Source organism: Diorhabda carinulata, chromosome Y (assembly GCF_026250575.1).
Source record: "Diorhabda carinulata isolate Delta chromosome Y, icDioCari1.1, whole genome shotgun sequence".
In the NCBI taxonomy this organism is placed as follows: domain Eukaryota; kingdom Metazoa; phylum Arthropoda; class Insecta; order Coleoptera; family Chrysomelidae; genus Diorhabda; species Diorhabda carinulata.
In genome coordinates, this window is record NC_079473.1 from 5,844,156 (window position 1) to 5,916,244 (window position 72,089).

Consider the following 72,089-nt stretch of genomic DNA (forward strand, 5'->3'; position numbering starts at 1 on the left):
AAAATATGATACCAGTAGAATTCAATCGAAAACCCCGTTCGCTTAATGAACTAAATTATTGGAAAGCTACTGAATATAGAATGTTTTTAGTGTACTTATGTCCTTCGGTTCTTAAAGATATTGTGGATTTAGCTATATATGAAAACTTTCTTGCTCTTCATTTTTCTGTTTCAATATTGTTATCACAGAGCCATATTGAAAAATTTAAAATCCCTTTTGTGAGAAATATCATAAATGTATTTATCAAACATTCAAAATCTTTGTATGGTTTGAAGTTCATGGTTTATAATGTACACTTAATGTCACATCTTTGTGATGATGTAGATATTTTAGGCAAATTGGACAATTTTTCGACTTTTCCGTTTGAAAATCATTAATAAAATCTCCAACCAATCCCCTACAACAAGTTCATCGACGACTTGTTGAAAAGGATTTTTTAATTTCACAGCCAGTATCTAATATTACGTATAAATTGGAAAGTAAACATACATTGGGACCACTTATTTTTGACGAAAATTTGAAATGGAATCAACAGTTTCATAAATTGAGATTACCAGGCATAACATTATCAGCATGTAATCATTCTAAGGCGGATAGTTATGTTTTAATTGGGAATAAAATAGTTGAAATTCATAATATAGTAAAATCTGCTGACAGTCAAATATATCTTATTGGCAAAGAGTTTCTCGGCTATTCAGACTTATATACATATCCATATCCTTCCAGCAATTTAAATATTTTCATAGTTGAAAATCTCACAGATCTCAAAATATGGCCTGTTGGGAAAATAACTGCCAAATGTATTGTTCTTGAATTAAGGGGTTCTCTAATGGCAATGCCTATTATTCATAGCCAATTTTAGGTTCTTTTTTCCAATTTTTCATGCAAATAGAGCAGTCATTTGTTTCACAGGACGTTTTGACATTTTAAAATATTACTTTCATAATAAATAAACCATATACTATTCAGTATTTCTAATTTGAACAGATATTACAATACATTGTTAATTTGTGTTATGAAAACTGGAATTTTAAGTTTCTTTTGCAGTTATATCATGTTTTTCATGCTATTGATAAATAAATTTTATCAAAATAATATTTTGGTTTATTTTTATAGGTGTGCTCCCTTTCCTATGTACATGTAAAGTCTTTTTCTTTATTAAAACAAATTGAAGCCTATTAAACATTTTTTAAACTGGGACAAATTGACGTAGTAGTAGACGCCATAATCACGTCATACAACAATTAAAAATCACGTCTTATGTGACGTGTAAATCATGTGATATAAATGACGTCGTTGGTCCGAGACATTAGGAGGTCATTTTCACGTTATATTCACGTCATTGAACTGGTCATTACTAGTCATCTCATGACCAGATTCCGACGTCATTTTCACGTGACCTTGCTACCTGGGGAAGAACATTTTGTTTTTTATTATTTAGATGATGTGTGATTGATGAGAGTTGGATAGTTTCTTGAGGTGCGTCTGTGTTTTGTTTATTTTCAATTGCCAAATGTGTGTTTGTGGCTAATGAAGGATTGCTGTGATTTTGTGTTTGAATGTAGTCTCGATGAATTAGTGTGTTTTGTTTCTTTTGACAAACCTTGCAGGTTCCACGAGTGCAAGAATCTGACCTATGATCACCTCTGAGACAATTAAAGCATAATTTTAGTTTAATTAACTCGTTTTGTCGCGTTGAACTTGGTAACTTAAGGAATTTTTTACATGAATAAATGTAATGATCTTGATCTTTGCAATAAGCGCATTGCGCCTGCGTGACGGCACATGTGATTGTTTGACCTTCACCTCGTGAGGGATATTTAGAATTATACTGTTATTTGCATTTTTGTGCGTGTGATTATAATAGTTAGATTTTAACATGGTTTGCTGATTATCAGTTTTTTCTTTGCTTTCTAAATATTCACAACGATTTACTAAAAAGTCGAGAAATTCTGACAATGGTGGAGGTTCTCTTTTATTTTGTAAATGTAAATGTTCATGCCAACGTTCCCTAGTACGTGCGTCTAGTTTAATTTTTAATAGTTGAATTAATAGGCGATCCCACGAATCAGTTGGTTCACCTAGAGCTTTGAGTGAAGTAATTAGTTGTTTGAATGTGTCAGTTAAATTTCTTAAAAAATGAGCTGATTCCTTAGTAATTACTGGCATGTTAAATAATTCTTCTACATGTTTGTCTATAATAATTTTTTTGTTTTCAAATCGTTCTCGCAATATACGTAAAGCTACTAAATAATTCTCATCTGTCAACTCAAGTTGCTGAATTAATTTTTCTGCCTCACCCTTAAGTCGGCCCTGTAAATAATACAACTTTTCTATAGCAGAATAACTGCTGATTCTGGTCAACTAATGCCTGAAATCTTTGAATGAAAAATACCCATTTTTTTTTATCGCCATCAAAGATAGGTAAGTCAATTGGTGGCAGTGTAATTTTTGAATTTACAGTAACACTATTGTTGAACAAATTATTTTGTCTAGCTACATTATGACTAGCTGTTATTCTGGCTTGTATGTTGCTGTGAAACTCTACAATTTTATTTTTAGCGCCGGCTTGTGCTTTGAAGAAGCTGTTTTCGAATGTTTCACGATATTCTGAATTAGTTGTACACTTTTCTAGCGATTCTGTTCGTGACTGAACTTGTTCGAAATGGTTGAAAATACTCGATACGTGGTCTAGACGTGATTCTAATTCTAATAAATCGGATTCGTTGGCTCATTTAATGAAATTTATAAACCTATTCAGCTTTTCGATAACTACATCGCGTTGCTCTTTTAACTCTAGCAAAATATCGGTTTTGTCCGATTTCGATTGATCTACTTTTGACACATTTACTTCATTTTCTCCTGCTAACATTGTGATGTTTTGTGAGAACCGACTAAATGAAATGAACTAGTTTGCAGTAAAATACTTATAGAGATTCAGAATGAAATAATATCGATTTTAATGATTTGAAATCCCTATGCATGCAGATGATAAAATGGAACAAACTTACGGTTTGGAAGAATAAATGATTTGCACTACACTTTTCAGCCTGTGATTGTCTGATTGTTGTAAGTACTGACTTGAATTGTTGAATCAGCGTGAACTGTTGCCGCTGCTTTTACACTAAATTCGCTCGAAGAGACCAAAATGGTTGGATATCTTGATTGAAAATGTTTTAAAGTGGACTGTATACAATGTGAGAAGCACAATAAAACGATTTGTTTCGATTATCACTTTATTGTACAAATGCTTTGTGTGCCTGAACAAAAAACGCTGTTGGCCTCGTGGCTCCTTGATGATTGATGTCTGTCTTCTTCTGCGCAAGCCCGGTTACTCTAGGTAGGCGCATGTGCCAAGTTCAGTAGCGCACTCAACATAATTTAAATATATACATTAAATGGTTAAACAGGTCTTATTATACGCGATAAATCATAATCAAAATATTATTAATTTCATGAAAAAAGAGGCAGATGAAGGAGTTACTATTCCTTTAAAAAATTACAGGTATGTAGCGAGATTTAATTAGAGAAGTAGGTTGAAGAAATGCAGAATTTACACATTTTTATATAGGCACCTACTTATTGAGTGTCATATTTTAAATTAGAATATTAACATTTTGTGATATTTCAGGGAAAGAGTACTAGCTGCTACTGGGGTGTCAAGGTCTACTTTCCAGAAGATATCAAAAGAAGTTCAATAAGTTGATTGGAGAGGGCCAAGCACATCTTTTCAATCGCCGAAAAAAATACGTAACACTAAAAAAAGAAAGCTGGATCGTATCTCGCCAGAGGCCGTAATATATGTTTTACTGATGAAACTTACATACACAGCAGCCATGTTAAAGACAGAGGCTGGTACGATGAGACTCTAAAAGGAATGAAGAAGCCAATTTCTAAAGGCCAACGGCTGATTATAATACATGCTGGTGGAGAAAAAGGATTCGTAAAAAACTGATAATTTATATTTAAATCAGGTAAGTTTGAATACTTGTATTTTTTAAAATAGAATTAGTGATGGCTAAAATATCGATATTTCGGCATATCGTATACCGAAAATTATGAATATTAATGTCAATATCTAAATTCAGATTCCAGTGTCGACCAGGCTTAGCCAGAATAGAAAAAATATTTTTTTGTACAATTGCATTTAAATTGCGATTAACCATAGCATTTACCTCCTACTTATCATATACCAATAGAATTATAATATACTTACTATATACTATATACTTGTTTGTTTTTGCAGGTACATAAATTGGTGATTACCATAAAGACATGAATAATCAAAATTTCATGACATGGGTTCAAAAGCAATTGTTGCCGAATCTGCCTGAAAGGTCCGTCCTCGATATAGACAACGCAGCATACCATAATGTACCAATAAAAAACATATTACGACGGCTTCTAAAAAAGAAGAAATGTTAAACTGGCTAACAAAAAATGGATTACCAGCAGACCCCAAACTAACAAAACCGGAACTATACCGCATTTTTCAAGAAAATGAATTTCGTTTCCCCATAAAGTACAAACTAGACGAACTGTTACAACAACATGGGCACCGTGTACTACGTTTACCTCCTTATCATCCAGAACTAAACCCGATCGAAAAAATCTGGGCGTTAGTAAAAAATTGGGTAGTTGCGCACAATACAACGGCACTCGCTAGGCAAAAATTTGAGGAGGTATCGGTAATAAGAGTGGTATAATATTTGCCAACATGTTAAAAAATATGAGAATGACCTTATACAAAAAGAGGACACCTTAGACCACACTCTAGATCACTTAATATTTACAGTAAACACGGGTTCATCGGAAGAAAGTGAAGACAAAAACAGCGAGGATACTGATAGCTTATTAGAGGATTAACTAGGATGTTCTGATAGCGAATAATGTTTTTTTTTTTTTAATTAACGATATACATAAAATATTACACTCAACACGTGCAAACACTGCGTTTATTATAAATATACCATGCACACCAAACCTCTATGCAATAAACAGTTGCTATTTCTATAAGATAGTAATAACTAAGTAATATCCTACTGTAATATATGTTTAAATCTTTAAAATATATTTTTTTGTAAATAAGAAATAAGAACCTACGCCACTGGTATATCAGTCTGAAGCGACAGAGAGGGAATATTTTAAAGTGAGGCAGACGATAACTAGTTGATGACGCCTGTGGCATTTTCTTAGTTGATTCGTACTTTACATGTTGATTGGTTGATTGTACAATGAATCGACACTGAGGACATACAGACAGCTGCCGAAAATTTGTTGAATGAACATATCACAAAACTAGAAGTCCTTAAAAGATACTATGAAGATAAGAAGAATATTCACATTGAGAAATCCAAGACATGTACTACTATTACCACACTGCCTGACGCCTGTTTCGACGTTCTCCGTTAGTCTCTATGTGTTTTGTACAAACCAAAAAAATATTACCGAGTATAATTTCATTTAAGATCGTCAGTTGATTGAATTAGTAAACTCACTAAAGGCATTGAACAAAATATGTAATTTGATTACATATCTATCATTACTCAGATTGAATTAGAACAACTTCCAAATTCAGTGGTAAGTTCAATAATTACTCATCTTGTACTGATTACTGTGGACAATTTAAATTTTGGTATCACTTAAATAAATACTAACAAATCATGTGTTTTTATATAAAACATCGTAGTTATGAAAAAGCTACTTTCGAGTAGATAAACTCAAATATTTGAGATCCCTAAAATCCTTTTCGTAGAAAATATGTATTGTTTTAATTTTTGTTTCCGCTCAACTCCTTCATTATCTCGAAATCGAGCAACATTAATAACTAATTGAACCATACGATAGGATCGAGAAATATAAAAAGCTTTTCTTTGGTGATGGGATGGTTGAAAAATGTTTTTAAAGAATTTAAATTTTAAAAATCTGTCCCCACTTTCATGAATAAATTCAAGGCATTTTTTTAGTAAATTAGTTTTTCCTTGTCCTTGCAAAATGAAGTAACCCTTGCTTCGGATAATTCATCAGTATTCATGTTTATTTCCTGTTTTTATTTTTTATTGGAACCTCAATATCAGTGACATTATTAGAACATTTTTCTTATTGGTTATAAGAGAGTCCTCACTCTTGGAAGCACTAAAAGTTTCAGATGAGTATAATAATTCAATTTAGGAAAATATAGATGGAGCGGATCTTTCAGACTGATGTAAAATACAGAATATGCAATAAATATGCATATTGATGAGTATGATCTACAGAATCTAAATGCTTTTAAGAGGTTGACAATATCTAATATTAATTAATGAATCATCTCTTCCCAAATAGTAATTACAAAGCCAGATCGATATGTCCATCAATTTTTGAATTTCCCGCCTGCCAACTGAAACGGCAACACTGCACATGTCAATATGCAGTGTTGTTTTATTACTATATCTATATACCAAAAAATTGCTAACAATAATTTATTCAAACTGCTTAAGTTATTTAAACAACTTTTTTTATAAACATTGAATATATTGATTAAAACTGAATTAACTTTATTTATTTTTATAAAAAAATTCATGTACGTCTTATATGAAAGAATAGTCTACATACCTTCAATGTCAAACACATATGTAAACATTTTTCTTCATAACAATTAAAAAACACAATTAAGATTTTTACTTCATGAAAAGGTTTGTGATAACCTTTTCAGAATGTAAATGAATGATTCTGTTAATGTAAAACGGTCGATTAAACTTAGATTCTGGTCCACATTTCTTAGAAGCACATTTTAAGCATTCTCCAAAGCAACCATGACATCTTAAATTCAAGCAGTCACAAAAAACCATTTCTAATTTATTTTCATAAGATGATGACGGCATTGCCGCGTCAAACGGGATTGATGTTCTTCGTGGAAGAATATCGTTATTTTTCTGCAATTTGTACACTAGTGTCTCTGGATGGCGATAGACTTGCCGAACCATATCGAAATGGTTTTTTTTATTTATTTTAATCAGTGTCTTACACTAATTCGATGTCGGTAAAATTGCGGTATCAAGTCGCCATGATCTTTCTCTATTTTTATCAGTTTGAGGATAATTTTGACTGGATGCTGTAGGTCTGACGGATTTAAATCGGATTAATCTTTTTCTTGAAAGCATCTTGTGAGATTTTTCAGTTTGTGGTTTAGTTGTAAGTGGATATAGAATTGGAGGACTAAAGTTTTCATGTAATGCTCTGACTCCACTGGATATTAGCGGTATTGAGGAATTATACCGAGACATCTTATGTATCTTTATTCGTTTGCGATAAAATGGCTGCCTTTGTTTGAGTGTTTAGATATTTTTCGAGTGACATATTAGTTCTTATTTTTTTTTCATTCCATAGGGGAGTATCAGTGGAGTAACGCAAACTTATTTGTTGATAAATCGATAACTTTTTACAATATAAAATTGTAGATTTCGTACGAATGTAGAGCAAAGACAAAAGTAGCTAGATGCATTGAAAATACAGGAAAAAGATTTACCAGAAGAAGTTTATATTTGTGGATCTCATTTCAAAGCAGACAATTTTCAATGGAAGAAAATCCTGAAAAAATATTTTTTGAAAAAGAATGTGTAATTGATAAAAGAATTAGCTTATTTACAAAGAATATTGCTTTCCGTCAAAAAGTTATGTTAAATTTGGGGATATTAAACCGGGTACTTCTTAGCAGTGTTTAGACTTAACATCTGAAAGGTATTTATTGTCTGTTGGAAAAATGTTGTTAATGCATACTTATTGCTGATTTTGTAGTTTACATCAGTCTGAAAGATCCGCTTCATCCAAATTTTTAGAAATTTAATTATTTCACTCACCTGAAACTTTAAGTGCTTCTAAAAGTATTGATAAATTTGCCACTCAGAAAGCCAGAAAGATTATTTTATAATTAGGTAATTATAATGATTAGGTACCTAGTCTCTAAACTGTAGAACAACTGATTGATATACTTTTCGTTGAGTATTGAGTTGGTACATTTTTATGCAAAGGTGATAATATTGTTTGTTTTTAATTTGATGAAGTATTTTGTTGGTATTATATAAGCTGGCCAAAAAAATAAAGTTTTCAAATTTTATTTGCATTTTTACTCATGAATCACTTCTTCACAACGATGTGACGTAGGAATACGATAAAAATATGTAACTATCTAATCTATTTTTTCCATAAAACTGAAAAACGACAAAACTACAGATTAACTATCAAGTTAAAGGTATTTGACCTTGAACAGAAAAAGAATATACAATTTTTGAGTATCCTATTCTGTAGAGTTTTGTAAGTAACTAATTTAACCATATGACTGGAATAGGGAAATATAAAAAGCTTTTCTAAAAATTAAAACTAAGACTAATACGTCACTTGAACAATATCTAAACACTCAAAAATATTTCACTCCAACAAATCTATTCAAAATGCTTTCTCAGTTTTTAGTGAACAAAGGCAGCCATTTTATCGCAAACGAATACAGATACATAGCGATGTTGCCTAGCTTATATATTTTCATAAACTTTTTCATCAAAATTATTTTCTTGGTCTTGAAAATATTTTTATTTAGGAAAATAACGATAAACCTCCAAGGAAAAAATCATGTCTAGTTAAGATGTATCAGTATAATTCCGCAATACCGTCAATATCCAGTGTTAGTCAGAGCACTGAATGAAAACGTTAGCCCTCCAAAAAAGAAGAAAGTAAGATTTGATCTCGAAAATATATCTATATTCACTTACAACAAAACCACAAACTGAAAAATCTTACAAGACGCTTTTAAGAAAAAGATTAATCTTATGAAAATAAATTAGAAATAGATTTTTGTGACTACTTGAATTTAAGATGCCATGGTTGCTTTGGAGAATGATTAAAATATGCTTGTAAGAAATGTGGACCAGAATGTAAGTTTAACCGATCGTTTTACATTCACAGAATCATTTATTTACATTCTGAAAAGGTTATCACAAACTCTTTGGTGAAGTAAAAATCTTAATTGTGTTTTCTAATTGTTTTGAAGAAAAATGTTTATAAATTATTGTTAGCAATTTTTTGGTGTATAGATATAGTAATCAAACAACACCGCATATTGATATGTGCAGTGTTGCTATTTCAGTTGGCAGGCGGGAAATTCAAAAAGTGGACTTATCGATCTGGCTTTGTAAATACTATTTGGGAAGAGGTGATTCATTCATTAGTATTAGATATTGCCAACCTCTTAAAAGCATTTAGATTGTGTAAATCATACTCATCGACATGCATATTTATTGCATATTTTGTACTTTACAACGATGTCTGAAAGAGCCGCTTCATCTAAATTTTCCTAAATTGAATTATTACACTCATTTGAAACTTTAAGTGCTTCTAAGAATAAACTAACTCTTGTAACCAACAAGAAGAATGTTCTAACGTTGTCACTGGTATTGAAGTTCCAATAAAAAAGAAACAGGAAACAAACATGAATACTGATGAATTACCCGAAGCAAGGGGCCTTGGGTACTTCATTTTGCAAGGACTTTGTGGTAGCGAAAAACTAATTTAATGAAAAAATGCGTCGAATTTATTCATGAAAGTGGGGACAGATTTTTCAAATTTAAATTCATCAAAAACATTTTTTAACCATCCCATTACCCATCACGCTAAAAATAGAACAGAAAAGCCTTTTACATTAGCCCTCAGAATGTTGTTATTGAGTAGAGAGTGAGTTTACTAATTCAATCAACTGACGATCTTAAATCAAATTATACTCGGTAATATTTTTTTGATTTGTACAAAACACATAGAGACTAACGGAGAACATAGAAACAGGCGCCAGGCAGTGTAATAGTGAGTGTTGTAATAGTAGTACATGTCTTGGATTTCTCAATGTGAGTATTCTTCTTACCTTCATAGTATCTTTTAAGCACTTTTACTTTTGTAATATGTTCATTCAACAAATTTTCGGCAGCTGTGTGTATGTTCTCAGTGTCGATTCATTGTACAATCAACCAAACAACATGTATATCATAAGTTTTTACATATATTTATTGTAATTAAATATTTACCTCTATTATTCAATTCACTTTCCCCATTTTGTTTTCTATTAGCATCTTCATTAGCCATTCAAAGTATTATCTGATGTGGAGTTGTCAGTATTGGTATTGCCATTCGTTTTCTTAATGCTTCTTTTACATTTGTCAATTTGTCACTGTGCAATCCAATCAAACGTTCATTCCATAATTGCATACATTCAGGTTTGAGTTTAATATTGTAGGTATCTTCAGTTCCATTTTCAATTTCTTCATACCTATACAATTCGAAATTATGTATGATTGTAACATTCAAGTTCAGTTCAAATGATAAGCATTCTCACCTCTTACTCGAACTTATTCTTAAAGTCACACTCAGTAATGAAAACATCAATTTCTGGTGAGCAAAATAGACAAGCTACAATTGCATCATATCGTCTATTCGTATTGATAGCTAAAAATAGAACAGCTCATTCTGTAGGGTAGAATCTGAAGTTTCATTCACTGAAAAGGAATTTTTAAAACAAACTTTTTACATCAACTTGATGAAAGTACTGAAGTTTCTTGCTAAGCTAATCTATTAGCCTTTGTTAGGTTTCGAACCCAATTAAAGCATAAAAGAAGAACTGCTTTTTTGCAAGTCTTTATAGTCAAAACCAACAGCGGAAAAAATTTTTAAATATCTCGATGATTTAATTACAGATAACGAAATAAAACGGACAACTGATGGTGCTCGTGCTATGAACTGAGGGTTGTAACTTTCATTAAGTCACGGCCCAAGCAATCCCGACTTTTTGCTACTCTGTGTGATGAAATGGGAAGTGAGCACAAAGCATTCCTGCTTCATTGTGAAGTACAATGTTTATCAAGAGTTAAAGTACTGTCAAGATTGTTCAAGCTTCTTGAGGAATTATCATGTATTTCATTTTTATTCCAGAGCCGATATCCATTCGAGTATCCTATCACCTGAAGTTTTTTCTTTTTATTGTCAAATTTTGAGGTTTTTTTCTAAATGTTTGGCATAAGCATCTGAGCCAAATACACTTGGATTATTTAGTGTCCTTGGTTTACCCTCAATCACTTTTCCATTAAGTTATGGAAAGTTTGCTGGAGTATAATCAAGAATAGTACCTCATTTTTTCATATTTACTTAATGAATTTTTGTATCAAATTTAATTTCAACCATTTTTATGTATTCTATTATCCAGTCTGACACTCAACTTTTGTGTTCCAGTGAAAATATTATAACATTCTGAAGAAAGCATTCATCAAAATGTATGTTTCTAATAACTTTTATGCTTATGTCACGTTTTGCAGATTTCATCATGCTTTGATCTTCTAGTTTTTTAAATGTGTACTCATCGCCTCTCATTGTGGTTATTATTATCGCTTATGAATACAGATATATTGATTATCATTTCTCTTATAGGTATAGCTGAAAAATTTTTGAGTGAACTTACCTTTTAATTGTTCTGTATGTCCTTCATACAGCTTAGACAATTTTTCAAATATTTCCGTGTCACTTAATTACCAGTACAGCTCATAATATATGTTGACAAATGTATGTTTTATAATTCATAATCATGAATACTACTTGGTACCTATGCGGTTTATAACCAAGTCCATAATTCTATATGCTTTTAAAGTTATTCCACTTATTTTACAGTTTCCAGAAAAGTTTTTTGTTCTAATGAATTTTCGTTTTTAGATTCGAAATCCTAATTATTTATTTATACAGTGAAAAGTCTCGGACCCATAACTTGTTGTTTTTGGTATTATTAGAATAAAAATATCCTTTTTATTGTTATAACTTAATATAATGACAGATACGCAATAACCTAAACTGTCTAATCACACAAGAAGTCAACTTCACAACGTACTAGTATGTTGCCGTTTTCCGTTTCGATACAAAAAATATTGTAGGCAACGTTGTAAAATATTATTTTGGCTATAATACGTTGCCTAACGTATTATTGCCTAAAGAATATATATGTCTACATATTTTCATTTTATTTGTTTCAGATAGTTAAATCATCGTAACTATAGCGGTTTTGTTTCGTGATGTACAAGGCGAAAAATCGTTTTTTTCTTTTTTTTATTTCCGATACGTAAAGATATCATCAATTGATGATTTCGATTAGTTAACGAGATAAACATTTGAAAGTGTTTGAATTTCAAAAGTCAACAATTGTCAGAAATATTTTTTTAGGTGAATGAAAGTAAGACGGTTAATAAGTGTTATTTGTATATTAAAACTATAGCAGTTTTAAAATGCCGTCATCTTTGAGTAAAGAAGTCAATTTGTATTACAAAAATTTGGTAGTGACAAAGTTCAATAACTGGTTGAAGTTGGTTAAGGAGAAGAAAAAACAAACTTATCAAGACCAAAACTCAACGGTATCGTTCCAAGCTCCAAGGGAGGAAAAAGATGCTAACGGTAAGAAGATTATCGTGACTCCTGCAGATAAGTTCGATTCACCACCACCAATGAACTGTAGCGACGCCAATTCCAAGGAAGTTCTAAACAGAAAAGATGTGAAAGAGGAGGAACATATGAACTTTTCGAACGAGAGCTTCTACGAGAAAATGAGATCACTTCAAGAATTTAGAAACGTCGGTCTCTACGTGTATTGCGACTCTTGCGACAAGTATAGATACCTACCCGACGTGAAAGATCCCCTGGATCTATCTGACAAATGGTATTGTTGGATGAATCCAGATGGGAGGTATAATAGATGCGAAATCAAAGAAGAATCGATAGACGATAAAGAAAAGGAGCTGATGATATTTAACAAATATAACGCGGGTAGCATCGTCTGGGCGAAAATCGAAGGTTATCCATGGTGGCCGGCTATGGTGGAAGATGATCCTGATATCGAAAATTATTTTTGCTTGAAAGATTCCTTAGAACCGGTAAGTCTAATATTTCTCTTGGTCACTTTCATTAGGTTAGTGTAGTACCATTTTTTTAGTTCATGAAACGTACAGGATGATTTTATTTAATATCGAAATTATTAAGTAAACCTTATATACAGGATGATTTTTTTACTTATTCCAATATTTCATTTGGAGTGAAAATCGAAATAAATTTCAAGTTACCTTAAATAGAGTGCGATTTTTTTTATCAATTGAGAGTAGAGAGTGGGAAATTTGTAAACTCATATACAGGTTTTATTATTTTTTATATTAAGTTTTTAAATTCTGATGGTCATATACAGGGTGGTTAATCGATTATTTTTTCGTAATATATTTCGATAAAATTCTTGAAATGACACAAGGTATTCAATCTATGGAATTAGTCACACTGTGTATTGACGGTTAACGATTATTTTCAGACGCACTACCACGTGACATTTTTCGATTCCGACGCGGTGACTAGATCTTGGGTAAAGGCCGAAAATTTGAAACCGTTCTTGAAAAATATCGACGATAACCTTGTGCTGAACGATAAATTCAATAAACTCAAATTCAGGATGGACGTAGCCGTCAAACAGGCTAAAGAAGCCGTCGAAATGGAGCTGCTCGACAGACTGAAAATGTACAGCTTCATATATAGATATGCGAAATCTTCCAGAAAGACGAAGCGACAGAGATACGCGAGTGAGGATGGAGGCGGTAAACAGAAGAAACGTGCGAAGTTGGGTGATGAGACGGAATCTTCGGCGGGAGACTACGAAGAAGAAGAAGAAGAGGAGCAAGAAGTAGAGGAGGATGAAGAAGAGAAGGTGGACGAAATATGAGGAGAATACCAGAAATATACTTTTGAGTGATGGTGTCGTGATTTCAAGGAAAAATTCTCGTTCTAATTTTTGATAAAAATTTGTTAATTTTCTCAATAAAGTTTGTTGAAAAATCATTTTTTTTTTAATTAATTTTATGCAAATCATTTTTTATGCCTAATTTCAACAGTTTCATGCCTTTTCCTTAAATTTCTGAAAAAAATTCAATTATATTTTTATTAAAACGTCATAAATATGAGTAACTCCATGATTAACGCGTTATCCGCCGAACCAATCATTTTTATGCTCCTTTCCGTCAATTTGATGCCCAATTCCATTTGGCACAAAAACCTAACCTAACCACCATAGGGGAGCCCAAGACGATAGTGACAAAAATTTCAAGCTGCTTATACAATAAAGGAGTAAACAGTATAAAAAAGAACAACATTGAAATTGTATTAAAACATACATATAGAACAAACGAAGTAAAGCTAAATCCTAAAATATACGCAGAACTTCTTTGAAATAAACAAATTTAGTTCTGTCTAGAAGTTGAGTAAATACATCAAGATTATTATCTTTGGAATTTACATAATCTATATATAACTTAGTAAATACAGGGTGTTTCTATATTCGACCGACAATGCTTTACCACAGAGAGATCTCAATGAATGATTCATTTTGATATAGAAATACGAACCATTACGGGGCTTAGTTGTTGAGACTGAAGCAAATTTCTTTTAAATTGCCTGAATATTTCTAGTTGAAAAACTAATAACCTTTTATGGAACTAAAACGATCTTTTTTTTCTTTTTTATAATTTCAAAACTTTCCCATTTTCTGAACAATTTTCCTGTTCATTGGCAAACAGAAACATCATCTAAATAGTTTTAGTTTGAAAATAACAAGGTACAAGACATCAATCACTAAACAATATAAGTTAAATTCACTTTATTTACAATCCAAATTACAAATATAATGATATGAATATTCACTATCTTGGGAAATTTAAATTCCGGGATCTGATCAAAGTTTATTTCGAACTCTATTTTCCATAGATCATCCAATTGTTTTATTCTAATTTCACAAAATCTGGTTGTAATTGTGAAGAATCACCGTTCATGTCCAATTTGATGGAGAAGCAATTGAACTAATTGAACTATTCATATCATTTTATAATTTCAGTAACTGTGTGTCCTCAAAAGTATATTATTCCTCTTCTAAGCCTATCCAAAACTTTATATCTCCATTTTTTGATTCTGCTTGATTGCGATTGGTTTTTTCTATCAGATCACCAGATGCAACATTTTCCTACAGACAAATTTAGAAATTACTATATTTAAAATTGGTATTTTCATCCTCAAATCTACTTGATGAAGGACTGGCTTTTCCACTACATTCGCTTCAGTATTGTTATTTGATTCTGAATTTGGACTTAAATCAACAAATTTTCTCACTTTTTCTATACACTTCCTGGCTCTTGCATCTTCATTAATATCAAGTTATTTATTGAGTTATGCATTTCTATGATGTATAAATCTTAAAAAATTTTCAAAAGCGTTTGTAAATGAAAACCTGACAAATTTTCTTCAAATTCAATGGCATCAACAATTCTATAACTATATTTCAAAATCCATGTTGGTCGCTTTGGATGTTTTCACCAGACCGACCTGAAAACTTTTAAAATTTCTATACAAAATCTGTTACACTGGAATTTTCTAGAAAACCAAAATAACTTCACATTTTTCAATAATTATTTTTGTCCTCACATCAAAATTAGGAGTTGGTTACATATTCATTGGAAAGTTTAATCAAGACAGATAAAGTGTGTTAAGTAAATGGATTACAAAAAAATCTGAGTGAAGATCAATTATAGAAACGAACACTATTATACCAACTCGAAAACAATCTTTCTATATAGAGAAAATTCTAATTTCAAATTAACTTCTGTTAATAATGTGACTTTTCATTATAAGAAACTTTTTAATCAAGAAAAATGGCAAGTAACAAAAGCTGTTCTATACGAATCCCATTATATTATTATCGAAAAAATTTGAGAGCATTCAATTGCTATTTTTCAAAGACCATAAACTAGAAAATAATTATAATAATAATAATTTCAAATTGTTCACAGTATCCAGTACAAGATGAGTAATTATTGAACTTACCACTGAATTTGAAAGTTGTTCTATTTCAGTCAAAGTAATGATAGTCTTTCCTTTAAGAAATACTCTTTTGATAATTTGCAGTTATTACAAATACCAAAAACAGTTGATATCTTATAAATCACCTCTTCCTGTAGTTTTTTGTATCTTTCGACCAAACGGATCAAATTACATATTTTGTTCAATACCATTAGTGAGTTACTAATTCAATCAAATAACCATCTTATATCAAATTATACGCAGTAATATTTTGTTTGTTTGTTTGTTTTGTACAAATCACATAGAAACTAGAGGTGAACATCGAAACCGGCGTCAGACATATAATAGTGAGTGTGGTGGTAGCAGAAGTAGTAAAAGCAGCACACAAATTGCTACTTCAGTGTGTTTTATGTTTCGAAGTATTTGCTGATTCGAAGCTTTGTTGGCACATTTCTATAGTAAATTTGTGTTCAAATAAAACTAGTATTTGATATTATTTCATTCACACATTCTATTCTAGATAAAACAAAAGCATAAACGAATACAGTTACATAGCAATGTTGCCTAGCTTATATTTTTTTATAAACATTCTCGCAAAAATTATTTTCTTCTTCTTTTTTTAGATCAATTGTGGGGATTATTGTCAATTAACCAAATTTAGTGAGAACTAGAGCCAGATTCTTATTGATTTTTAATAATATTACGATGTATGAATAAATATTTTTGAAACGTAACATGCATCCAGCTAATAAATAAATTGTAAAATTTGACAACATTGAGGTTTACTGTAAGTTGGCTTCAATTATATTCAAACATGTCAGCTGGGTTCATCTTTTTTATTCGTCCAAGGTCAAAGTAAACCAAAGTTTCAAACAAAAAAACTTCGTAATTCATTATAATGATAGGAACGGAATTGGTATCTAGTCGGAAAACTTATTTATGTTTAAGTTTTATACGTGAAGATTAGGTGAATACAGTTTAAGTAATGAAGTAAATTTTGATTGAAAATGTATATTTTTAAAATTTTGATTCTTATAGTAGGTATGTACAATTATTTCTCACATTTTCTACACCTTTAACTAAGTAATTTGATATTGCATGTCGTATTCTTTCATCTGATTTTGTCATCATAATCATCATCTTATTGATGTCAGAGTTTTGAACTTAATATACCTTTACGTACTTGTGTATTTGAAAACGCTCACATACACACCACAATGTTTTATGTTGATGAATATGATTTAAACAAGCTAAATGCTTTTAAGATGTTGGCAAGTATTTGAATATCTTTTTTAATAACAAGTATAAGCGTTACACCAATATTGGAAGTAGTTTACTAATAATTTATTTTTAGGTAAAGGAGCGTGATTTCTTATTTACCAAAATGGCCTCTAATAAAAAAGAATTGTACATACTCTAACATATTCACCAATTCCTCAATGGTAGCTTGATCTGAACTGGGCCTGGAAGTTTGTATTGTAATGTCTTTTAAAGTCCAGTTACAAAAAAAGAATTAGTTTATTGAAGTAGCAACTAGAGAACCGCATCCACCCGGTTTTGAAGATTTTTGCAGTGATTTTATCATTTAGGTAAAATTTTTGGAAATTTGATAAAACAATCCCCGACAACACTTTTTTTTTAAATATTTACCTATATATAATGATTGATTTAATAGAAGCGTTTGGATGGATTCACATGAGGACCTTTAGTAGCTTTGCAGTACCTACCTTATGGAATTGCAAGATAAAGATCATTCAAGTGAACTGTGGTATTTCTGCACAATAAATATGTGATAGAAAAGATCCTCATATTGTTCTGACCCATCTTACTTGTTTTATTCATATTTCTGAGGTAAGAAAATAATATATTGAGTAATTTTTGTTTGGTTAAATTCTTTAAAGAAACTCTACCCCAATTGTGAAGAATAAGTAACTTGTAGTTTACAACGAATTGATGAAAAATGTTGCCAATGAATTGATATTTCTCTAAATATTAACATTTTTCCAATAAATTTACTCTTTATCAAAATAATTGGTAGTTGCTCAACAATATTTGATATAAAATCATATAGTTTCTTAAGTATTTTAGGTGACTTTCCTTGAAAATCTCATACTAGTCTGAAAAAAATAACTTTAGCAATATCATGTTTCCATAATTATTTCCAATTATTGTCTTACCAGTTTTTAAATAAGAACTTTCAAGTCACTTACCATTTCATCACTTTAATCACTTTGTACAAATTCAACACTATATCTGCCAATGAAACTGAATTATTAATGAAGAATTTTCTTGAAAAGTCCTGCATGCATATGACATGGTGAGTGTAAATTTAGCTTAGCAAATACATTTTAATGCAACTTAATGGTTTATTGTACTCCATGTCAAAGGTATTTTAAAGTTGTTGAATATTCAAGAAACATGTTTGTTTGAATTGGGTGAGGTAATGCCGTTTCTACTGACACATACCCACACACTTATGTTTTATTTTTTTAGCTCCTCAACAACCAGTTGAAAGTATATTGTTATCAAATCATTCTAATAGAAGCAAAAACGTTGAAAGAACGAAAAGGGTACAGTATTATTTTCAAAAAAAGTCCTAAACAACAAAATGTAGGCTTACAGCTATCGTATGGAAGGTATCTATTTGATATTAATTATATGTATTTCTAAATGTTTTCACACATTTTTTCTTAGCTTTTCAACTCTATGTCACCCTTTACTGTTATGAGATATATAGAATAATTGTAGATAAGTATAATTTTGAATATGCCTCTTTCTGTTACTCCTTTTAATTTTGTTAGTACATGTCTTTATGTACAATTTATGCGTTTAAAAAAAGTAAAGGTGATAGGAAGCTTTTGTTTTTTTATAAACATCGCTAGAGTGAAGATTTTTTAACGATATATAATTTGTTTCGATATCTTTTTGCTAACCAGAGTTCTAATTGGACCATTTCGACGAAATTCCAAGTTGCATGATTTGCGAAATTTATCAATACAAAGGTGAAAACAATGTAACGGCTTTTTGTGATGGTTACTGAGCAGATAGATTTTTTTTTCATTCTCTCTCAACCATAATAGCTATGAAAGTTAAGTTGGCAACCCAAATTTTAAGTAGGTATAGATATATTTTCGAGATCAAATCTTACTTTCTTCTTTTTTGGAGGGCTAACGTTTTCATTCAGTGCTCTGACTGACACTGGATATTGACGGTATTGCGGAATTATACTGATACATCTTAACTAGACATGATTTTTTCCTTGGAGGTTTATCGTTATTTTCCTAAATAAAAATATTTTCAAGACCAAGAAAATAATTTTGATGAAAAAGTTTATGAAAATATATAAGCTAGACAATATCTGTATTCGTTTGCGATAAAATGGCTGCCTTTGTTCACTAAAAACTGAGAAAGCATTTTGAATAGATTTGTTGGAGTGAAATATTTTTGAGTGTTTAGATATTGTTCAAGTGACATATTAGTCTTAGTTTTAATTTTTAGAAAAGCTTTTTATATTTCCCTATTCCAGTCATATGGTTAAATTAGTTACTTACAAAACTCTACAGAATAGGATACTCAAAAATTGTATATTCTTTTTCTGTTCAAGGTCAAATACCTTTAACTTGATAGTTAATCTGTAGTTTTGTCGTTTTTCAGTTTTATGGAAAAAATAGATTAGATAGTTACATATTTTTATCGTATTCCTACGTCACATCGTTGTGAAGAAGTGATTCACGAGTAAAAATGCAAATAAAATTTGAAAACTTCATTTTTTTGGCCAGCTTATATAATACCAACAAAATACTTCATCAAATTAAAAACAAACAATATTATCACCTTTGCATAAAAATGTACCAACTCAATACTCAACGAAAAGTATATCAATCAGTTGTTCTACAGTTTAGAGACTAGGTACCTAATTATTATAATTACCTAATTATAAAATAATCTTTCTGGCTTTCTGAGTGGCAAATTTATCAATACTTTTAGAAGCACTTAAAGTTTCAGGTGAGTGAAATAATTAAATTTCTAAAAATTTGGATGAAGCGAATCTTTCAGATTGATGTAAACTACAAAATCAGCAATAAGTATGCATTAACAACATTTTTCCAACAGACAATAAATACCTTTCAGATGTTAAGTCTAAACACTGCTAAGAAGTACCCGGTTTAATATCCCCAAATTTAACATAACTTTTTGCCGGAAAACAATATTCTTTGTAAATAAGCTAATTCTTTTATCAATTACACATTCTTTTTCAAAAATATTTTTTCAGGATTTTCTTCCATTGAAAATTGTTTGCTTTGAAATGAGATCCACAAATATAAACTTCTTCTGGTAAATCTTTTTCCTGTATTTGATAATGTTGGAGATGAAGAAAAATATGATAAGGTCATAGAAAAGTTTGAAAATCACTGCATGCCCTTTAAAAATGAGACATTTGATAGATTCAAGTTTAACACGCGCTGTCAGCAAGAAGGGGAAGACTTTGATAACTTTCTTACGGCAATAAAAAAGTTAGCAAAGCCATGCAAGTTCGCAACATTGCATGATTTTCTGGTAAGAGATAGAATAGTAGCTGGTGTATTAGATGCAGAGATACAAGAAAGGCTCTAGGCATATCCTTAATGCTCCTGTTGGTTTTTGTATAATCACAATATTATTATTATTGTTTTCAAGATCATCTAGTGCCTTCTTTAATTTTGGTTTTAATGTTTCTGGCACCCTTCTGCAGTTACTAGAATATGGAACTGCATTTTGTTTTAGTACTATCTTATATTTATATGGTACTTTTCCAGTACCCTCAAAAACCTCAGAATTTTTTGTTAAAAAATTATTTTTATTATTAACTTCACTAACTTGTTTTATTAATTCAAGCTTGAAACAGGTGTTTAATCCCAAGATAGGCATACTGTCACAATCAACAACAATAAATTTAATTTTAGAAAATTTTCTTTTTACCATACAATCTAATATTACATACCCCTTAGCTTTTATTTTATTATTACCATATGTGTTCAACGATAGTCTATTTTTTACTATTTTATTCTCTGCTCCTATCTTCCTAACAAACTTTATGGGCAAACAGTTACAATTCGCACCCGTATCTATCTTAAAAGTAATGTACTCGTTATCTATTAATACATTCTCAGTCCAAATATTCTTATTCTTAAACTTCACCTGGTCAAGTGTCACTGAATCTAAATATGGTGTGTCTGATTCTCCCTCGTTACTGCTATTCTCTGACCCACTCTTCTCAACCTCATGCGTTTTCTTCTTACTTCTAATCTTTTCCTTACCTTTAAATTGCTGCCTATTATAGCAGCCCACTGCGAAATGATTTGGCTTTTTACATACTGAACAGGTCTTCCCGAAGGCAGGACAGTTTCTGGGACCATGTTTTGTCTTGCATTTGAAGCACTCGTATGCACTGCTACTGCTATAAGATTGATAATGCTTCTTGACTGCATCCACTTGTGTTGCATTCCCTCTTATATTATGAACTTGCTTTTTACTTGCTTCTGAGGATCTACATATGTTTTCTGCCTGACAGAGACAAATTTTTCACTCTGAAGAGCCTTTCTTGTACCTCTGCATCTAATATACCAGCTACTATTCTATCTCTTACCAGAGAATCATGCAATGTTGCGAACTTGCATGGCTTTGCTAACTTTTTTATTGCCGTAAGAAAGTTATCAAAGTCTTCCCCTTCTTGCTGACAGCGCATGTTAAACTTGAATCTATCAAATGTCTCATTTTTAAAGGGCATGCAGTGACTTTCAAACTTTTCTATAACCTTATCATATTTTTCTTCATCTCCAACATTATCAAATTTAAAGGTTTGAAATACCTCTTGAGCATCTTCACCAGCAATATTCAAAAATATAGCGATCTTCATTTCATCATCTTTACTGTCATAGCCAGATGCTTTCATGTATATTTTAAAACTATTTATGAATTTTGTAAAGTTTTGACTTGTATTTTGATCAAACACTAAAGCTTTTGGTGGTTTAAATGTTGACATTTTCTTTTTATAATATTAAATTACTGCTCTACGTGAAATCTTCGCGTTTCTACTCGGTCTCGGCAAGCTTCTATCAGTGTGTGGCAGAGTTTATTAACCTCTAGCTACTGTTATTAATTTGTGTCTTATTTCCACCTTTTATCTTCTTGGCGTGATTTCACCTGACACCATGTTACATGTTTTATAACTTGTTAAATTATAGTCAGAACTTATTGAATACTATTTTATTAAGGAATTATATATGTTTTACAATATCTCTGATAAGCGCAGGAGTACCACTGACGTTTCTACTTGACGTCCGTTCTGCTGCCACCTAGTGGTCATGTGTAGTTGATAGGAGACCATACACTAGCCATCTAATGCTATCTTATGTAACAATTATAATGTGAAGAGCCATGATGAGGAAAATGATGTTGACAAGAAGTAAAAATGTTTATCGTTTGAAACGTAAATGAGCATGACTTCTTTCTGGACTTGAATGGTACAATCATACATAATTTCGAATTGTATAAGTATGAAAAAGAATCGGAAAATGGAGCCTTAGATACCTTCAATTATGATCTCAAATCTGAATATACAGTGAAACTCGGTTAAGTGGGACCTGGATAAGTGAGAAACCTCCATAACTGGAACTCATGCTGAGGTCCTAACACTTTGGCACTGAATTACCTCTGTTAGTGGGACGAGGTAAGCCTCTATATCTGGGATTTGTTCTTTCGATTTATCATCATAGTTACCTCTATAACTGAGATAGCGAGTAAATTTTATATGCATAAACCTCTGTAACTGAGATAACATTGTTTGTTTACTCATTCTTATTCTACCCACAAATTCCACACATAATTTCAAGTACGTAAGTACAAATTTTGAGCTTCAATTACCTTCAGTTTTAGTTTCGCTTTACTATCATACAGATGTTTATTTGAAAAATGCCAAAACGAAAGCTACAATCGTTATCATTACGTGAAAAACTGAAGTTAATATCCGTTTATGAAAGTGGGAAGACACGCGAAGAAGTTTGTGCCGAATTTAATGTGCCAAAATCTACTCTTTGTAGAATAGTTCAGAGTAAACATAAAATTGAATCACAATGTTCTGAAGGACAAGGAAAACTAAAACGTGTACGTTTATGAGAATATCCTGAACTTGAACAGTGTTTGCTAATATGGGTCAAGCAACTTCGTAACAAAAACGTTCCGGTAAGTGGACCGATGATTAAAGAAAAGGCACAAGATTTCGCGCGAAGGCTCGATATTCATAATTTTTGTAGCAGCAATGGTTGGATGGAAGGGTTTAAGAAAAGAAGCGGTATAGTTTTCAAAGCAATTTGTGGAGAAAGTAACGCTGTTGATGTTAACAAATGTAGCCAATGGATTGAAGACCTACCACTTCTATTACGCAATTATTCTGCTGATGATATTTTGAACGCAAACGAAACGGGTTTATTTTACAAGTGTCTAACCGATAAAACTTTTACCTTAAAATGTGAGTCTTGTCATGGCGGAAAACTCAGTAAAGAGCGCATTACAATACTTCTAGTTGCTAACATGTCAGGAACTGAAAAGTTGCCTATCCTATTAATCGGAAAATCCAAATCTCCGCGATGTTTCAAAGGTGTTAAAACTCATTTACACACATAACACGTTCTTTTATTTTATTTAATAATTTAACCTGTATAACTGAAAGAACCTGTATTCTCACCTCTATTAATGGAACCCTATGTAAATGAGACAGATATTTATTTATACCTGTATATCTGAGACACTGGGTAAGTGGAATACCTCTATAAGTGAAACGACAGTGCAGGCCCCTTGATGTCTCACTTAACCAAGTTTCACTGTATATAATTATGGAATAAACGGTTGATTCGATTGCATAGTGACAAATTGAGAAGTGTCAAATACGCATTAAGAAAACGAATGACAATATTAATACTGACAATTCCAGATCAGATAATACTTCGAATGGCTAATAAAGATGATGATAGTGAACAAAAGGGGAAAAGTGATGATTATTTCATAAAATACGTGAGAACAATTTGTGTGCTGCATTTACTACTACTACCACGCACACTCACTATTACACTGTATGACGCCTGTTTCGATGTTCTCTAGTTTCTATGTGTTTTGTACAAAACAAAAGATATTACCGCGTATAATTTGATTTCAAATGGTTAGTTAATTGAATTAGTAACTCACTAAAGGCATTGAAAAAAATATGGAATTTGATCCATTTGGTCGAAAGATACAAAAAACTACAGGAAGAGGTGATTCAACTGTTTTTGGTATTTGTAATAACTGCAAATTATCAATGGATTATTTCTTGTAGGAAATACTAGCTATAATAATTCAGACTGATTTAGAACAATTTTCAAATTCAGTGGTAAGTTCAGTAATTACTCATTTTGTACTGGATATTGTGAACAATTTAAAATTTTTGTATCTCTTAGATAAACCCCAACAAATTGGTATTGTGTGTTACATAACCCTAAAGTGATGAAAACGTTATTTTGGAGTAGGTAACCTCAAATATTTGAGAATCCCAAAGTGGGGGGGTTATTGTCTTCCCCGATTTGAACTATACGGCGATGTATTTATAAGTTGGTAGCCTAGACCAGTTCCATGCATAAACAAAATATTGCGTTACCATAGCATACCGAACAATAACTTATTAAAAGTGTCAGTGTTAAGTTTTACGTCAAAAACGTAAACCAGAGTTACGCAATAAATTGAAAGAAAAAATATGTCCACCGAAAATGTGAAAATCGAAAAATTGGAGTATCGAGCCATCATCAAGTACCTGTATTTAGAAGCGTTAAGAGGTGAGCAGATTTACGAGGTAAATTTTCCATTGAAGATGATGACCGATCGGGAAGGCCAGCCCTGTGTCAGTCCTCGAAAATATCGATACAGTTTATGACAACAAAGCAACAATGGATGGAATGGCGACACTCTGGTTTTCCCAGACCTAAGGAGTTTCGTGTTCAAAATTGTGCTAGAAAAGTTCTTGCTCCAGTTTTTTGGGATTGCCATGGAGTAATCATGATTGATTTTTTTAATAAGGGTAGAACAATAACTGGAGATTACTATCCGACATTACTCATCACTCAACTGAAAAAAAGTTCAATAGGTCGTAAATTTTCTCCCAACGATGAGGTAATAAAAGGTGTGGAGGTCTTGTTGCGTAATAAAATATTTTGTCATTGAAATTTTGTTTGGTTTTATAGTAGGCTAAGAATTTTTCAATACATCCTCGTATCACCACAGAACTGCATAACGCAATAAATAACTAAATGATTTTCTTGGTTGTCTAGGGTTCTTTTCTGCTTAAAGCGACGGTTAGAAAGAAAACACTGTTATTACAGAATTTGCGCCTCGCCGTAGGATGGAGTAGAGCAATAATCTCGATCCTACATTGGGCCATTCTGCTCAGAATCCGCCTCGGAATCGTCTCTTTCATAGCTGACCCATGGATTTATATATTCAGCGCATGTTGTCGTTCGATTGGGTCCCTCGTGATCTCCGATTTTAACAACGTCATATCTATCATTTTCTTTAACCTTAACAATTTCGTGTGGATCTAAAAATTTTCTCTTTAATTTTGGATCAGATGTATATACTTCAAAGGGTGTGGTAGTTATGCTTCGCTGATAGGTCGAATTAGAGGCAGTCTGTACTTTGTCAACGTATTTGTACCACTTTCCTGGCTCTTCAAAACTGTGATTTGTTAAGATTGGTATAAGGGTCCTATTTGCCCTTTCCGCTTGTCCATTACCTCGTGGGACTCCACAAGTTGTTGACGCATGTTTAATATTTTCTTCTCGGCAATATAATTCGAATTCTTCAGAACGGAACGCGGATCCTCTGTCAGATATTATCATTGACGGGTTTCCAAATATTTTACGCTCACAACATATCACTTCTTTCGTCGTCGTTGATTTTGTTGATTTTAGGATGAAGCATTCCTTCTTTCTTTCGTACAGGACGAAGTGATATATTTTACGCTATTTTTCGAGACAACATGTCACTTCTTTCGTCGTGGTTGATTTTGTTGGATAAAGCCACACAAATTTGAAAGTCATCAACTATCACAAAAATGTGCTGATAATTTTTTTGTTCACTTCATTGGTCCTATTTGGTCGACGTAATACGTCTCTAGCGGACCTTCTAGTTTTTGTATAGGATGAAGCATTCATTCTTTCTTTCCTTCCTTTTTATTCCATAATATACAAGGTATACAGTTATTTTTAATCGTTTCTATTTTGTCTTTTAGTCTTGGTATGTAAAATTCCTTGTTTACTACTCCTTGTGTTTTTTTCTTTCAAAAATTTCCTATCTCGTGGACTTTTATTATTATTTTTTAAGTCTGCATGTTCTTTGGAATGACAAGTAATTTTAATCCATTATCGTATTTATACAATATATCATGCTCTAAATAAAAATCTTCATACTCTTCGGTAGTCAAAATCCTTTTTATCGCCATCTGCCTACATCGTCTATACTCAATTTCATACTGAAATTCTTCTAGGGCCCATCGTGCAATTCCTGTTGTAAGGTCCCTTTTCTCCATGGTTTTTATGAATGCATTACAGTCTGTAACTATTTTAAATTTCGTTCCTAGCAAGTAGATTCGGAATTTCTTCACACTTTTAATAATGGCGAGTATTTCGAGCTCATAGCTTGTATACTTCATCTCTGCAGGGGTCGTCTTTCTACTCATGTAGTATATCCGGTGAAGCTTCGAATCGTCACTAGATCGCTGCTAAAAGAATGCTCAATAACTATGTATATTTGTATAGGTGTGTAGTTATGATTGGGACTTGTTTGTCACTTACTATGTATCCTAAAAATTTTACCTCGGTTTTCAACAGTTGACACTTTTTCTTTTTCATTTCTAGTCCATATTCTGCAGCTGTCTCTATCCCCTCTTCTTCGTTCGCACTCAAGATGATAACATGTAGTATAAAAGTACATTCCTGCAGTCAACTCCCTGAAGACATGAGCGATGAATCGTTGGAAAACTGCTTGACTACTACTTCCAAATGGACATTTCATAAACTCGTACTGACCAATCGGCGTTACAAAAGAAGTATATTTTGTGCTCTTGCTTCAACAGGTACATGAAAAAATCCATTTTTCAAATCAAGGGTGCTGAATATCCTTGCTCTCTGTAAGCTGTCTAGGACATCTTCAATAAGGGGAAGTGGAAATCTATCGCGTATTATATTTTTGTTTAATTTTCGATAATCGCAACAAATTCTGGTTCGGCCATCTCCTCGGTTCGCCGTCATAAGAAAAACAAATGTAAAACTTTTATAACTTTGAGTTTTGCCTGCGTAATGTTGTGACCAATTCTATCTACAGAACTTAACGTTGTCATGATTAGGATTAGGATAAAACAATTGGATTATTTATGGAAACTCTAGTTCGAAATACACTTTGATTAGATAATGTTCGCCAAAAGCTCCGGGATTAGAATGTTCTATGACTTTGTTCAATAACCGTCGATCAGATCCGGGTATTTAAATTTACATAGATAGTGAATATTCATATCATTATATTTGTAATTTGGATTGTAAATAAAGTGAATTCGACTTATATTTTGGATTGATTGATGTCTTATACCTAGTTATTTTCAAACTAAAACTATTTAGATAATGTTTCTGTTTGCCATTGAATACGAGAATTATTCAGAAAATGGGAAAGTTATGAAATTAAGAAAAGTTACTTCACACACTGACGCTAAATATCCATAGGCTTCTTCAAGATTTTTGTCAACAAAAACCGTTTCGCAGATTGTACCTCAATTAAGCTTATTCCAATTATTAAATGATGGTTTCATGTTGTGTCCAAAACGTATCATATAGAACATGAAATTATAGATGCAACTGGGAGTTGTTTCGTCCAAGGAAATTTTATAGTAAATCTAGCTTCAGAATTCGCGCTGAAGTAAATCGAATCGAAAAAAGTCTAGAGTTTTTCACAATAATGGCAGATGAAAATGAGTGGAATAATTAAGAAAGTCCAAACCGGAATTTCCAAGATGTAACTTCTTGCAGTATACAGCAACTTTCCATATCTCCGATTGAATTGAGCCAGGTAAATTTAGTTTTCAAAGACACTGTGTAAAACAAGGTGTATAGAAATGCTCGAAGCAGTGTTGACCTCAATGAAACAACTTCCTGCATTCCCCGCTCTTCTAGAAGCTCTTGATAGTTCAACGGAAGGTAGAGGAAGTAATGAATGTGCTTTCCTGCACTCTATTCTGTCGTAAGAGTTCTCATTCGGTGTCTTAGTTCTGTCTGAGAAACTTGGAATAACTTTACCTTCAATTCCAAGCAGAGTACATAGATATGCACATAGCTTCTTAACTCAGATACAGAGAATTCAGGAAAAACGAGTCAACAGTTGTTCATACTTTTATCCGTTACATTCACAACTTTTCTTGAAATAGGTGTTCAGTAGAAATTGAAAATCAAGTACTCGTCTGCTCCCGATTTTTCCAGGTTGGTTTTCACATTTTCCCAGTCGAAATTTGGTCAATTTACTATCACTCTTCTATTATGATGAATATTAATTTTAGAAAATACAAGAATCAAATTTTTTTAGTTTAAGTAATTCTTCGCTCACTGCTGTTTTTCTTTTCTATACTTTTTACGATACACAACAATATTCTAAAAAAATGTTGAGAATCTTTGATTTATGCATCGAAATTACGCGAAAAAAAATTGCTATTTTCAAGTTGTTTTATTGGAATTTATTGAAATTGATAGACTTGAGACATAAGAAAAATTATCGGCTTGATAGTTGAATAATAAATTGTCATATTTTTGAAATTTTTGTGCCAAATGGAATTGGGCATCAAATTGACGGGAAGGAGCATAAAAATGATTGAAATTTATTTAAATTTAAAAAATAGGATTTTTTCAACAAACTTTATTGAGAAAATTAACAAATTTTTACAAAAATTAGAACGGAAATTTGAATTCCGATAGAAAATTTTTTTAAAAATCACGACACCGCCACTCAAAAGTATTTTTCTGCTATTCTCCTTATACTTCGTCCTCCTTCTCTTCTTCTACTTCTTGCTTCTCCTCTTCTTCTTCGTAGTCTTCGTTTGATTGGATTGCACAGTGACAAATTGACAAGTGTAAAAGAAGCATTAAGAAAACGAATGGTAATACCAATACTGACAACTCCACATCACATAATACTTCGAATGGCTAATCAAGATGCTAATAGAAAACAAAATGGGGAAGTGAATCGAATAATAGAGGTAAATATTTAAATACATTAAATATATGTAAAAACTTATTGTATAAAGTACAAATCAGCTAAGAAAAGGCCAGACGCGTCATAACTGACAAAGTCCGCAATAATTTCCTTCTCTCTTAGGCCCATTCCATTTATGTGACACTGGCGTTTTTTTACGATTGTTCGGTATTTTTCATATAGAAATGCAAGTGCTAAATAGACGCAACGCTGCACGAATGCCGCATGGTCCAAATCAGAATTCGAAGGTAAGTCGTCGCGTAACCATGGATCTATGGAGTGTAGAGAAGGAGGAACATCTCTGGGTTAAAAAATGTGAGCTGATTTTTGATGGGAAAATAGGTGGCGCTGATTATAGAGGGTATTCGCTTGAAAAACAGAATCTCGTTAAATTAACTTTATTATTTAGCTATTTATTTGGTTTAGATAATACATATATTCTAATATGAAAAAAAAGTAGAATCATGTAACAATAATGAAATAGTATAAAAAAAACATTTTGGTTGATTAAAATAAAATATTGAATTTTATTTGTAACTAATATAATAATTATAGCGATATAATTAGATCAATAAAAATAATAGAATAATAAAAAAAATATTTCGGTTCATAAAAATAAAATATTGAACTTCATTAGCAACTAATATAATAGTTATAGTCATATAAAAATATCAATTTTGAATGAATTTTGCTTTCTAAGAGATTCAAACATGACTTACCTTTGGTATTCCAAAGAGACTTGCTTGTTTTATATTTTGAGATGAACGAATACCACAATCTTTTAAAGAACCACTTATACATCCAGAAATACAACAAGTTTTCACCATGATTTTTTTACTCTTTTTTTAATATTTTTAAACGTTGTTTAATTCTTTTCACCACCTACATAATATTCTGTTTTCGTTAGTTTATAGAATCTGAAGCTAGTTTCAGATATAGTAAGTGTTTAACTGCAGATCTCAATCTCATAGTACAATCAGCGCCACGTATTATCCCTACAGAATTCAGACCATATTTTAAACGTACCGTCCATAAAAGATGTTACTCCTTCTCTACACTCCATACATGGATCTATTACCATCCCGAGCCTCTCTTCGATATTGCCAAGCCTTTACTTAGGAAGGAAAGTACGGTAATATTATAAATAATTTGCGCTTATGGTCAGATGCATAACCGAACGAACATCGGACATTCAGCATTTAGTATTATTCGTTGTTCAGTAGATAGTGTGATTTATTGTGTTCGGTGTTATTTTTTAGTCTGTGCCATAGTTTATTCTACAGATAGCGCTGTTTTTTAACATTAGGGACAAAATCGTTTTAATAATGTCCGCAAAAAAAGTTGGAAAGCAAGGTCTTGGTTGGATATCTTGATTGAAAATGTTTTAAAGTGGACTGTATACAATGTGAGAAGCACAATAAAACGATTTGTTTCGATTTTCACTTTATTGTACAAATGCTTTATGTGCCTGAACAAAAAACGCTGTTGGCCTCGTGGCTCCTTGATGATTGATGTCTGTCTTCTTCTGCGCAAGCCCGGTTACTCTAGGTAGGCGCATGTGCCAAGTTCAGTAGCGCACTCAACATAATTTAAATATATACATTAAATGGTTAAACATACCGGCCTCCTTGAAAGGCTCGACTTTCAAACGACAAATAATATAAAAAATTATGAAATTTATATGTGTTTTCAAACAACTTAAAAGTAAAATGTCAAAATAAATGTCAATCACTAAGAAACACTTTTTAAACGTCTATGGGTAGGACGCAAATTTCTGACACCGCCCTCCTCAGGATTCCATTCTTCGCACGGAGGGTAACTACTCTAGTGATGCCATCGCTGCCTGGATGCAGCTTAACAATGCGAGCTAAAGCCCAATACAATGGCGGCGAATTCTTATCCTTCAATAAGGCGAGAGCTCCTATATTGAGAAGTTCTTTACTTGCAGTTTTCCACTTTACACGTTGCTGCAAAGTTGAGACGTATTCGGAAGACCAACGTCGCCAATAATGATGATACATTTGCTGCAGTGCATGATACGTTGATAGCCTGTTAACTGGTATTTGCTGAACGTTTGATTGAGGTATGGCCTTCAACACGTCGCCAATTAAAAAGTGACTGGGAGTTAAAGGACAAAGGTCGTTGGGATCATCGGTTAATGGGATGAGAGGTCTAGAATTAAGAGTGGCCTCCACCTGAATGCATAGGGTGGTAAAATCTTCCAAAGACAAGCAGTTTAGACCTATCACTCTTTTTAGATGATATTTGGCCGATTTCACAGCCGATTCCCACAAACCACCCATATGCGGGCTGTTCGCAGGGTTAAAATGCCACCGAATTCTTGTGTGTCACAAAATGTAGAAAATGAATTGTCTTGTTCTAATGTTTTTAGGAACGATCGCAAATCATTGTTTGCTCCAACGAAACATCCCCCATTGTCAGAATATATATCAGCCTTGGTAGTCATGCAAATAAAAATACACAAATATGCCTTTATAAATTTTCTATTTCTGTGCTTAACTTCCTTGACCGAAAATGGCCCCGCGTAATCGATGCCACTGCTTAAAAACGGTCTAGCTTGTGCGAAGCGTACGCTAGGTAAGTTTCCCATTTTTTCATTGTAAGAGCGAGGCTTTACTCGAAAGCAAGTTATACATTGATGTAAAATCTTTTTGACAATTCGTTTACCCCGCAATGGCCAAAAGTTGTTTCTGAAAGAGGCCAAAGTTGCTTGAGCACCAGCGTGTAATAATAATGTATGCTCTCTTTCGATTAGAAGGCGCGTGACGTGACCATTATGAGGTATGACGTAAGGGAATTTTTTGTCAAATGAAAAGTTTGAATTGACAATTCTCCCCCCTACCCGCAATAAATGATCGCTATCTAAAAATGGGTTTAAAGTTAACAATTTTGAATGAGCGTTTAGCGGTTTATTTTTAATTAAACATTTTATTTCTTCCGCAAAATGCACTGATTGCGTTGCCCTTATAATACTTTGTTTTGCCAGTTTTAATTCGTGCACTGTGAGTTTTGTACCGTATATTCTATCATGTTTTGCACGTAATGTGTTACCTTTAAATCGTAAAATCCACGCTATGACTCTGTTTAATTTGTCGAAATTAGAATATCTCTCGAATATCGTACTATCAGCTATAATTACATTTTGTGTTAACGCGGAATTTTTTACCTCTGGTAATTCATTGAGTGGTAAAAAATTATTATTCGTGACCGGTTGATTAGGATTGCTTAGAAAGAATGGCCCGTTCCACCACATGTCGCATTCGAGCAGCTGACTGGGTAGTGATCCTCTCGAGATGATGTCAGCCGCGTTATGTTCGGATTTTACATGTTGCCAATTTTCGATTTTGGATTTTCCTTGTATGTCCGCTACGCGGTTTGCTACAAATGTTTTTAAAAGTGCGGGTTCCGTATTTAACCACGATAAAACGATGGTTGAATCATTATAATAAAAAATGTTAGATATACGACAAGTAAAAGCCTCCATGAGCTTAGCTGTCAGATTCGTTGCTAATAAAGCTGCGTTTAGCTCCAAGCGTGGCAACGTGACAACCTTTAAAGGTGCTACTCTTGATTTAGCACAAATTAAACGTACAGAGCATTGTCCGGAGTTATCTACAGTTCGTAGGTATGAACACGCACCATACGCGATAGTAGATGCATCGCTGAAAGTGTGAATTTCAATAATATTGGCTTTGGGAACTGTTATTTGTCAAGGAATTTTAATTGTAGCCAAAATAGGTAATTCCTTTTGTAAATGAATAAACTCTGAAATTATTGGTGAAGGAGCAATTTGATCCCAATCTACTTTGTGCTGCCAAAGTTTTTGCATGATAACTTTGGCTTTAACAATTACTGGACCGACCAAGCCCAATGGATCGAATAACTGAGCAATTACGGAGAGTATTTCGCGTTTTGTGAAATTGTTATTTTCAATTTGTATTGAATCTGTGCTGAAATGTAGCGTGTCTGATTGAGAGTTCCAGACAAGCCCTAAAGCTTTTGATTGGTCATCGGTTGATAGATAATGATCTGGTAGATCTGAAATGTTGTTAATATCGTTGAAAATGTTTGGTTTGTTAGTTTTCCACTTCCGAAGAGGAAAGGATCCACTTTCTAAAATGTTGGTGATGTTTTGCCTCAAAATTTGTGCATTTTCAATGGTGTCTGTACCAGTGATGAGGTCATCAACATAAAAATCGCGAGTTATTACTTGTGATGTTACTGGGTACTTTTTACTGTTTTCTAAAGCGAGTTGGTGCAAGCATCGTATAGCAATGAATGAAGCTGGAGCTGTGCCGTATGTTACGGTGTTTAATGTGTAGACTTCTAGAGGCAGGTTTGGATCCGAACGCCACATAATTCGCTGTAAATCACGTTGCTCTTCTACAATTTCCACCTGCCGGTACATCTTCTCTATGTCCGCTACCATTGCTACATTGTGTTGTCTAAAACGAATGATGATAGCAAAAAGATCTTCCTGTATTGTAGGACCCACCATTAGCGTATCATTCAACGAAATACCGTTTCCTGTTTTGGCGGATGCATCGAACACCACTCGTAGTTTAGTGGTTGCACTATCCTTCACGACACCATGATGTGGTAGGTAAAAAACTCCCTTTCCATCCACTTCCGTTGCCCACGTCGGCACCTTGGTCATGTGCCCGAGTTTTTCATATTCCCTCATGAACTCCGAATATTGTTGACGTATGACTGTATCATTGATCAGTTTACTTTCTAATTTGTGAAACCTTTTAATCGCATTCATCTTCGAATTCCCCAAATCGCCTACACCTTCGCGAACTGGCAACGTCGCACGAAATCTGCCAGTTTCGGTCCGCTGAATTGTTTTTAGGAAATGTTCTTCGCATTGTTTTTCTTCAATCGTCCGTTTGGTTTTGTTATCGTCTTGGTTTCCTCGATTTTCCAAAATTTCTCAATTGCGTTTTCAAGCGTAGTTGTGATTAAATTACATGATATGGTATTACTACTGTTATTTTGAATTGAATAATTTTGATATATGGGTCCCGATATGACCCATCCAAATAATGTTTTCTGAAGTATCGGTTTACCGTCGCCGAGCTTAAATTGCCCATCCGCTAAAACATCCCAAAAGACACCTGCGCCTAAGAGAATATCCAGTTTGGCGGATTTATCGAATTCAGGATCCGCAAGAGTAATGTGTTTCGTTTCGGTATATTTAAATGTTGACAATCGATTTTGAAGTTTGGAATATTACCCGCTATTTGGTTTATAACTAAAAATGTAGCATTTTGTTGAAAAGAATTGTTTTCTCTTGAAATTATATCAATATTTAATTGCTCTGTGATATTAGTAGTAACCTGATTAACACCGATCACTGGTAAGTTTATTTTGGTAGTACCGATATTTAATTTTCGGGCAAGGTCAGAGGTTATTAGATTTGATTGAGAACCCGAGTCTAACAATGCACGTGCTTTGATTAAATTGCCTGATTTGTCTTTGAGGAATACAGCCGCTGTGCTAAGACCCAGCTAGCAAGGGCACGTCATAATGACGTCAACATTTGGTGATCACTGGTCGAAAACACTGAGACCACCAAAAATCGACGTGATAATAACGTCAAATAATTGACGTGTATAACACGACATCTTGTCACGTCATAATGACGAGACTATCTAGTGATAACTCATCTGAAAAAATCAGATATATTTCATTTGTTTTATTTTGTGACTAATGTAATTATTTTGTGAGGCTATTTTCGATAATAAACAACCATGACACTGAAAATTCCAGCATTTTTTTATTTATTAAGTCCAAAAAAATTGAGATCTTTTTATATGGTATTTAAACAAAACCTATAATATTATCTAATATCTATAAATAATTTTTTTTAAGAAACTTCCTATAAAAATAATTGGCGGGATCTACTAAGGTAACGCGTATGCGCTTGCGCCGCTAGCCAACATGATGATGACAACCCGCCATCCACAACGAACGACCATTTTATATTAATCATAAACCGGCTTGGTTATTATGATTATATATTTTATTATGAATATATATTTTATTTAATAATAGTTAGATGATCTGCGGTGCTGCTATTAGTGTTTTTAGTTTTTCTGTTGTTCCATTGTGGTAAGTATAATAATTATTATAGTTATTTATATTTTTTGATTTGAATATATCTGGTTAAAGGTTATGGCATGTATGGTCGAAAATAATAATTCAATTTCTCAATTCTTAATTTTATTCAGTTATAATTTTCATGTTTCAAGCGAAACATTTATGATTGGGAAATAGCCAATTGGAGGTATTGATTGAATAAATTGCCTCCAAAATTTTAGCGCTCAAATAGATGAAGAAACTCAATAAACCATATGTCTTAACTTCATACATTGACTTAAATGGCTATATTTGTAGTGCTATGATTTACCTTGTTTGTCACAAATAGAAGTAGATTTTATGCATTTTTATTAACTTGGTATTTAGCAGTGGTATGAGTTTTGACCTTTATTTTGTAGTTTTATAGTAACAATTGCATTTGTGGGTGTAGAATTTTCCGAAAATGGTTTAATAGGTTTGGTTCATTCTTCCTGGTTCACCCCTTTGAAGCAGAATGTTTTGTGGCCACCATACAGAACGAGTGCTGCTTTCAATAGGGCTCTCACACTATGTGAAGAACCAAATGAACATAATTGGAAGTTGTCTGGAGTAAAAAGAATATTTTTTGAATGTGGTGCGTGATTTAGTTTTGTTTCATTAAGTTTATATTTTCAAAAGAATTTTAAAGAGTTGTGGTGTGGTTCTGGGTATTTGTTATACATATTTGTTTTTTATTTTTCAGATGATCTCAACAAGGCACAAAAAAAACTGAAGAAATGCGAATATAATTCGGACAACCTTACTTCAGATTGTGAGGGAGAGCGAACTAGGAGAAAATTCGTTAGTAGAAGGATTTTGAGTGACAGTGAAAGTGAAGGAGAAACAGTATCAAATCTGATAAGGCCTCCATCTTTCCAAAAATATATTTCTGTGAGTGGCTCTGGTAAGTACACTTTTCTTTAAATATGTTTCTATTTAAAATAGCTTTAATCGAAATAATGTCTAACTTATTTTTTTATTTACAAATAATTTTTTAAGAGGATGAAATATTTTTATAGATATTAATAGGTATGAGATCAAACTGGGCTCTACGCAGTTAGCGTAGATACTAAGCGTACAATCTGACACTGAAAATAAATAATAAAAAATTAGAATTCTTCTTTTGTTTTAGGTAAGTCAGCTTCTAGGCCGATTGTGAAACCAAATTCACAAATATCTCCATCAACTTCCACTAGACAAAGTACAGAATTGCTTTCTCAAACACCTGGGGGATCACATTCGCAATCAATTCAAACAACTTCCAATATACAGTCTGAAGAGAATACAGATAGAATTCATCCAAAAAGTAGGTTCTTTTATTTGTTTAATACTGTGAATAATTTTTTTTTATATATATATAATAGATTTAGAGAAAATTTTTCTGGAATTGAAAAAGTTGAGAGAAGAGGTCAAGGAAGTAAAGACTCTTTTAAAAAACTCTCGAAGTTCAGTAGTTGCTAGTCTACCCAATGACATACCCGTGCAGTTTCCAATAAACGATCAAAGGAGGTTTGAAAATTTGGAACAATATTTGAAATCCGAAGAAAAATTTAATGATTTGGTAAGTACTTTTTACATAGAATTTCATTAAAAGTGAATTAAGAATTAGACATCTCCCATTGATTTAAGTGTAATTGTAATCTAAATATTTATTGTACTTACTCTAAAATAGAATTTTGTGATAGTTTTATTATGGAGGTCTATTATAGTAGTTTTATTTTTTGCTTTAGGCATCCTACCTTTCCTCAATTGGAGTAAATGGCACCACAGCTCATGTTAATAGAATCATGAGACTACTCTTGACCAACAGTTTGGCCAAATTGTATAATTTTGCTGGGCAGAGAAACAATAAAGTGCCATTTTCCAACACTTTAGTGAAATCTGTCATCATTCGTAAGTACTATTCGTTGTTTTTGTGTGGTACTGCCTAAATTCGTCCTTCATAAAGCATAATAGAATAATACTATTTTTTTATTTCTGCGGCAGGGATAATTCTCATTAAATAACCACTCATTTATTTCGTTACAGGTGCCATACAAATCAAAACTCCCTTGACCTCTCAAGCAGATGTGGAAAATGCTATCAAAATATGGCTAAAACATGCCAAACAACGTGAGCAAAAAAGAAATGCTGGTGCTCTGGTTTGATTGTATTATCAACTACTTTTTATGAATTATTAGCATATATTTTTATTTTTAAAAATGTCAAAACGTAAGTTGAAAGAATTGGTTGGTTCAAGACAAAAGTGTAGAAGGGCTTTACAAGCGACCAAACAAGAATTTCAATATAAGTCAAGAACCTCTGTTAACCCTGGACGGGGTGCAGAAAATGTTGATGAAACAAATGACTGCTTTTTCTTCAATGATACTATTAGCAGCAACACTAGTAGTACTAGTACTAGTACATCATCTGTTAAAGTTGATAAATCAATCAGTTCTGATAACAATGATTCATTATGCACAGAAACTTCTATTGCTAATGATTTGGCTGAATGGGCTATAAAACATAAAATTTCACTTTCTGCTTTGACACACCTACTTCATTTGCTTCATCCTTACCACCCTGAACTTCCTTTAGACAGTCGTACCTTGTTATCAACCCCAAAATTTACACCAATTGTTGATATAGAATCTGGTCAGTTCTGTTATTTTGGATTGAGGAGTGCTCTTTCTAAGCTTATTTCAAATGATACTTGTGTAGACAAAATTCAAATTAGTTTTAATGTTGATGGCATTCCACTCTTCAAAAGTTCAAAAATGCAGTTTTGGCCTATTTTGGGATTAATAAAAAATATTTCTGGTAGTAGACCTTTTGCAATTTCCATCTTTTGTGGAAAAAATAAACCACATCCTTTAAATACATTTCTTCATCCATTCATAGTAGAATTGAAAGATTTATTGCAAAATGGTTTTGTTATTTGTAACAAACACTTCACATTAGAGGTACATAGTTTTGTGTGCGATGCACCTGCAAGGGCCTATCTAAAAGGCACTAAATTCCACTCAGGATATTCCTCTTGTGATAGATGCACAATTCACTGAGAATATTATAAACACAAGGTAGTTTTCAATGGTTTAAATGGTCAGAAACGCACGAATGAATCTTTTCGCTTACAATTGGATGATGAGCATCATATCTCGCAGACTAGTTTTCATGAATTACCAATTGATCTAATTAGTAGTTTTCCGATTAACTACATGCACAACATTTGCTTAGGAGTAGTTAGAAAGCTACTGAATACTTGGATTGCAGGATCCTTGAAGGTTAGATTACAACATCAGAGAGTTAAAATGATTTCAGAACGATTGCTCAACCTTAAAAATATGATACCAGTAGAATTCAATCGAAAACCCCGTTCGCTTAATGAACTAAATTATTGGAAAGCTACTGAATATAGAATGTTTTTAGTGTACTTAGGTCCTTCGGTTCTTAAAGATATTGTGGATTTAGCTATATATGAAAACTTTCTTGCTCTTCATTTTTCTGTTTCAATATTGTTATCACAGAGCCATATTGAAAAATTTAAAATCCCTTTTGTGAGAAATATCATAAATGTATTTATCAAACATTCAAAATCTTTGTATGGTTTGGAGTTCATGGTTTATAATGTACACTTAATGTCACATCTTTGTGATGATGTAGATTTATTAGGCAAATTGGACAATTTTTCGACTTTTCCGTTTGAAAATTATTTGGGAGAGATAAAATCATGAATAAAATCTCCAACCAATCCCCTACAACAAGTTCATCGACGACTTGTTGAAAAGGATTTTTTAATTTCACAGCCAGTATCTAATATTACGTATAAATTGGAAAGTAAACATACATTGGGACCACTTATTTTTGACGAAAATTTGAAATGGAATCAACAGTTTCATAAATTAAGATTACCAGGCATAACATTATCAGCATTTAATCATTCTAAGGCGGATAGTTATGTTTTAATTGGGAATAAAATAGTTGAAATTCATAATATAGTAAAATCTGCTGACAGTCAAATATATCTTATTGGCAAAGAGTTTCTTGGCTATTCAGACTTATATACATATCCATATCCTTCCAGCAATTTAAATATTTTCATAGTTGAAAATCTCACAGATCTCAAAATATGGCCTGTTGGGAAAATAACTGCCAAATGTATTGTTCTTGAATTAAGGGGTTCTCTAATGGCAATGCCTATTATTCATAGCCAATTTTAGGTTCTTTTTTCCAATTTTTCATGCAAATAGAGCAGTCATTTGTTTCACAGGACGTTTTGACATTTTAAAATATTACTTTCATAATAAATAAACCATATACTATTCAGTATTTCTAATTTGAACAGATATTACAATACATTGTTAATTTGTGTTATGAAAACTGGAATTTTAAGTTTCTTTTGCAGTTATATCATGTTTTTCATGCTATTGATAAATAAATTTTATCAAAATAATATTTTGGTTTATTTTTATAGGTGTGCTCCCTTTCCTATGTACATGTAAAGTCTTTTTCTTTATTAAAACAAATTGAAGCCTATTAAACATTTTTTAAACTGGGACAAATTGACGTAGTAGTAGACGCCATAATCACGTCATACAACAATTAAAAATCACGTCTTATGTGACGTGTAAATCATGTGATATAAATGACGTCGTTGGTCCGAGACATTAGGAGGTCATTTTCACGTTATATTCACGTCATTGAACTGGTCATTACTAGTCATCTCATGACCAGATTCCGACGTCATTTTCACGTGACCTTGCTACCTGGGGAAGAACATTTTGTTTTTTATTATTTAGATGATGTGTGATTGATGAGAGTTGGATAGTATCTTGAGGTGCGTCTGTGTTTTGTTTATTTTCAATTGCCAAATGTGTGTTTGTGGCTAATGAAGGATTGCTGTGATTTTGTGTTTGAATGTAGTCTCGATGAATTAGTGTGTTATGTTTCTTTTGACAAACCTTGCAGGTTCCACGAGTGCAAGAATCTGACCTATGATCACCTCTGAGACAATTAAAGCATAATTTTAGTTTAATTAACTCGTTTTGTCGCGTTGAATTTGGTAACTTAAGGAATTTTTTACATGAATAAATGTAATGATCTTGATCTTTGCAATAAGCGCATTGCGCCTGCGTGACGGCACATGTGATTGTTTGACCTTCACCTCGTGAGGGATATTTAGAATTAATTTTGTTTGTTTGTATACTGTTATTTACATTTTTGTGCGTGTGATTATAATAGTTAGATTTTAACATGGTTTGCTGATTATCAGTTTTTTCTTTGCTTTCTAAATATTCACAACGATTTACTAAAAAGTCGAGAAATTCTGACAATGGTGGAGGTTCTCTTTTATTTTGTAAATGTAAATGTTCATGCCAACGTTCCCTAGTACGTGCGTCTAGTTTAATTTTTAATAGTTGAATTAATAGGCGATCCCACGAATCAGTTGGTTCACCTAGAGCTTTGAGTGAAGTAATTAGTTGTTTGAATGTGTCAGTTAAATTTCTTAAAAAATGAGCTGATTCCTTAGTAATTACTGGCATGTTAAATAATTCTTCTACATGTTTGTCTATAATAATTTTTTTGTTTTCAAATCGTTCTCGCAATATACGTAAAGCTACTAAATAATTCTCATCTGTCAACTCAAGTTGCTGAATTAATTTTTCTGCCTCACCCTTAAGTCGGCCCTGTAAATAATACAACTTTTCTATAGCAGAATAACTGCTGATTCTGGTCAACTAATGCCTGAAATCTTTGAATGAAAAATACCCATTTTTTTTGATCGCCATCAAAGATAGGTAAGTCAATTGGTGGCAGTGTAATTTTTGAATTTACAGTAACACTATTGTTGAACAAATTATTTTGTCTAGCTACATTATGACTAGCTGTTATTCTGGCTTGTATGTTGCTGTCAAACTCTACAATTTTATTTTTAGCGCCGGCTTGTGCTTTGAAGAAGCTGTTTTCGAATGTTTCACGATATTCTGAATTATTTGTACACTTTTCTAGCGATTCTATTCGTGACTGAACTTGTTCGAAATGGTTGAAAATACTCGATACGTGGTCTAGACGTGATTCTAATTCTAATAAATCGGATTCGTTGGCTCATTTAATGAAATTTATAAACCTATTCAGCTTTTCGATAACTACATCGCGTTGCTCTTTTAACTCTAGCAAAATATCGGTTTTGTCCGATTTCGATTGATCTACTTTTGACACATTTACTTCATTTTCTCCTGCTAACATTGTGATGTTTTGTGAGAACCGACTAAATGAAATGAACTAGTTTGCAGTAAAATACTTATAGAGATTCAGAATGAAATAATATCGATTTTAATGATTTGAAATCCCTATGCATGCAGATGATAAAATGGAACAAACTTACGGTTTGGAAGAATAAATGATTTGCACTACACTTTTCAGCCTGTGATTGTCTGATTGTTGTAAGTACTGTCTTGAATTGTTGAATCAGCGTGAACTGTTGCCGCTGCTTTTACACTAAATTCGCTCGAAGAGACCAAAATGGTTGGATATCTTGATTGAAAATGTTTTAAAGTGGACTGTATACAATGTGAGAAGCACAATAAAACGATTTGTTTCGATTATCACTTTATTGTACAAATGCTTTGTGTGCCTGAACAAAAAACGCTGTTGGCCTCGTGGCTCCTTGATGATTGATGTCTGTCTTCTTCTGCGCAAGCCCGGTTACTCTAGGTAGGCGCATGTGCCAAGTTCAGTAGCGCACTCAACATAATTTAAATATATACATTAAATGGTTAAACAGGTCTTATTATACGCGATAAATCATAATAAAAATATTATTAATTTCATGAAAAAAGAGGCAGATGAAGGAGTTACTATTCCTTTAAAAAATTACAGGTATGTAGCGAGATTTAATTAGAGAAGTAGGTTGAAGAAATGCAGAATTTACACATTTTTATATAGGAACCTACTTATTGAGTGTCATATTTTAAATTAGAATATTAACATTTTGTGATATTTCAGGGAAAGAGTACTAGCTGCTACTGGGGTGTCAAGGTCTACTTTCCAGAAGATATCAAAAGAAGTTCAATAAGTTGATTGGAGAGGGCCAAGCACATCTTTTCAATCGCCGAAAAAAATACGTAACACTAAAAAAAGAAAGCTGGATCGTATCTCGCCAGAGGCCGTAATATATGTTTTACTGATGAAACTTACATACACAGCAGCCATGTTAAAGACAGAGGCTGGTACGATGAGACTCTAAAAGGAATGAAGAAGCCAATTTCTAAAGGCCAACGGCTGATTATAATACATGCTGGTGGAGAAAAAGGATTCGTAAAAAACTGATAATTTATATTTAAATCAGGTAAGTTTGAATACTTGTATTTTTTAAAATAGAATTAGTGATGGCTAAAATATCGATATTTCGGCATATCGTATACCGAAAATTATGAATATTAATGTCAATATCTAAATTCAGATTCCAGTGTCGACCAGACTTAGCCAGAATAGAAAAAATATTTTTTTGTACAATTGCATTTAAATTGCGATTAACCATAGCATTTACCACCTACTTATCATATACCAATAGAATTATAAAATACTTACTATATACTATATACTTGTTTGTTTTTGCAGGTACATAAATTGGTGATTACCATAAAGACATGAATAATCAAAATTTCATGACATGGGTTCAAAAGCAATTGTTGCCGAATCTGCCTGAAAGGTCCGTCCTCGATATAGACAACGCAGCATACCATAATGTACCAATAAAAAACATATTACGACGGCTTCTAAAAAAGAAGAAATGTTAAACTGGCTAACAAAAAATGGATTACCAGCAGACCCCAAACTAACAAAACCGGAACTATACCGCATTTTTCAAGAAAATGAATTTCGTTTCCCCATAAAGTACAAACTAGACGAACTGTTACAACAACATGGGCACCGTGTACTACGTTTACCTCCTTATCATCCAGAACTAAACCCGATCGAAAAAATCTGGGCGTTAGTAAAAAATTGGGTAGTTGCGCACAATACAACGGCACTCGCTAGGCAAAAATTTGAGGAGGTATCGGTAATAAGAGTGGTATAATATTTGCCAACATGTTAAAAAATATGAGAATGACCTTATACAAAAAGAGGACACCTTAGACCACACTCTAGATCACTTAATATTTACAGTAAACACGGGTTCATCGGAAGAAAGTGAAGACAAAAACAGCGAGGATACTGATAGCTTATTAGAGGATTAACTAGGATGTTCTGATAGCGAATAATGTTTTTTTTTTTTTTTAATTAACGATATACATAAAATATTACACTCAACACGTGCAAACACTGCGTTTATTATAAATATACCATGCACACCAAACCTCTATGCAATAAACAGTTGCTATTTCTATAAGATAGTAATAACTAAGTAATATCCTACTGTAATATATGTTTAAATCTTTAAAATATATTTTTTTGTAAATAAGAAATAAGAACCTACGCCACTGGTATATCAGTCTGAGGCGACAGAGAGGGAATATTTTAAAGTGAGGCAGACGATAACTAGTTGATGACGCCTGTGGCATTTTCTTAGTTGATTCGTACTTTACATGTTGATTGGTTGATTGTACAATGAATCGACACTGAGGACATACAGACAGCTGCCGAAAATTTGTTGAATGAACATATCACAAAACTAGAAGTCCTTAAAAGATACTATGAAGATAAGAAGAATATTCACATTGAGAAATCCAAGACATGTACTACTATTACCACACTGCCTGACGCCTGTTTCGACGTTCTCCGTTAGTCTCTATGTGTTTTGTACAAACCAAAAAAATATTACCGAGTATAATTTCATTTAAGATCGTCAGTTGATTGAATTAGTAAACTCACTAAAGGCATTGAACAAAATATGTAATTTGATTACATATCTATCATTACTCAGATTGAATTAGAACAACTTCCAAATTCAGTGGTAAGTTCAATAATTACTCATCTTGTACTGATTACTGTGGACAATTTAAATTTTGCTATCACTTAAATAAATACTAACAAATCATGTGTTTTTATATAAAACATCGTAGTTATGAAAAAGCTACTTTCGAGTAGATAAACTCAAATATTTGAGATCCCTAAAATCCTTTTCGTAGAAAATATGTATTGTTTTAATTTTTGTTTCCGCTCAACTCCTTCATTATCTCGAAGTCGAGCAACATTAATAACTAATTGAACCATACGATAGGATCGAGAAATATAAAAAGCTTTTCTTTGGTGATGGGATGGTTGAAAAATGTTTTTAAAGAATTTAAATTTTAAAAATCTGTCCCCACTTTCATGAATAAATTCAAGGCATTTTTTTAGTAAATTAGTTTTTCCTTGTCCTTGCAAAATGAAGTAACCCTTGCTTCGGATAATTCATCAGTATTCATGTTTATTTCCTGTTTTTATTTTTTATTGGAACCTCAATATCAGTGACATTATTAGAACATTTTTCTTATTGGTTATAAGAGAGTCCTCACTCTTGGAAGCACTAAAAGTTTCAGATGAGTATAATAATTCAATTTAGGAAAATATAGATGGAGCGGATCTTTCAGACTGATGTAAAATACAGAATATGCAATAAATATGCATATTGATGAGTATGATCTACAGAATCTAAATGCTTTTAAGAGGTTGACAATATCTAATATTAATGAATGAATCATCTCTTCCCAAATAGTAATTACAAAGCAAGATCGATATGTCCATCAATTTTTGAATTTCCCGCCTGCCAACTGAAACGGCAACACTGCACATGTCAATATGCAGTGTTGTTTTATTACTATATCTATATACCAAAAAATTGCTAACAATAATTTATTCAAACTGCTTAAGTTATTTAAACAACTTTTTTTATAAACATTGAATATATTGATTAAAACTGAATTAACTTTATTTATTTTTATAAAAAAATTCATGTACGTCTTATATGAAAGAATAGTCTACATACCTTCAATGTCAAACACATATGTAAACATTTTTCTTCATAACAATTAAAAAACACAATTAAGATTTTTACTTCATGAAAAGGTTTGTGATAACCTTTTCAGAATGTAAATGAATGATTCTGTTAATGTAAAACGGTCGATTAAACTTAGATTCTGGTCCACATTTCTTAGAAGCACATTTTAAGCATTCTCCAAAGCAACCATGACATCTTAAATTCAAGCAGTCACAAAAAACCATTTCTAATTTATTTTCATAAGATGATGACGGCATTGCCGCGTCAAACGGGATTGATGTTCTTCGTGGAAGAATATCGTTATTTTTCTGCAATTTGTACACTAGTGTCTCTGGATGGCGATAGACTTGCCGAACCATATCGAAATGGTTTTTTTTATTTATTTTAATCAGTGTCTTACACTAATTCGATGTCGGTAAAATTGCGGTATCAAGTCGCCATGATCTTTCTCTATTTTTATCAGTTTGAGGATAATTTTGACTGGATGCTGTAGGTCTGACGGATTTAAATCGGATTAATCTTTTTCTTGAAAGCATCTTGTGAGATTTTTCAGTTTGTGGTTTAGTTGTAAGTGGATATAGAATTAGAGGACTAAAGTTTTCATGTAGTGCTCTGACTCCACTGGATATTAGCGGTATTGAGGAATTATACCGAGACATCTTATGTATCTTTATTCGTTTGCGATAAAATGGCTGCCTTTGTTTGAGTGTTTAGATATTTTTCGAGTGACATATTAGTTCTTATTTTTTTTTCATTCCATAGGGGAGTATCAGTGGAGTAACGCAAACTTATTTGTTGATAAATCGATAACTTTTTACAATATAAAATTGTAGATTTCGTACGAATGTAGAGCAAAGACAAAAGTAGCTAGATGCATTGAAAATACAGGAAAAAGATTTACCAGAAGAAGTTTATATTTGTGGATCTCATTTCAAAGCAGACAATTTTCAATGGAAGAAAATCCTGAAAAAATATTTTTTGAAAAAGAATGTGTAATTGATAAAAGAATTAGCTTATTTACAAAGAATATTGCTTTCCGTCAAAAAGTTATGTTAAATTTGGGGATATTAAACCGGGTACTTCTTAGCAGTGTTTAGACTTAACATCTGAAAGGTATTTATTGTCTGTTGGAAAAATGTTGTTAATGCATACTTATTGCTGATTTTGTAGTTTACATCAGTCTGAAAAATCCGCTTCATCCAAATTTTTAGAAATTTAATTATTTCACTCACCTGAAACTTTAAGTGCTTCTAAAAGTATTGATAAATTTGCCACTCAGAAAGCCAGAAAGATTATTTTATAATTAGGTAATTATAATGATTAGGTACCTAGTCTCTAAACTGTAGAACAACTGATTGATATACTTTTCGTTGAGTATTGAGTTGGTACATTTTTATGCAAAGGTGATAATATTGTTTGTTTTTAATTTGATAAAGTATTTTGTTGGTATTATATAAGCTGGCCAAAAAAATAAAGTTTTCAAATTTTATTTGCATTTTTACTCGTGAATCACTTCTTCACAACGATGTGACGTAGGAATACGATAAAAATATGTAACTATCTAATCTATTTTTTCCATAAAACTGAAAAACGACAAAACTACAGATTAACTATCAAGTTAAAGGTATTTGACCTTGAACAGAAAAAGAATATACAATTTTTGAGTATCCTATTCTGTAGAGTTTTGTAAGTAACTAATTTAACCATATGACTGGAATAGGGAAATATAAAAAGCTTTTCTAAAAATTAAAACTAAGACTAATACGTCACTTGAACAATATCTAAACACTCAAAAATATTTCACTCCAACAAATCTATTCAAAATGCTTTCTCAGTTTTTAGTGAACAAAGGCAGCCATTTTATCGCAAACGAATACAGATACATAGCGATGTTGCCTAGCTTATATATTTTCATAAACTTTTTCATCAAAATTATTTTCTTGGTCTTGAAAATATTTTTATTTAGGAAAATAACGATAAACCTCCAAGGAAAAAATCATGTCTAGTTAAGATGTATCAGTATAATTCCGCAATACCGTCAATATCCAGTGTTAGTCAGAGCACTGAATGAAAACGTTAGCCCTCCAAAAAAGAAGAAAGTAAGATTTGATCTCGAAAATATATCTATATTCACTTACAACAAAACCACAAACTGAAAAATCTTACAAGACGCTTTTAAGAAAAAGATTAATCTTATGAAAATAAATTAGAAATAGATTTTTGTGACTACTTGAATTTAAGATGCCATGGTTGCTTTGGAGAATGATTAAAATATGCTTGTAAGAAATGTGGACCAGAATGTAAGTTTAACCGATCGTTTTACATTCACAGAATCATTTATTTACATTCTGAAAAGGTTATCACAAACTCTTTGGTGAAGTAAAAATCTTAATTGTGTTTTCTAATTGTTTTGAAGAAAAATGTTTATATATGTGTTTGAAATTGAAGGGATTTAGATTATTCTTTCATATAAGATATTAATGAATCTTTTTATAAAAATTTCAAATCTTGTTGAGCTCCCATACTATTTATACGTTTACCTCCGTGCCCTTGCTGTTCTTCACGCGAGTTTTTTTTACATATAGTTATTCAGATTTAATCAATATATTTAATATTAATAAAAAAAAGTTGTTTAAATAACTTAAGCAGTTTGAATAAATTATTGTTAGCAATTTTTTGGTGTATAGATATAGTAATCAAACAACACCGCATATTGATATGTGCAGTGTTGCTATTTCAGTTGGCAGGCGGGAAATTCAAAAAGTGGACTTATCGATCTGGCTTTGTAAATACTATTTGGGAAGAGGTGATTCATTCATTAGTATTAGATATTGCCAACCTCTTAAAAGCATTTAGATTGTGTAAATCATACTCATCGACATGCATATTTATTGCATATTTTGTACTTTACAACGATGTCTGAAAGAGCCGCTTCATCTAAATTTTCCTAAATTGAATTATTACACTCATTTGAAACTTTAAGTGCTTCTAAGAATAAACTAACTCTTGTAACCAACAAGAAGAATGTTCTAACGTTGTCACTGGTATTGAAGTTCCAATAAAAAAGAAACAGGAAACAAACATGAATACTGATGAATTACCCGAAGCAAGGGGCCTTGGGTACTTCATTTTGCAAGGACTTTGTGGTAGCGAAAAACTAATTTAATAAAAAAATGCGTCGAATTTATTCATGAAAGTGGGGACAGATTTTTCAAATTTAAATTCATCAAAAACATTTTTTAACCATCCCATTACCCATCACGCTAAAAATAGAACAGAAAAGCCTTTTACATTAGCCCTCAGAATGTTGTTATTGAGTAGAGAGTGAGTTTACTAATTCAATCAACTGACGATCTTAAATCAAATTATACTCGGTAATATTTTTTTGATTTGTACAAAACACATAGAGACTAACGGAGAACATAGAAACAGGCGCCAGGCAGTGTAATAGTGAGTGTTGTAATAGTAGTACATGTCTTGGATTTCTCAATGTGAGTATTCTTCTTACCTTCATAGTATCTTTTAAGCACTTTTACTTTTGTAATATGTTCATTCAACAAATTTTCGGCAGCTGTGTGTATGTTCTCAGTGTCGATTCATTGTACAATCAACCAAACAACATGTATATCATAAGTTTTTACATATATTTATTGTAATTAAATATTTACCTCTATTATTCAATTCACTTTCCCCATTTTGTTTTCTATTAGCATCTTCATTAGCCATTCAAAGTATTATCTGATGTGGAGTTGTCAGTATTGGTATTGCCATTCGTTTTCTTAATGCTTCTTTTACATTTGTCAATTTGTCACTGTGCAATCCAATCAAACGTTCATTCCATAATTGCATACATTCAGGTTTGAGTTTAATATTGTAGGTATCTTCAGTTCCATTTTCAATTTCTTCATACCTATACAATTCGAAATTATGTATGATTGTAACATTCAAGTTCAGTTCAAATGATAAGCATTCTCACCTCTTACTCGAACTTATTCTTAAAGTCACACTCAGTAATGAAAACATCAATTTCTGGTGAGCAAAATAGACAAGCTACAATTGCATCATATCGCCTATTCGTATTGATAGCTAAAAATAGAACAGCTCATTCTGTAGGGTAGAATCTGAAGTTTCATTCACTGAAAAGGAATTTTTAAAACAAACTTTTTACATCAACTTGATGAAAGTACTGAAGTTTCTTGCTAAGCTAATCTATTAGCCTTTGTTAGGTTTCGAACCCAATTAAAGCATAAAAGAAGAACTGCTTTTTTGCAAGTCTTTATAGTCAAAACCAACAGCGGAAAAAATTTTTAAATATCTCGATGATTTAATTACAGATAACAAAATAAAACGGACAACTGATGGTGCTCGTGCTATGAACTGAGGGTTGTAACTTTCATTAAGTCACGGCCCAAGCAATCCCGACTTTTTGCTACTCTGTGTGATGAAATGGGAAGTGAGCACAAAGCATTCCTGCTTCATTGTGAAGTACAATGTTTATCAAGAGTTAAAGTACTGTCAAGATTGTTCAAGCTTCTTGAGGAATTATCATGTATTTCATTTTTATTCCAGAGCCGATATCCATTCGAGTATCCTATCACCTGAAGTTTTTTCTTTTTATTGTCAAATTTTGAGGTTTTTTTCTAAATGTTTGGCATAAGCATCTGAGCCAAATACACTTGGATTATTTAGTGTCCTTGGTTTACCCTCAATCACTTTTCCATTAAGTTATGGAAAGTTTGCTGGAGTATAATCAAGAATAGTACCTCATTTTTTCATATTTACTTAATGAACTTTTGTATCAAATTTAATTTCAACCATTTTTATGTATTCTATTATCCAGTCTGACACTCAACTTTTGTGTTCCAGTGAAAATATTATAACATTCTGAAGAAAGCATTCATCAAAATGTATGTTTCTAATAACTTTTATGCTTATGTCACGTTTTGCAGATTTCATCATGCTTTGATCTTCTAGTTTTTTAAATGTGTACTCATCGCCTCTCATTGTGGTTATTATTATCGCTTATGAATACAGATATATTGATTATCATTTCTCTTATAGGTATAGCTGAAAAATTTTTGAGTGAACTTACCTTTTAATTGTTCTGTATGTCCTTCATACAGCTTAGACAATTTTTCAAATATTTCCGTGTCACTTAATTACCAGTACAGCTCATAATATATGTTGACAAATGTATGTTTTATAATTCATAATCATAAATACTACTTGGTACCTATGCGGTTTATAACCAAGTCCATAATTCTATATGCTTTTAAAGTTATTCCACTTATTTTACAGTTTCCAGAAAAGTTTTTTGTTCTAATGAATTTTCGTTTTTAGATTCGAAATCCTAATTATTTATTTATACAGTGAAAAGTCTCGGACCCATAACTTGTTGTTTTTGGTATTATTAGAATAAAAATATCCTTTTTATTGTTATAACTTAATATAATGACAGATACGCAATAACCTAAACTGTCTAATCACACAAGAAGTCAACTTCACAACGTACTAGTATGTTGCCGTTTTCCGTTTCGATACAAAAAATATTGTAGGCAACGTTGTAAAATATTATTTTGGCTATAATACGTTGCCTAACGTATTATTGCCTAAAGAATATTCTTTATACAATGCTAATACTATTAATACTCATATAGGTAAGACTCCTATATGGACAGTTGGTATTACATATATGTCTACATATTTTCATTTTATTTGTTTCAGATAGTTAAATCATCGTAACTATAGCGGTTTTGTTTCGTGATGTACAAGGCGAAAAATCGTTTTTTTCTTTTTTTTATTTCCGATACGTAAAGATATCATCAATTGATGATTTCGATTAGTTAACGAGATAAACATTTGAAAGTGTTTGAATTTCAAAAGTCAACAATTGTCAGAAATATTTTTTTAGGTGAATGAAAGTAAGACGGTTAATAAGTGTTATTTGTATATTAAAATTATAGCAGTTTTAAAATGCCGTCATCTTTGAGTAAAGAAGTCAATTTGTATTACAAAAATTTGGTAGTGACAAAGTTCAATAACTGGTTGAAGTTGGTTAAGGAGAAGAAAAAACAAACTTATCAAGACCAAAACTCAACTGTATCGTTCCAAGCTCCAAGGGAGGAAAAAGATGCTAACGGTAAGAAGATTATCGTGACTCCTGCAGATAAGTTCGATTCACCACCACCAATGAACTATAGCGACGCCAATTCCAAGGAAGTTCTAAACAGAAAAGATGTGAAAGAGGAGGAACATATGAACTTTTCGAACGAGAGCTTCTACGAGAAAATGAGATCACTTCAAGAATTTAGAAACGTCGGTCTCTACGTGTATTGCGACTCTTGCGACAAGTATAGATACCTACCCGACGTGAAAGATCCCCTGGATCTATCTGACAAATGGTATTGTTGGATGAATCCAGATGGGAGGTATAATAGATGCGAAATCAAAGAAGAATCGATAGACGATAAAGAAAAGGAGCTGATGATATTTAATAAATATAACGCGGGTAGCATCGTCTGGGCGAAAATCGAAGGTTATCCATGGTGGCCGGCTATGGTGGAAGATGATCCTGATATCGAAAATTATTTTTGCTTGAAAGATTCCTTAGAACCGGTAAGTCTAATATTTCTCTTGGTCACTTTCATTAGGTTAGTGTAGTACCATTTTTTTAGTTCATGAAACGTACAGGATGATTTTATTTAATATCGAAATTATTAAGTAAACCTTATATACAGGGTGATTTTTTTACTTATTCCAATATTTCATTTGGAGTGAAAATCGAAATAAATTTCAAGTTACCTTAAATAGAGTGCGATTTTTTTTATCAATTGAGAGTAGAGAGTGGGAAATTTGTAAACTCATATACAGGTTTTATTATTTTTTATATTAAGTTTTTAAATTCTGATGGTCATATACAGGGTGGTTAATCGATTATTTTTTCGTAATATATTTCGATAAAATTCTTGAAATGACACAAGGTATTCAATCTATGGAATTAGTCACACTGTGTATTGACGGTTAACGATTATTTTCAGACGCACTACCACGTGACATTTTTCGATTCCGACGCGGTGACTAGATCATAGGTAAAGGCCGAAAATTTGAAACCGTTCTTGAAAAATATCGACGATAACCTTGTGCTGAACGATAAATTCAATAAACTCAAATTCAGGATGGACGTAGCCGTCAAACAGGCTAAAGAAGCCGTCGAAATGGAGCTGCTCGACAGACTGAAAATGTACAGCTTCATATATAGATATGCGAAATCTTCCAGAAAGACGAAGCGACAGAGATACGCGAGTGAGGATGGAGGCGGTAAACAGAAGAAACGTGCGAAGTTGGGTGATGAGACGGAATCTTCGGCGGGAGACTACGAAGAAGAAGAAGAAGAGGAGCAAGAAGTAGAGGAGGATGAAGAAGAGAAGGTGGACGAAATATGAGGAGAATACCAGAAATATACTTTTGAGTGATGGTGTCGTGATTTCAAGGAAAAATGCTCGTTCTAATTTTTGATAAATATTTGTTAATTTTCTCAATAAAGTTTGTTGAAAAATCATTTTTTTTTAATTAATTTTATGCAAATCATTTTTTATGCCTAATTTCAACAGTTTCATGCCTTTTCCTTAAATTTCTGAAAAAAATTCAATTATATTTTTATTAAAACGTCATAAATATGAGTAACTCCATGATTAACGCGTTATCCGCCGAACCAATCATTTTTATGCTCCTTTCCGTCAATTTGATGCCCAATTCCATTTGGCACAAAAACCTAACCTAACCACCATAGGGGAGCCCAAGACGATAGTGACAAAAATTTCAAGCTGCTTATACAATAAAGGAGTAAACAGTATAAAAAAGAACAACATTGAAATTGTATTAAAACATACATATAGAACAAACGAAGTAAAGCTAAATCCTAAAATATACGCAGAACTTCTTTGAAATAATCAAATTTAGTTGTCTAGAGGTTGAGTAAATACATCAAGATTATTATCTTTGGAATTTACATAATCTATATATAACTTAGTAAATACAGGGTGTTTCTATATTCGACCGACAATGCTTTACCACAGAGAGATCTCAATGAATGATTCATTTTGATATAGAAATACGAACCATTACGGGGCTTAGTTGTTGAGACTGAAGCAAATTTCTTTTAAATTGCCTGAATATTTCTAGTTGAAAAACTAATAACCTTTTATGGAACTAAAACGATCTTTTTTTTCTTTTTTATAATTTCAAAACTTTCCCATTTTCTGAACAATTTTCGTGTTCATTGGCAAACAGAAACATCATCTAAATAGTTTTAGTTTGAAAATAACAAGGTACAAGACATCAATCACTAAACAATATAAGTTAAATTCACTTTATTTACAATCCAAATTACAAATATAATGATATGAATATTCACTATCTCGGGAAATTTAAATTCCGGGATCTGATCAAAGTTTATTTCGAACTCTATTTTCCATAGATCATCCAATTGTTTTATTCTAATTTCACAAAATCTGGTTGTAATTGTGAAGAATCAGCGTTCATGTCCAATTTGATGGAGAAGCAATTGAACTAATTGAACTATTCATATCATTTTATAATTTCAGTAACTGTGTGTCCTCAAAAGTATATTATTCCTCTTCTAAGCCTATCCAAAACTTTATATCTCCATTTTTTGATTCTGCTTGATTGCGATTGGTTTTTTCTATCAGATCACCAGATGCAACATTTTCCTACAGACAAATTTAGAAATTACTATATTTAAAATTGGTATTTTCATCCTCAAATCTACTTGATGAAGGACTGGCTTTTCCACTACATTCGCTTCAGTATTGTTATTTGATTCTGAATTTGGACTTAAATCAACAAATTTTCTCACTTTTTCTATACACTTCCTGACTCTTGCATCTTCATTAATATCAAGTTATTTATTGAGTTATGCATTTCTATGATGTATAAATCTTAAAAAATTTTCAAAAGCGTTTGTAAATGAAAACCTGACAAATTTTCTTCAAATTCAATGGCATCAACAATTCTATAACTATATTTCAAAATCCATGTTGGTCGCTTTGGATGTTTTCACCAGACCGACCTGAAAACTTTTAAAATTTCTATACAAAATCTGTTACACTGGAATTTTCTAGAAAACCAAAATAACTTCACATTTTTCAATAATTATTTTTGTCCTCACATCAAAATTAGGAGTTGGTTACTTATTCATTGGAAAGTTTAATCAAGACAGATAAAGTGTGTTAAGTAAATGGATTACAAAAAAATCTGAGTGAAGATCAATTATAGAAACGAACACTATTATACCAACTCGAAAACAATCTTTCTATATAGAGAAAATTCTAATTTCAAATTAACTTCTGTTAATAATGTGACTTTTCATTATAAGAAACTTTTTAATCAAGAAAAATGGCAAGTAACAAAAGCAGTTCTATACGAATCCCATTATATTATTATCGAAAAAATTTGAGAGCATTCAATTGCTATTTTTCAAAGACCATAAACTAGAAAATAATTATAATAATAATAATTTCAAATTGTTCACAGTATCCAGTACAAGATGAGTAATTATTGAACTTACCACTGAATTTGAAAGTTGTTCTATTTCAGTCAAAGTAATGATAGTCTTTCCTTTAAGAAATACTCTTTTGATAATTTGCAGTTATTACAAATACCAAAAACAGTTGATATTTTATAAATCACCTCTTCCTGTAGTTTTTTGTATCTTTCGACCAAACGGATCAAATTACATATTTTGTTCAATACCATTAGTGAGTTACTAATTCAATCAAATAACCATCTTATATCAAATTATACGCAGTAATATTTTGTTTGTTTGTTTGTTTTGTACAAATCACATAGAAACTAGAGGTGAACATCGAAACCGGCGTCAGACATATAATAGTGAGTGTGGTGGTAGCAGAAGTAGTAAAAGCAGCACACAAATTGCTACTTCAGTGTGTTTTATGTTTCGAAGTATTTGCTGATTCGAAGTTTTGTTGGCACATTTCTATAGTAAATTTGTGTTCAAATAAAACTAGTATTTGATATTATTTCATTCACACATTCTATTCTAGATAAAACAAAAGCATAAACGAATACAGTTACATAGCAATGTTGCCTAGCTTATATTTTTTTATAAACATTCTCGCAAAAATTATTTTCTTCTTCTTTTTTTAGATCAATTGTGGGGATTATTGTCAATTAACCAAATTTAGTGAGAACTAGAGCCAGATTCTTATTGATTTTTAATAATATTACGATGTATGAATAAATATTTTTGGAACGTAACATGCATCCAGCTAATAAATAAATTGTAAAATTTGACAACATTGAGGTTTACTGTAAGTTGGCTTCAATTATATTCAAACATGTCAGCTGGGTTCATCTTTTTTATTCGTCCAAGGTCAAAGTAAACCAAAGTTTCAAACAAAAAAACTTCGTAATTCATTATAATGATAGGAACGGAATTGGTATCTAGTCGGAAAACTTATTTATGTTTAAGTTTTATACGTGAAGATTAGGTGAATACAGTTTAAGTAATGATGTAAATTTTGATTGAAAATGTATATTTTTAAAATTTTGATTCTTATAGTAGGTATGTACAATTATTTCTCACATTTTCTACACCTTTAACTAAGTAATTTGATATTGCATGTCGTATTCTTTCATCTGATTTTGTCATCATAATCATCATCTTATTGATGTCAGAGTTTTGAACTTAATATACCTTTACGTACTTGTGTATTTGAAAACGCTCACATACACACCACAATGTTTTAAGTTGAATATGATTTAAACAAGCTAAATGCTTTTAAGATGTTGGCAAGTATTTGAATATCTTTTTTAATAACAAGTATAAGCGTTACACCAATATTGGAAGTAGTTTACTAATAATTTATTTTTAGGTAAAGGAGCGTGATTTCTTATTTACCAAAATGGCCTCTAATAAAAAAGAATTGTACATACTCTAACATATTCACCAATTCCTCAATGTTAGCTTGATCTGAACTGGGCCTGGAAGTTTGTATTGTAATGTCTTTTAAAGTCCAGTTACAAAAAAAGAATTAGTTTATTGAAGTAGCAACTAGAGAACCGCATCCACCCGTTTTGAAGATTTTTGCAGTGATTTTATCATTTAGGTAAAATTTTTGGAAATTTGATAAAACAATCCCCGACAACACTTTTTTTTTTAAATATTTACCTATATATAATGATTGATTTAATAGAAGCGTTTGGATGGATTCACATGAGGACCTTTAGTAGCTTTGCAGTACCTACCTTATGGAATTGCAAGATAAAGATCATTCAAGTGAACTGTGGTATTTCTGCACAATAAATATGTGATAGAAAAGATCCTCGTATTGTTCTGACCCATCTTACTTGTTTTATTCATATTTCTGAGGTAAGAAAATAATATATTGAGTAATTTTTGTTTGGTTAAATTCTTTAAAGAAACTCTACCCCAATTGTGAAGAATAAGTAACTTGTAGTTTACAACGAATTGATGAAAAATGTTGCCAATGAATTGATATTTCTCTAAATATTAACATTTTTCCAATAAATTTACTCTTTATCAAAATAATTGGTAGTTGCTCAACAATATTTGATATAAAATCATATAGTTTCTTAAGTATTTTAGGTGACTTTCCTTGAAAATCTCATACTAGTCTGAAAAAAATAACTTTAGCAATATCATGTTTCCATAATTATTTCCAATTATTGTCTTACCAGTTTTTAAATAAGAACTTTCAAGTCACTTACCATTTCATCACTTTAATCACTTTGTACAAATTCAACACTATATCTGCCAATGAAACTGAATGATTAATGAAGAATTTTCTTGAAAAGTCCTGCATGCATATGACATGGTGAGTGTAAATTTAGCTTAGCAAATACATTTTAATGCAACTTAATGGTTTATTGTACTCCATGTCAAAGGTATTTTAAAGTTGTTGAATATTCAAGAAACATGTTTGTTTGAATTGGGTGAGGTAATGCCGTTTCTACTGACACATACCCACACACTTATGTTTTATTTTTTTAGCTCCTCAACAACCAGTTGAAAGTATATTGTTATCAAATCATTCTAATAGAAGCAAAAACGTTGAGAGAACGAAAAGGGTACAGTATTCTTTTCAAAAAAAGTCCTAAACATCAAAATGTAGGCTTACAGCTGTCGTATGGAAGGTATCTATTTGATATTAATTATATGTATTTCTAAATGTTTTCACACATTTTTTCTTAGCTTTTCAACTCTATGTCACCCTTTACTGTTATGAGATATATAGAATAATTGTAGATAAGTATAATTTTGAATATGCCTCTTTCTGTTACTCCTTTTAATTTTGTTAGTACATGTCTTCTTTTTCCCTCGATGTATTTTTTATAGATTATCTTCTAATGCAGAAGATCAAAATTCATAATTTTCATGACTAAAGTGGAGTTTATCACTTCATTGCATCATAATCCTTTTTTTTTCGTGTTTAAAACTCATCGGATTGATTCCTTAATAACATATATAGCTGTCATAAAAACTCCCGATCTCATTTTTTACATTGCTGACTTGCTATACTATTATGACAAAAAATTTTTGTAAATTACTGACATCCAATCAAATTTTACTTTGAAAATTTCTGAATTGTTAAACAAGATATTTTCTTCCATTTTCCTGATTTCCATGTCTCTTCTTATTTCAACTTATGCAAGAAGTTATAACTTCATAACTTTCACAGTATGTAATGTATCTTAAATATTCATATTGTTCTAACAATTTATGCGTTTAAAAAAAAGTAAAGGTGATAGGAAGCTTTTGTTTTTTTATAAACATCGCTAGAGTGAAGATTTTTTAACGATATATAATTTGTTTCGATACCTTTTTGCTAACCAGAGTTCTAATTGGACCATTTCGACGAAATTCCAAGTTGCATGATTTGCGAAATTTATCAATACAAAGGTGAAAACAATGTAACAGCTTTTTGTGATGGTTACTGAGCAGATAGATTTTTTTTTTTCATTCTCTCTCAACCATAATAGCTATGAAAGTTAAGTTTGCAACCCAAATTTTAAGTAGGTATAGATATATTTTCGAGATCAAATCTTACTTTCTTCTTTTTTGGAGGGCTAACGTTTTCATTCAGTGCTCTGACTGACACTGGATATTGACGGTATTGCGGAATTATACTGATACATCTTAACTAGACATGATTTTTTCCTTGGAGGTTTATCGTTATTTTCCTAGATAAAAATATTTTCAAGACCAAGAAAATAAATTTGATGAAAAAGTTTATGAAAATATATAAGCTAGGCAACATCGCTATGTATCTGTATTCGTTTGCGATAAAATGGCTGCCTTTGTTCACTAAAAACTGAGAAAGCATTTTGAATAGATTTGTTGGAGTGAAATATTTTTGAGTGTTTAGATATTGTTCAAGTGACGTATTAGTCTTAGTTTTAATTTTTAGAAAAGCTTTTTATATTTCCCTATTCCAGTCATATGGTTAAATTAGTTACTTACAAAACTCTACAGAATAGGATACTCAAAAATTGTATATTCTTTTTCTGTTCAAGGTCAAATACCTTTAACTTGATAGTTAATCTGTAGTTTTGTCGTTTTTCAGTTTTATTTGTGGAAAGATATGCCTTTGGCTAAAACTCCTTATCAAGAATTTGCTGACTATTTGTCAAAGAATCATCGCCCGGTTACTGGACCTTCACCTTTTTTGTTAAAAAATTATTTTTATTATTAACTTCACTAACTTGTTTTATTAATTCAAGCTTGAAACAGGTGTTTAATCCCAAGATAGGCATACTGTCACAATCAACAACAATAAATTTAATTTTAGAAAATTTTCTTTTTACCATACAATCTAATATTACATACCTCTTAGCTTTTATTTTATTATTACCATATGTGTTCAACGATAGTCTATTTTTTACTATTTTATTCTCTGCTCCTATCTTCCTAACAAACTTTATGGGCAAACAGTTACAATTCGCACCCGTATCTATCTTAAAAGTAATGTACTCGTTATCTATTAATACATTCTCAGTCCAAATATCTTTATTCTTATTCTTAAACTTCACCTGGTCAAGTGTCACTGAATCTAAATATGGTGTGTCTGATTCTCCCTCGTTACTGCTATTCTCTGACCCACTCTTCTCAACCTCATGCGTTTTCTTCTTACTTCTAATCTTTTCCTTACCTTTAAATTGCTGCCTATTATAGCAGCCCACTGCGAAATGATTTGGCTTTTTACATACTGAACAGGTCTTCCCGAAGGCAGGACAGTTTCTGGGACCATGTTTTGTCTTGCATTTGAAGCACTCGTATGCACTGCTACTGCTATAATATTGATAATGCTTCTTGACTGCATCCACTTGTGTTGCATTCCCTCTTATATTATGAACTTGCTTTTTACTTGCTTCTGAGGATCTACATATGTTTTCTGCCTGACAGGGTCAAATTTTTCACTCTGAAGAGCCTTTCTTGTACCTCTGCATCTAATATACCAGCTACTATTCTATCTCTTACCAGAGAATCATGCAATGTTGCGAACTTGCATGGCTTTGCTAACTTTTTTATTGCCGTAAGAAAGTTATCAAAGTCTTCCCCTTCTTGCTGACAGCGCGTGTTAAACTTGAATCTATCAAATGTTTCATTTTTAAAGGGCATGCAGTGACTTTCAAACTTTTCTATGACCTTATCATATTTTTCTTCATCTCCAACATTATCAAATTTAAAGGTTTGAAATACCTCTTGAGCATCTTCACCAGCAATATTCAAAAATATAGCGATCTTCATTTCATCATCTTTACTGTCATAGCCAGATGCTTTCATGTATATTTTGAAACTATTTATGAATTTTGTAAAGTTTTGACTTGTATTTTGATCAAACACTAAAGCTTTTGGTGGTTTAAATGTTGACATTTTCTTTTTATAATATTAAATTACTGCTCTACGTGAAATCTTCGCGTTTCTACTCGGTCTCGGCAAGCTTCTATCAGTGTGTGGCAGAGTTTATTAACCTCTAGCTACTGTTATTAATTTGTGTCTTATTTCAGTATAGTCTTATTTCCACCTTTTATCTTCTTGGCGTGATTTCACCTGACACCATGTTACATGTTTTATAACTTGTTAAATTATAGTCAGAACTTATTGAATACTATTTTATTAAGGAATTATATATGTTTTACAATATCTCTGATAAGCGCAGGAGTACCACTGACGTTTCTACTTGACGTCCGTTCTGCTGCCACCTAGTGGTCATGTGTAGTTGATAGGAGACCATACACTAGCCATCTAATGCTATCTTATGTAACAATTATAATGTGAAGAGCCATGATGAGGAAAATGATGTTGACAAGAAGTAAAAATGCTTATCGTTTGAAACGTAAATGAGCATGATTTCTTTCTGGACTTGAATGGTACAATCATACATAATTTCGAATTGTATAAGTATGAAAAAGAATCGGAAAATGGAGCCTTAGATACCTTCAATAATGATCTCAAATCTGAATATACAGTGAAACTCGGTTAAGTGGGACCTGGATAAGTGAGAAACCTCCATAACTGGAACTCATGCTGAGGTCCTAACACTTTGGCACTGAATTACCTCTGTTAGTGGGACGAGGTAAGCCTCTATATCTGGGATTTGTTCTTTCGATTTATCATCATAGTTACCTCTATAACTGAGATAGCGAGTAAATTTTATATGCATAAACCTCTGTAACTGAGATAACATTGTTTGTTTACTCATTCTTATTCTACCCACAAATTCCACACATAATTTCAAGTACGTAAGTACAAATTTTGAGCTTCAATTACCTTCAGTTTTAGTTTCGCTTTACTATCATACAGATGTTTATTTGAAAAATGCCAAAACGAAAGCTACAATCGTTATCATTACGTGAAAAACTGAAGTTAATATCCGTTTATGAAAGTGGGAAGACACGCGAAGAAGTTTGTGCCGAATTTAATGTGCCAAAATCTACTCTTTGTAGAATAGTTCAGAGTAAACATAAAATTGAATCACAATGTTCTGAAGGACAAGGAAAACTAAAACGTGTACGTTTATGAGAATATCCTGAACTTGAACAGTGTTTGCTAATATGGGTCAAGCAACTTCGTAACAAAAACGTTCCGGTAAGTGGACCGATGATTAAAGAAAAGGCACAAGATTTCGCGCGAAGGCTCGATATTCATAATTTTTGTAGCAGCAATGGTTGGATGGAAGGGTTTAAGAAAAGAAGCGGTATAGTTTTCAAAGCAATTTGTGGAGAAAGTAACGCTGTTGATGTTAACAAATGTAGCCAATGGATTGAAGACCTACCACTTCTATTACGCAATTATTCTGCTGATGATATTTTGAACGCAAACGAAACGGGTTTATTTTACAAGTGTCTAACCGATAAAACTTTTACCTTAAAAGGTGAGTCTTGTCATGGCGGAAAACTCGGTAAAGAGCGCATTACAATACTTCTAGTTGCTAACATGTCAGGAACTGAAAAGTTGCCTATCCTATTAATCGGAAAATCCAAATCTCCGCGATGATTCAAAGGTGTTAAAACTCATTTACACACATAACACGTTCTTTTATTTTATTTAATAATTTAACCTGTATAACTGAAAGAACCTGTATTCTCACCTCTATTAATGGAACCCTATGTAAATGAGACAGATATTTATTTATACCTGTATATCTGAGACACTGGGTAAGTGGAATACCTCTATAAGTGAAACGACAGTGCAGGCCCCTTGATGTCTCACTTAACCAAGTTTCACTGTATATAATTATGGAATAAACGGTTGATTCGATTGCATAGTGACAAATTGAGAAGTGTCAAATACGCATTAAGAAAACGAATGACAATATTAATACTGACAATTCCAGATCAGATAATACTTCGAATGGCTAATAAAGATGATGATAGTGAACAAAAGGGGAAAAGTGATGATTATTTCATAAAATACGTGAGAACAATTTGTGTGCTGCATTTACTACTACTACCACGCACACTCACTATTACACTGTATGACGCCTGTTTCGATGTTCTCTAGTTTCTATGTGTTTTGTACAAAACAAAAGATATTACCGCGTATAATTTGATTTCAAATGGTTAGTTAATTGAATTAGTAACTCACTAAAGGCATTGAAAAAAATATGGAATTTGATCCATTTGGTCGAAAGATACAAAAAACTACAGGAAGAGGTGATTCAACTGTTTTTGGTATTTGTAATAACTGCAAATCATCAATGGATTATTTCTTGTAGGAAATACTAGCTATAATAATTCAGACTGATTTAGAACAATTTTCAAATTCAGTGGTAAGTTCAGTAATTACTCATTTTGTACTGGATATTGTGAACAATTTAAAATTTTTGTATCTCTTAGATAAACCCCAACAAATTGGTATTGTGTGTTACATAACCCTAAAGTGATGAAAACGTTATTTTGGAGTAGGTAACCTCAAATATTTGAGAATCCCAAAGTGGGGGGGTTATTGTCTTCCCCGATTTGAACTATACGACGATGTATTTATAAGTTGGTAGCCTAGACCAGTTCCATGCATAAACAAAATATTGCGTTACCATAGCATACCGAACAATAACTTATTAAAAGTGTCAGTGTTAAGTTTTACGTCAAAAACGTAAACCAGAGTTACGCAATAAATTGAAAGAAAAAATATGTCCACCGAAAATGTGAAAATCGAAAAATTGGAGTATCGAGCCATCATCAAGTACCTGTATTTTGAAGCGTTAAGAGGTGAGCAGATTTACGAGGTAAATTTTCCATTGAAGATGATGACCGATCGGGAAGGCCAGCCCTGTGTCAGTCCTCGAAAATATCGATACAGTTTATGACAACAAAGCAACAATGGATGGAATGGCGACACTCTGGTTTTCCCAGACCTAAGGAGTTTCGTGTTCAAAATTGTGCTAGAAAAGTTCTTGCTCCAGTTTTTTGGGATTGCCATGGAGTAATCATGATTGATTTTTTTAATAAGGGTAGAACAATAACTGGAGATTACTATCCGACATTACTGATCACTCAACTGAAAAAAAGTTCAATAGGTCGTAAATTTTCTCCCAACGATGAGGTAATAAAAGGTGTGGAGGTCTTGTTGCGTAATAAAATATTTTGTCATTGAAATTTTGTTTGGTTTTATAGTAGGCTAAGAATTTTTCAATACATCCTCGTATCACCACAGAACTGCATAACGCAATAAATAACTAAATGATTTTCTTGGTTGTCTAGGGTTCTTTTCTGCTTAAAACGCCGGTTAGAAAGAAAACACTGTTATTACAGAATTTGCGCCTCGCCGTAGGATGGAGTAGAGCAATCATCTCGATCCTACATGGGGCCATTCTGCTCAGAATCCGCCTCGGAATCGTCTCTTTCATAGCTGACCCATGGATTTATATATTCAGCGCATGTTGTCGTTCGATTGGGTCCCTCGTGATCTCCGATTTTAACAACGTCATATCTATCATTTTCTTTAACCTTAACAATTTCGTGTGGATCTAAAAATTTTCTCTTTAATTTTGGATCAGATGTATATACTTCAAAGGGTGTGGTAGTTATGCTTCGTTGATAGGTCGAATTAGAGGCAGTCTGTACTTTGTCAACGTATTTGTACCACTTTCCTGGCTCTTCAAAACTGTGATTTGTTAAGATTGGTATAAGGGTCCTATTTGCCCTTTCCGCTTGTCCATTACCTCGTGGGACTCCACAAGTTGTTGACGCATGTTTAATATTTTCTTCTCGGCAATATAATTCGAATTCTTCAGAACGGAACGCGGATCCTCTGTCAGATATTATCATTGACGGGTTTCCAAATATTTTACGCTCACAACATATCACTTCTTTCGTCGTCGTTGATTTTGTTGATTTTAGGATGAAGCATTCCTTCTTTCTTTCGTACAGGACGAAGTGATATATTTTACGCTATTTTTCAAGACAACATGTCACTTCTTTCGTCGTGGTTGATTTTGTTGGATAAAGCCACACAAATTTGAAAAAGTCATCAACTATCACAAAAATGTGCTGATAATTTTTTTGTTCACTTCATTGGTCCTATTTGGTCGACGTAATACGTCTCTAGCGGACCTTCTAGTTTTTGTATAGGATGAAGCATTCATTCTTTCTTTCCTTCCTTTTTATTCCATAATATACAAGGTATACAGTTATTTTTAATCGTTTCTATTTTGTCTTTTAGTCTTGGTATGTAAAATTCCTTGTTTACTACTCCTTGTGTTTTTTTCTTTCAAAAATTTCCTATCTCGTGGACTTTTATTATTATTTTTTAAGTCTGCATGTTCTTTGGAATGACAAGTAATTTTAATCCATTATCGTATTTTTACAATATATCATGCTCTAAATAAAAATCTTCATACTCTTCGGTAGTCAAAATCCTTTTTATCGTCATCTGCCTACATCGTCTATACTCAATTTCATACTGAAATTCTTCTAGGGCCCATCGTGCAATTCCTGTTGTAAGGTCCCTTTTCTCCATGGTTTTTATGAATGCATTACAGTCTGTAACTATTTTAAATTTCGTTCCTAGCAAGTAGATTCGGAATTTCTTCACACTTTTAATAATGGCGAGTATTTCGAGCTCATAGCTTGTATACTTCATCTCTGCAGGGGTCGTCTTTCTACTCATGTAGTATATCCGGTGAAGCTTCGAATCGTCACTAGATCGCTGCTAAAAGAATGCTCAATAACTATGTATATTTGCATAGGTGTGTAGTTATGATTGGGACTTGTTTGTCACTTACTATGTATCCTAAAAATTTTACCTCGGTTTTCAACAGTTGACACTTTTTCTTTTTCATTTCTAGTCCATATTCTGCAGCTGTCTCTATCCCCTCTTCTTCGTTCGCACTCAAGATGATAACATGTAGTATATAACGTACATTCCTGCAGTCAACTCCCTGAAGACATGAGCGATGAATCGTTGGAAAACTGCTTGACTACTACTTCCAAATGGACATTTCATAAACTCGTACTGACCAATCGGCGTTACAAAAGAAGTATATTTTGTGCTCTTGCTTCAACAGGTACATGAAAAAATCCATTTTTCAAATCAAGGGTGCTGAATATCCTTGCTCTCTGTAAGCTGTCTAGGACATCTTCAATAAGGGGAAGTGGAAATCTATCGCGTATTATATTTTTGTTTAATTTTCGATAATCGCAACAAATTCTGGTTCGGCCATCTCCTCGGTTCGCCGTCATAAGAAAAACAAATGTAAAACTTTTATAACTTTGAGTTTTGCCTGCGTAATGTTGTGACCAATTCTATCTACAGAACTTAACGTTGTCATGATTAAATTAAAAGATTTATTCTATGCAAAATATATACATTTTGAAAAAAAAATAGAAGAAAATAACTCTTTGTCTTTCGTTTATTAAAACTTAATCCTCTACCTTTCTACTCAGAAGACAAATATGTCGTTTTTACAGCAAAAGAAAAAACAAAATTATCATCTGGACTTGGAATAATTAAAGGAATATGAACAGTGTAGTCTTCTTTAAATTGGCAGGTTTGTCGTAACACTTTATTTTACAATGTTCTGCTATTGCGTACAGCTCTAATGATCAATTTAACAACGGAAAGTATATTAGAAGAAGAACAATCACAAATTGAATGTAGTGGAAAAGCCAGTCCTTCATCAAGTGGTTTTGAGGATAAATTTGCGAATGAAGAGGTAAGATGAAAATACCAATTTTAAATATAGTAATTTTTAAATTTGTCTGTAGGAAAATGTTGCATCTGGTGATCTGATAGAAAAAACCAATCGCAATCAAGCAGAATATAAGGATACAGAAAAAAATTAAAAAGTAGCAGAATAAATAATAAATGAAATTAGTGATTCTAGAACTACTGAGAATATTGACAATACTCCATCTATTAGTATAACAATCAATAATATGAGTAGTTCAATTGATTCTCCGCTAAATTGGACATTGATCGCTGATTCCTCACAATTGTAACCAGATTTTGTGAAATTAGGATAAAACAATTGGATTATTTATGGAAACTCTAGTTCGAAATACACTTTGATTAGATAATGTTCGCCAAAAGCTCCGGGATTAGAATGTTCTATGACTTTGTTCAATAACCGTCGATCAGATCCGGGTATTTAAATTTCCATAGATAGTGAATATTCATATCATTATATTTGTAATTTGGATTGTAAATAAAGTGAATTCGACTTATATTTTGGATTGATTGATGTCTTATACCTAGTTATTTTCAAACTAAAACTATTTAGATAATGTTTCTGTTTGCCATTGAATACGAGAATTATTCAGAAAATGGGAAAGTTATGAAATTAAGAAAAGTTACTTCACACACTGACGCTAAATATCCATAGGCTTCTTCAAGATTTTTGTCAACAAAAACCGTTTCGCAGATTGTACCTCAATTAAGCTTATTCCAATTATTAAATGATGGTTTCATGTTGTGTCCAAAACGTATCATATAGAACATGAAATTATAGATGCAACTGGGAGTTGTTTCGTCCAAGGAAATTTTATAGTAAATCTAGCTTCAGAATTCGCGCTGAAGTAAATCGAATCGAAAAAAGTCTAGAGTTTTTCACAATAATGGCAGATGAAAATGAGTGGAATAATTAAGAAAGTCCAAACCGGAATTTCCAAGATGTAACTTCTTGCAGTATACAGCAACTTTCCATATCTCCGATTGAATTGAGCCAGGTAAATTTAGTTTTCAAAGACACTGTGTAAAACAAGGTGTATAGAAATGCTCGAAGCAGTGTTGACCTCAATGAAACAACTTCCTGCATTCCCCGCTCTTCTAGAAGCTCTTGATAGTTCAACGGAAGGTAGAGGAAGTAATGAATGTGCTTTCCTGCACTCTATTCTGTCGTAAGAGTTCTCATTCGGTGTCTTAGTTCTGTCTGAGAAACTTGGAATAACTTTACCTTCAATTCCAAGCAGAGTACATAGATATGCACATAGCTTCTTAACTCAGATACAGAGAATTCAGGAAAAACGAGTCAACAGTTGTTCATACTTTTATCCGTTACATCCACAACTTTTCTTGAAATAGGTGTTTAGTAGAAATTGAAAATCAAGTACTCGTCTGCTCCCGATTTTTCCAGGTTGGTTTTCACATTTTCCCAGTCAAAATTTGGTCAATTTACTATCACTCTTCTATTATGATGAATATTAATTTTAGAAAATACAAGAATCAAATTTTTTTAGTTTAAGTAATTCTTCGCTCACTGCTGTTTTTCTTTTCTATACTTTTTACGATACACAACAATATTCTAAAAAAATGTTGAGAATCTTTGATTTATGCATCGAAATTACGCGAAAAAAAATTGCTATTTTCAAGTTGTTTTATTGGAATTTATTGAAATTGATAGACTTGAGACATAAGAAAAATTATCGGCTTGATAGTTGAATAATAAATTAAGTCATATTTTTGAAATTTTTGTGCCAAATGGAATTGGGCATCAAATTGACGGAAAGGGGCATAAAAATGATTTATTATTGAAATTTATTTAAATTTAAAAAATAGGATTTTTTCAACAAACTTTATTGAGAAAATTAACAAATTTTTACAAAAATTAGAACGGAAATTTGAATTCCGATAGAAAATTTTTTTAAAAATCACGACACCGCCACTCAAAAGTATTTTTCTGCTATTCTCCTTATACTTCGTCCTCCTTCTCTTCTTCTACTTCTTGCTTCTCCTCTTCTTCTTCGTAGTCTTCGTTTGATTGGATTGCACAGTGACAAATTGACAAGTGTAAAAGAAGCATTAAGAAAACGAATGGTAATACCAATACTGACAACTCCACATCAGATAATACTTCGAATGGCTAATCAAGATGCTAATAGAAAACAAAATGGGGAAGTGAATCGAATAATAGAGGTAAATATTTAAATACAATAAATATATGTAAAAACTTATTGTATAAAGTACAAATCAGCTAAGAAAAGGCCAGACGCGTCATAACTGACAAAGTCCGCAATAATTTCCTTCTCTCTTAGGCCCATTCCATTTATGTGACACTGGCGTTTTTTTACGATTGTTCGGTATTTTTCATATAGAAATGCAAGTGCTAAATAGACGCAACGCTGCACGAATGCCGCATGGTCCAAATCAGAATTCGAAGGTAAGTCGTCGCGTAACCATGGATCTATGGAGTGTAGAGAAGGAGGAACATCTCTGGGTTAAAAAATGTGAGCTGATTTTTGATGGGAAAATAGGTGGCCCTGATTATAGAGGGTATTCGCTTGAAAAACAGAATCTCGTTAAATTAACTTTATTATTTAGCTATTTATTTGGTTTAGATAATACATATATTCTAATATGAAAAAAAAGTAGAATCATGTAACAATAATGAAATAGTATAAAAAAAACATTTTGGTTGATTAAAATAAAATATTGAATTTTATTTGTAACTAATATAATAATTATAGCGATATAATTAGATCAATAAAAATAATAGAATAATAAAAAAAATATTTCGGTTCATAAAAATAAAATATTGAACTTCATTAGCAACTAATATAATAGTTATAGTCATATAAAAATATCAATTTTGAATGAATTTTGCTTTCTAAGAGATTCAAACATGACTTACCTTTGGTATTCCAAAGAGACTTGCTTGTTTTATATTTTGAGATGAACGAATACCACAATCTTTTAAAGAACCACTTATACATCCAGAAATACAACAAGTTTTCACCATGATTTTTTTACTATTTTTTTAATATTTTTAAACGTTGTTTAATTCTTTTCACCACCTACATAATATTCTGTTTTCGTTAGTTTATAGAATCTGAAGCTAGTTTCAGATATAGTAAGTGTTTAACTGCAGATCTCAATCTCATAGTACAATCAGCGCCACGTATTATCCCTACAGAATTCAGATCATATTTTAAACGTACCGTCCATAAGAGATGTTACTCCTTCTCTACACTCCATACATGGATCTATTACCATCCCGAGCCTCTCTTCGATATTGCCAAGCCTTTACTTAGGAAGGAAAGTACGGTAATATTATAAATAATTTGCGCTTATGGTCAGATGCATAACCGAACGAACATCGGACATTCAGCATTTAGTATTATTCGTTGTTCAGTAGATAGTGTGATTTATTGTGTTCGGTGTTATTTTTTAGTCTGTGCCATAGTTTATTCTACAGATAGCGCTGTTTTTGAACATTAGGGACAAAATCGTTTTAATAATGTCCGCAAAAAAAGTTGGAAAGCAAGGTCTTGGTTGGAGATCTTGATTGAAAATGTTTTAAAGTGGACTGTATACAATGTGAGAAGCACAATAAAACGATTTGTTTCGATTTTCACTTTATTGTACAAATGCTTTGTGTGCCTGAACAAAAAACGCTGTTGGCCTCGTGGCTCCTTGATGATTGATGTCTGTCTTCTTCTGCGCAAGCCCGGTTACTCTAGGTAGGCGCATGTGCCAAGTTCAGTAGCGCACTCAACATAATTTAAATATATACATTAAATGGTTAAACATACCGGCCTCCTTGAAAGGCTCGACTTTCAAACGACAAATAATATAAAAAATTATGAAATTTATATTGTTTTCAAACAACTTAAAAGTAAAATGTCAAAATAAATGTCAATCACTAAGAAACACTTTTTAAACGTCTATGGGTAGGACGCAAATTTCTGACACCGCCCTCCTCGGGATTCCATTCTTCGCACGGAGGGTAACTACTCTAGTGATGCCATCGCTGCCTGGATGCAGCTTAACATTGCGAGCTAAAGCCCAATACAATGGCGGCGAATTCTTATCCTTCAATAAGGCGAGAGCTCCTATATTGAGAAGTTCTTTACTTGCAGTTTTCCACTTTACACGTTGCTGCAAAGTTGAGACGTATTCGGAAGACCAACGTCGCCAATAATGATGATACATTTGCTGCAGTGCATGATACGTTGATAGCCTGTTAACTGGTATTTGCTGAACGTTTGATTGAGGTATGGCCTTCAACACGTCGCCAATTAAAAAGTGACTGGGAGTTAAAGGACAAACGTCGTTGGGATCATCGGTTAATGGGATGAGAGGTCTAGAATTAAGAGTGGCCTCCACCTGAATGCATAGGGTGGTAAAATCTTCCAAAGACAAGCAGTTTAGACCTATCACTCTTTTTAGATGATATTTGGCCGATTTCACAGCCGATTCCCACAAACCACCCATATGCGGGCTGTTCGCAGGGTTAAAATGCCACCGAATTCTTGTGTGTCACAAAATGTAGAAAATGAATTGTCTTGTTCTAATGTTTTTAGGAACGATCGCAAATCATTGTTTGCTCCAACGAAACATCCCCCATTGTCAGAATATATATCACTGCATAGACCGCGCCGTGAAACAAATCTTTTGAGGACGTTTAGAAACGAATTTGCAGTTAAATCAGTTGCTACCTCTAAATGCACAGCCTTGGTAGTCATGCAAATAAAAATACACAAATATGCCTTTATAAATTTTCTATTTCTGTGCTTAACTTCCTTGACCGAAAATGGCCCCGCGTAATCGATGCCACTGCTTAAAAACGGTCTAGCTTGTGCGAAGCGTACGCTAGGTAAGTTTCCCATTTTTTCATTGTAAGAGCGAGGCTTTACTCGAAAGCAAGTTATACATTGATGTAAAATCTTTTTGACAATTCGTTTACCCCGCAATGGCCAAAAGTTGTTTCTGAAAGAGGCCAAAGTTGCTTGAGCACCAGCGTGTAATAATAATGTATGCTCTCTTTCGATTAGAAGGCGCGTGACGTGACCATTATGAGGTATGACGTAAGGGAATTTTTTGTCAAATGAAAAGTTTGAATTGACAATTCTCCCCCCTACCCGCAATAAATGATCGCTATCTAAAAATGGGTTTAAAGTTAACAATTTTGAATGAGCGTTTAGCGGTTTATTTTTAATTAAACATTTTATTTCTTCCGCAAAATGCACTGATTGCGTTGCCCTTATAATACTTTGTTTTGCCAGTTTTAATTCGTGCACTGTGAGTTTTGTACCGTATATTCTATCATGTTTTGCACGTAATGTGTTACCTTTAAATCGTAAAATCCACGCTATGACTCTGTTTAATTTGTCGAAATTAGAATATCTCTCGAATATCGTACTATCAGCTATAATTACATTTTGTGTTAACGCGGAATTTTTTACCTCTGGTAATTCATTGAGTGGTAAAAAATTATTATTCGTGACCGGTTGATTAGGATTGCTTAGAAAGAATGGCCCGTTCCACCACATGTCGCATTCGAGCAGCTGACTGGGTAGTGATCCTCTCGAGATGATGTCAGCCGCGTTATGTTCGGATTTTACATGTTGCCAATTTTCGATTTTGGATTTTCCTTGTATGTCCGCTACGCGGTTTGCTACAAATGTTTTTAAAAGTGCGGGTTCCGTATTTAACCACGATAAAACGATGGTTGAATCAGTATAATAAAAAATGTTAGATATACGACAAGTAAAAGCCTCCATGAGCTTAGCTGTCAGATTCGTTGCTAATAAAGCTGCGTTTAGCTCCAAGCGTGGCAACGTGACAACCTTTAAAGGTGCTACTCTTGATTTAGCACAAATTAAACGTACAGAGCATTGTCCGGAGTTATCTACAGTTCGTAGGTATGAACACGCACCATACGCGATAGTAGATGCATCGCTGAAAGTGTGAATTTCAATAATATTGGCTTTGGGAACTGTTATTTGTCAAGGAATTTTAATTGTAGCCAAAATAGGTAATTCCTTTTGTAAATGAATAAACTCTGAAATTATTGGTGAAGGAGCAATTTGATCCCAATCT

At 32.4% G+C, this 72,089-nt stretch overlaps 1 protein-coding gene across 1 annotated transcript; it reads right to left on the reverse strand.

Moving 5' to 3' along the window:
• Positions 1–30,911: 30,911 nt before the first annotated feature.
• On the reverse strand, positions 30,912–33,952 carry LOC130902885 (uncharacterized). The gene is made up of 3 exons (XM_057815165.1): positions 32,952–33,952; positions 32,396–32,849; positions 30,912–31,361 (listed from the first exon to the last, which is right to left on the reverse strand). The coding sequence occupies exons 1-3, from the start codon at positions 33,950–33,952 to the stop codon at positions 30,912–30,914; spliced, it is 1,905 nt and encodes a 634-aa protein (XP_057671148.1).
• Positions 33,953–72,089: the final 38,137 nt, after the last annotated feature.

Coding starts and splice junctions, on each gene's coding strand:
- LOC130902885 (XM_057815165.1), bottom strand. CDS start 33,952: ATGAATGCGATTAAAAGGTTTCACAAATTAGAAAGTAAACTGATCAAT. Junction 32,850..32,951: donor CCTTCACCAATAATTTCAGA/GTTTATTCATTT, acceptor TCACACTTTCAG/CGATGCATCTACTATCGCGT. Junction 31,362..32,395: donor TAAGCAATCCTAATCAACCG/GTCACGAATAAT, acceptor CTATGCATTCAG/GTGGAGGCCACTCTTAATTC.